Below are 72,089 nucleotides of genomic sequence, written 5' to 3' on the forward strand. Positions count from 1 at the left end.
GGGAAACTGATGGAGGGGAAAGGAACTGGTTGGAATAACATGTTCCTTCCACGCGCTACGTCCAACCAGGGAAACTCCCCCCTGTCAGGTGATAAGAAGCGGCTTGCTAGCTCCTCATGCATTGAAGGAGGCATGAGCTCAGTTCTGGGCTCTCCCTAGGCTGGCAGAGGGAGAGTAGCGCCCAGGATTACATTAGGCAATTGGCACTGGGTAAAAAAAATGGATTACAAAATCGTGGGATAAAAATGTTGAGATTTGTTTTACATACACAAGTACACATGTGTACACAAGTAAAGTGCCTCAAAATTGTATTTAAGTACAGTACATGTGCTTGGTTCCTTTCCACAACTGAAACCGACAGCCAGCCGAGACATGCTGTTAGTAATTTGTTGCTGTCGGGCACATAGTATCTCCATATTTCAACTTGTTTTGTTGTTTTTGTAAATGAATGCTCAACTTCATCATGCAAGAGTGTTGCATAAAGGTTGTTACGATAGGCGTCCTAATTGTTGCTTAGGTAGGAAGTAGGAACCTTTGTAATAGGTGCGTGACGCACAACACCTGTTGCTGATTGCACTAGTTTGTTGTTTACATTTGAGCTGGAGCACAAGCCCATCAATAAACTATTACCCGAGTGTGCTAAAGATATAAATTCAGTGGTGATTCTTGAGGAAAAGAACAGAATTTATCTAAAGTAGTGGGACCTCCTTTTATTTGAGGTGCTTTGTCCTGGCTCAGCGAGGTCACTTCAGAAATAACTGTATTGTTACTCACTTTCTCTCTCTCTCTCTCTCTCTCTCTCTCTCTCTCTCTCTCTCTCTCGCTCTCTCTCTCTCTCTCTCTCTCTCTCTCTCTGTCTCTCTCTCTTTCTGTCTGTCTCTCTGTCTCTCTCAATTCATGAAATATGAATGAAATAGATGAAACTACACTGCCAAAGCATACATAACATAAAACAAGTCATAACATTACGTATACAGAGACAACAAGTGAATAACATACATCCTAACAATAATGAATAACAAGCAATATCTGTCTGTCTGTCTGTCTGTCTGTCTGTCTGTCTGTCTGTCTGTCTGTCTGTCTGCCTGCTTGCCTGCCTGCCTGCCTGCCTGCCTGCCTGCCTGCCTGTCTGTCTTGGTCTGTCTGTCTAAATTGGGGTGATGGGGGACCCCAGTAAAAAACGTAAATAGACTTTAAAACGTAAGTAGTTAAAGCAACCATGGTTAAAGATATTCAAATCACCGTCAAGGTACTGTATAAAATCAGTTTCATGTTCATGTGCAGGTTCAGGTTTCGCAAATGACATTTCCCTCATGCTGAGCAGCTGAAGGCCTATTATAACCCTTGAATCAAAGTGCTATAAGACAGCAGTTCTCAGAAGATGTAACAAACAACCAAATAAACCCTCATGTTTGTGTCCAACAGTGACAGGGTACAGCATCAACATCTTTGAATAATTATCAACAAAGGTGCTGTTGCCACTTCGGTGTGTGTGTGTGTGTGTGTGTGTGTGTGTGTGTGTGTGTGTGTGTGTGTGTGTGTGTGTGTGTGTGTGTGTGTGTGTGTGTGTGTGTGTGTGTGTGTGTGTGTGTTCTGCTTGTTGGAAAATGACAAAGCCTGGCCTGATTCCGCTCGTCTGCTGGTCCTCTGTGACAGAATGTGAGTGGGTGGGAGAGGCTCTGGATGTGCTGTGAAGGTCCAGTCTCTCTCTCTCTCTCTCTCTCTCTCTCTCTCTCTCTCCACAAAACACAAGACAGCCTTGCATGGGGCCCACGCACCGCGGCGCACACGCAGCACACACTTGAATTCATTAGAGGACGAGTGGTGAATGTGGCATGCCGTCGAAGGAAGGCACAATGTTCTGTTATAAGGACGGTGAGTGGGAGGACAGAATGACCTGAATGGATCACTCACTCATTCATTTATTAATTCCACCTGTCCCTCTGTCCTATAGTGGATGAAAGTAGTGGGACACTGGGACATGGCGTCTGTCTGTCTGTCTGTCTGTCTGTCTGTCTGTCTGTCTGTCTGTCTGTCTGTCTGTGTTCTGCCTCCTTCTAGTTGTTGTCTCCGCCAGGCCGGACGGCCAAAGGCCAGAGACTATATGTTTTCGCCCCTGTCCGTCTGTCCTAGTATCTGTGAACAGCTAATCTCTAGCACGGTTGGACCAATCGCCGTTTAGGGAAAGGGAGCGAGAATTTGGCTTCACTATTACTCCCAGAAGGTCTACGAGACACCCTGCGGAAACCCTGATAGACCTGGACTGTCCGCTGATGGCATCTGCCTGCTATCTAATCAAGCAGAACAGGCACAGGAGCTCTCAACCAGAGTGGATTTAGAGTGTGCCAAGGTTGGCCTCATGCTGAACGCACATAACCTATAGCATCCCCATGAACATCCGCACCTAACAACAATAGAAGGCACTGCTCTAAAGGAGGTCAGTGACGTTAAATACCTGGGCGCATGGGTCAACTCCACAGAGAAGGACCTTAACGTGACAAAAGCGCTTGCATGGAGAGCTCTTAATGGTATGACCAGTGTGTGGAAATCCAACCTCCCCCGACACATCAAGATCAGTTTTTTTTCTGCGACTGTGGAGTCTGTTCTCCTTTACGGCTGTGAACGCTGGACACTGACCCAGGCCCTACAGAAGTCCCTCGTCCCTGGATGCCAGAATGCTTCAGTACGTGTGGTAACTTAACATCAAACAGGACGAACATGTTACCAACAACACACTGTCTGCATGGGGCACTATCAAGTGTATCAGAGAAGATAGCAGTCAGGAAGATGAGACTATAGCCGATCATTGCCATCGACATCGAGAACTCCCTGCCAAATCGTGTTGATTTTGACGGCAAATTTTTATTCAGTTCAAGTCATAGTATTTTGAATCAAATTGAATTTCTTTTTTGTCATATTTTAGTAGGGTTGTCCGATATTGGCTTTTTTACCGATAACCGATATACCGATATTGTCCAACTCTTAATTACCGATACCGATATCAACCGATACCGATATATGCGGGGATTATTGTGATTAGGGTAAGCTCAAATTTCATATCACACACACCATATACAGTAAGAACTCCTGTAACTTATTTATAAAGCAAAAAAAAAAAAAAAAAAAAAAAAAAATTTTTTTTCTTTTTTCAAAAACCGATACCGATATTTTCCCGATATCAATTTTTATGCTAATATCGGCCGATAATATCGGGAGGCCGATAAAATCGGACATCCCTATATTTTAGTAATCTGAAATGTTTTACTGTTAGTCTAGTTATAGTTGACTACATCTACAGTTGATTTAGCCGACTGAAAGCCGACTACAGTAGATCTGCTATTTTTCAGAGCACCTGGGCGCAACCAAGCATAAAACTTGTCTTTGAGTTCTACTGGATCTCTTCTCCACTAGATCCCTCCCTAACATTTTAGTCTAGTTTTTATTTGTTGACGAAATTGTCAATATATTTAGTCTTAGTTTTAGTCATCATAGCTTAGTTTTTATTTCGTTTTCGTCAGTGAAAAAAGGTAGTCGACGAATATTTTTTGTCATAGTTTTAGTCGACGAAATCAACACTGCTGCTGCTCAAAAAGCTTGTACTGTGGGAACCAACCCACGGGCATCGATCGAAAGGACGTCCCACACAGTATACTGTACCTACGTGGATGTGCTAAAGAAAGATGCCACTGCGAAAAGCACAAACGAGCTGGCCAGATGTATGGAGAATGGAGACGGGAGACGCCGTTGGAGGGCTCATCTGAGGACGACGTAGAAAGAGAGAACCAGTAGGCATGAAGAAGGGCTCAATTCAATTAATGTCAAAGATGTCACTCTCCACATACAGTATAGACAGTTGAAGAATTCTGTAATAAATCTAAACAAAAGTCTTCTCTTATGGGGGACCCTGACAGAAATTATATTTGGGGGTCTGTGGCCTAATAGAAATATACCTACGAATTTGGGGGTCCTTAACATGAAAATGTTTGAGAAACACTGCTCTATAATTCTGCCTTTTGGCTAAGATCTGGAGTGGCATCTGTTCCCATCAATCTGATATTATCGTTCCTGCGTATTTCAGCTTTTTACTTCTGTAATATCCTAATTCATCGAATGTCGCGCTAAATTGGCGATCTCAATGTATTGCATTGCGATACTTTGTGAGCACATGGATAGGGGGACAATGCACAAAATAAGGATGCCAAGTTCAAAATTGTAAAAAGAGAAATGCCATAAATTAGCCTCTGTGTGTACTGTATCTACTGTACCTTCTATCTATCTTTAGAAAACACTTAATTTTGAGAGCGAGGTTTCCATAGCAACACAAGGGTTCCTCTAAGGTAGGGGTAGTCTGCTGTAGATACTGTACATGCTGAACTGAACTCCTGTTTCATTCTAAAGAATAATCAATAATTTAATAAAATAATCCATTAATAATCAATCCCTATTTTTGGCATGTCATTATAGATTAGCATTAAAAAAGAATCGTGAAAATAGCCGATCTACAACATTTTTTTATCTGGGATGTAAATTTCATCCAATCCAGAGAGATAACAATTTATCTGATTACATTCGATAGTGTTATAATGCTCATTTTTGATTAGATATTTTTTTATTTTCTCACCACTTTTTTTATCTTGTATCCTGTATGAGTTCTCGCTCCTGATTGGATAAAATTGGTAATCCGACATGAACATTTATTTTCTGTTTACTGTATTAAAGAGTTGGAGAGAAAGGGAGACTTACTTTTTATTTACTAAAATAAAAACTAGGGGGGCAGCTCACCTGTGTGCATGAGCCATCTACAGGAGTGACTGATTGAAGTTTAGATGTATGGTGTATAACAAGGACTAGAAATCTCATTTATGATTTTGTTTTTGTGCCTTTCCTCCCCCCCAAAAAATCTATAGCATTGCCTAGGGTGGGTGGATGGTGGACGCCACAAACATATCATCTGGATTTGCGGGGTGCAACGTTGCTCCAATCCGCACCAATCTTGGCATAAACACTGGGGGGGGGGGTCTGCCTTGAGAATAGTCACACAAAAAACTGCAGCAGTGTTAGAGCAGTGTTTAACACTTCGAATGGCCATAACTTGGATCATTTTCACCGCTTCCGTGGTCCAGACTGTATGATGGAAGCATTTGAAAATTGTGTGAGGCAACAGTCTGGCTCATGAGACTACTATCTTTGCTATTCACCATACACATGTATATAAGGACTATAAGGTACGTAGTTAACCACTTGGTCCCCAGCATCCATATCCTGGGGGGGGGCATTAGTCAAAAAATAGCAGATCTACAAGCTCACAGAGCTTGTGAGCTTGTAGAAGTACAGAGACAACTCCAGTTTGCTAAGTCTTGAGGGTTTACGTGATTAAGAAAATGCCCCGTCACCTCTGTTATTACATTTTATATTTTTTTATAAATAAATCCATATGGACATCTGTGCGAGGCTATCATACAGTCTGATGATATAATATCATTGATGAAGACACAGAGACACATTGATACTGTCAGAGGCTCTTTGATGCTAAATATGGAACAGGAGACACCCGCTAATTGTACGTCAGTATCAATGTCTGCATGTCTGTCACTGGAGAGACAGCTGAACACACACACACTTACGCATGTGTGTGTGTGTGTGTGTGTGTGTGTGTGTGTGTGTGTGTGTGTGTGTGTGTGTGTGTGTGTGTGTGTGTGTGTGTGTGTGTGTGTGTGTGTGTGTGTGTGTGTGTGTGTGTGTGTGTGTGTGTGTGTGTGTGTGTGTGTGTGTGTGAAACATCATTGTTTGGCAGTGGTATTCTGGAAGGCACATGGCTCTACAAGCAACCTGACAGGCACATGGGGAGCAGGAGTTTGTTCCTGTGTGAAAGAGAGACAGACAGACAGACAGACAGACAGACAGACAGACAGACAGACAGACAGACAGACAGACAGACAGACAGACAGACAGACAGACAGACAGACAGAGAGAGAGAGAGAGAGAGAGAGAGAGAGAGAGAGAGAGAGAGAGAGAGAGAGACTGAACCTTTACAGCACATCCAGAGCCTCTCCCACCCACTCCCAATGAGAGAGAGAGAGAGAGAGAGAGAGAGAGAGAGGGAGGGAGAGAGAGAGAGAGAGAGAGAGAGAGAGAGAGAGAGAGAGAGAGAGAGAGAGAGAGGGAAAGCAAGAAAGAAAGTGTGTGAGAGAGACAGAGGTAGAGAGAGGAAAACACACAGAGGAAGAGAGAGGTAGAGAGAGACAGAGAGACAGAGACAGACAGAGTGAGAGAGAGAGAGAGAGAGAGAGAGAGAGAGAGAGAGAGAGAGAGAGAGAGAGAGAGATACTAAGCCTTTCCCAGCCAACCTGCTCTGCTCTCAGTACACTCTCTTTCTGGACTCAGTAATGCTGGATCCATCTACACAGCGCACGGCACAGTGATACCCTATCCATCCATCCACACACACACACACACACACACGTACACACACACACACACACACACACACACACACACACACACACACACACACACACACACACACACACACACACACACACACACGCTTCACACTCCTCGAAAGCAACCCACAAAACGGTGAGTCATTTTCCCCTTTTCAATGTTCTGTTCATTGCGTCTGCCATTTAGTTTAATCACGTTTGTCATTTGTTCAAGTGATGGACTATGGTTACAGATGCACTGTGAAACCATCAGTATGAGTGATATTAAGGGAGCAGGGGGTGGGGGGTAAAAGAAGTGTTAAATAGTTATATATTGTGATAGGAGTCATTGCTATGGACTGATTGTTCAGCTCTTTGATAAAACAGTAAATATAGTTTAGAGTGAAACTGGAAGTGATGACACAAAGAAGTGTTGGAACAAAATTGAAGCTGATACGTGGGTGCTCTCTCCTGATTGGATGAAATTGGAAATTGGATGAACTTGGAAATTGGCAACCCACCTGAAAATGTATTTGCTGTTTACTAAAGAGATGAAGAGACAGGGAGACCCCTGTTACTGGACTGTTGTTTTTATGAAAAAGTATTTACTTTAACACAGTGTTACATAATCTGGATAGAGAGTTTTCGGCAGTATTAAAAAGCTTCTTTGTCATTGTAGAATAATAGTCCATTTTGAGGAGTTAGTTCAAGGTTCAAGCAGTTTGTTTGTTTTTTCTCTGGTCTGTTCGATCCCTCAGTGACTCTGGGCAGTTTTTAACTAGAGGTGTAAAGTAACTAAGTATATATACTCAAGCATTGTACTTCAGAACAATGTTGAGGTACATTTACTTTAGGCTTATTTTGTATACAGCCGATCTACAAGCTCACAAAGCGCCGTGCCAAGCTGTGAGCTTAGATCGGCGATTACAAGTTATACAGTACTTCTTTCACCTCTGTTTTTAACATCATCAACATTTCAACAAGTCAGGCACTCTATAACAGGGGTTCTCAAAGTGGGGTCCAGGGACCCTCAAGGGTCCTTGAGGGGGCTCCAAATGAACCCTTACGGGTGTTTAACTGTCAGAGTGTAACACATGGAACCAAATGGACCCTTACGGGTCTGTAACTCTGAGAGGGTAACAAATAGAACCAAATGGACCCTTACAGGTCTGTAAATTGAGAGTTATGATGGTCCTTGAAATTAAAATAGTGTGTGAAGCACAGGTCTATAACATCAGTGTGGTTCTACAGGTCTATAACATCAGTGTGGTTCTACAGGTCTATAACATCAGTGTGGTTCTACAGGTCTATAACATCAGTGTGGTTCTACAGGTCTATAACATAAGTGTGGTTCTACAGGTCTATAACATCAGTGTGGTTCTATAGGTCTATACTCTATAACATCAGTGTGGTTCTATAGGTCTATACTCTATAACATCAGTGTGGTTCTATAGGTCTATAACATCAATGTGGGTATATGTTGGTGTTTGAGGTAATGAGCTATATCGAGCTCCTTGGGATGGACGGGGGGGGGGGGGGTCAGTTGATTCTATAATCTTTTAATTCCCTTAAGCTGTCGGCGTTTTGACCCACGGGACAGTCGCCGTGTCCCCTGTGTCAGTGTGTGTGTGTGTGTGTGTGTGTGTGTGTGTGTGTGTGTGTGTGTGTGTGTGTGTGTGTGTGTGTGTGTGTGTGTGTGTGTGTGTGTGTGTGTGTGTGTGTGTGTGTGTGTGTGTGTGTGTGTGTGTATGTGTGTGTGTGTGTGTGTATTGGGGGCGGGGGTCATCCGTAGTGTATGTGACGTGTTTGGTCGGCTGATTAAAACGTGCCCGGCTTTGTACTGAAGACCACTTTCACTCACAGACATGACAAGTGACCACACTCACGCACGCACTCATTCATGCGCACGCACGCACGCACGCACGCACGCACGCACACACACACACACACACACACACACACACACACACACACACACACACACACACACACACACACACACACACACACACACACACTCATGGTTCCATGTCTTGTTTATTGTAACCGTATTTATTTTCTTATCGCACAGAATTTCTGTTCAAACAAAAACACTTAACAAACCTAACAGGAGTGTGTGTGGGTGTGTGGCTACACTGCTCCTTTTCTCTCTCTCTCTCTGTCTCGCACACGCACACGCACACGCACACACACACACACACACACACACACACACACACACACACACACACACACACACACACACACACACACACACACACACACACACACTAGACACCCACCTCCACATGCTGTTATGCATAGAGCTCCAGTCACCCCGTGGTCTCTAGCTACCCACTCATCTCAGTCAGATTACATCACAGCAGCAGCAGAGTGATTAGACACATCTTATTCACTGTCTGTCTATCTATCTATCTATCTATCTATCTAGTAGTATTTTGGTACACAGGTGTTTTTAATTAGCTAATTCACCATTGTATAAACATGATATGCATATAGGTTGTATTTGCACACTCCCTAGCCTAGACCCCACTTTGGGAACCACTAATAACCGATCTACAAGTGATGCGTTGTGAGCTTGTAGATCGGCTATTTTAGGCTAATGTTTCCCCCCCGTTAATGCTGTATATGACATAAGATCAAAGATGATACAATATTTATTGATTCCTGATGGGAACAGTTCATCAATTAATGTAATCACACCCTCAATGTATAATGAATTTTGCCTAGCAATTTTCCCTAGCAACTAAGCCATGGATACATATTATACTGTAACTCAACTGAACGGAGTGCCTTGGATTCTTTTTCAGTTCACCCACTGGCTTCTTCACTCTGATGTTACACAAAAGGAAGGGACTTAAAAACCTTGAACTATAATTGAACCCTCTCCAAAGAGCACCTGTTTCAGTTCCTGATAGTCACGGACCCACGCAGAGCTCCCTCAGCTCTTCACGGATCATAATGAAACACTTTCACCCCGGCATCCCTGGCACACTGTATCCAGAAATGTAGAAAAAAAAGTGTTAGTTTAAGGTACATTTAGAAGGTTCGCTATTTTTGGTGTTTTTGCATCTGACGTTGCCTAGCAACTAAAATTATTTAGTCGTCAACAAAACTGACTGAGGGCTTTCACTTCCCAGCACCCAGTGAATCATCCTGTTGTCAGGTTTCCATGTGTACACTCTCACATTTACAGGACCCTGGCCCTGATTTTGAAGAAACAGTGTGTTAATGAAGATAAAATTACGAGACATCAATTTAATGCTAAACAACATGCTATCTACCAGATAAACAATGGACCTATAATCTGTCTAAACAACATGCTATCTAAATAACATTCCATTTTGAAATTGTCGGATACTAGGTAAACAGTGAACCTAGCATCTACCTAAATCACATTATGTACATTTCTCATAGCGAGTGAGTGCCGCGCTATGAGCCGTTATGAGATGCTATTTTTGTAAATCTTGAAAATGTGTGCAAATCTTTGAATATATATATACATTTTTAAGCGAACATTTGTAACTCAAATCTTTGCTTCTGGGGGTCCCTGGAACAAAACATTTTGAGTTTGAGGGTCTGCGGCCAAATACATAATCTAAAACATTTTTCTAAATCCTAACAGTATATTGGTATATGAGTGGTGGATGTCAAGGACCCCCAAAAAGTATATATATTTTGACCCCCCATCTGAAAATATGTTGTTCCAGGGACCTCCCCAGAAGCACAGATCAGAATTAAAAATGTTCGCTTTAAAACATGTATATATTCAAAGATTTGCAAAAAGAATTCATGATCTTTCAAAAAATATCAGACCTACAAGCTCATAGCATGGCACAAAGGGCAGCTTGTAGATCTGCTATTTTTGAATTGCCAAAGAAATCTTATAATGACACAGACGCGTTCCCGGTCTGAATGGATTAAAAAACACTGGTTGCGCTGGTCTGTTTCCTGACTAAAACGTCCTGCTTTTTAAAAGGCCAACCAGACCATGATTGGACTGCGTTCTGATTGGTTCACCAATCCTGATCCACCGCAGCTCCCCACACACACCTGCACCCAAAGACAAACGCATCAAGATGCATGGTGTCAGTGACACAAACACACATCACAAGGAACAATAAGAGACATAACACACACATCAAAACCACCACCCGGTTTCATAAAGTTCTCAAATAACTGTAGTGGAGTAAAAAAGAAAAAGTACAATATTTGCCTCTGAGATGTAGTGGAGTACAATTATAAGGTATTGAAAAATGGAAACTGTCCAGTGAAGTAGAAGTACCTCAACATTCAGTTAATGTAGGCTACTTGGTTACTGTCCACCACTGAGTGACTGTCTGTCTTGTACAGGTAATCCTGCAGGCTGTTAATCCGGAGGTCGGAGGTCAGATTAAAGCAGGGAGGAGCAGGGTTTATATTAGGAGTCTGGAGGTGTGAAGTGGGTGAACAGACTACAGAGGACGGGTTAAGAGAGGACAGGGACGTACAGCAGGGGGTGCAGGGGTAGATACTGTGACAGTTATTACATAATTGCCTGAAAGCAATGATTTGGCCTGATCACAGTTATTTAGCCTAATTGTTGGAATCATCTCCATTCATGTGTATAAAAACATCAGAATGAAAGGAAACAGAAATGTCATAATGTGCATCATTAGTTCCACATCATTCTCTTTTTACCTCTTCACACCTGGTGTCATATAGGGCATGAAGGGCAAACAGTGTTGCCAGATGGGAAATGCTGAATTATCGTACCAGAGGCTTGAAATTATCGTATTTGAAAGAACTATCGTACAGAGCCAGGGGCGGATTAACCCTTCCTGGTGCCCGGTGCTTGGACCCGGTTTGGTGCCACCGTTTTGTCAACGGGGGGGGGGGGGGTCAGAAACGGACGCTGCGCGGAAGAAACGGACGCTCTAAATTCGCCATTTTTTCGATTTCTGCCCTGTGCTTCAGCACCTCAAGCCCGTTGGATAAGCCACCACTTTACAGAGCCAAAAGGGATAAATCACAGGTGTGAATGTGTAATTTCACAAAAAATGCGTATTATTGTAAGAAACAACCTTGTTTGAGACTCCTATGTGACAAAAATGCATCACACATTGCACACGTTCAGACAACTTTCTGGACCTTATACACATAAAAGCATGGAACTGGACAGGAAAGACGCAACCATTGTTTTGAATGCCTCCAAGTACAGATCTAGGGTCAGATTTACTGATACTGATACAGCCAGGGAATGTAGTAAAGTCACACACTTTTTTTGTGATATGGCAAAATGATCGTACATTTGGGCATTTTTTTTTATATTTGATAGTATGTCGTACAGAGGGTAAAATTATTGTACAAATGCGATCATACATCTTACTGTTACTGAACAAACACTCTAGTAGCAATCATGAAAATAGACCTTTAACGTTCTAACAAAACATATACATTTATTTTCTTCTTTTTTTTTTTTACAAAAAAACGTATCACTTACACCACCTTTACTCCCATGACTCTTAGAATCCTGTTCTGGGCATGCAGCACATTGTGAGATTGTAGATCTGCTATTTTGGAGCCTATAGATCTGCTATTTTTGAGCTTGTAGATATGCTATATTTGAGCATGTAGATCGGCTGTTTTCGGAGAAGAGATTTGGTGTAGACGGAGAACATGAGGGGGCCAAGGATAGACCCCTGTTGGACCCCGGTCAATTAAGTATAGCAGATTTACAAGCTTGCAAAGCGTCAATGCAACGGGCTATGATATTGTAGATCAGCTATTTTCAATTAGCGACGTATAAAATTTTAAAATTGTACTTAAGTGTAGTACTTGAGTAAGTGTACTTTGAAAGCAGATTCTTGGGTCTCCCTGGCTTCCATATTGAGTTGGCAGTAGCAGTAGTGTGCATTTGAAGGGTGTCTCTGGTGTCACATAGAGTAGGTGCTGACATTGTGACCTGTGAATGATAGGACCTTATCATATTCACTGACACTTAGATGTGTTGACTACCAAAATACTCCACAGTACCAGATGACAAATTACTCCAATCAGTGGTGACAGTAACAAAGTACATATCCTTGATTACTGTACTGTAGGCCTACTATAGGCTACTTACTTACTTGCTTGCTTTCTTGCTTGCTTGCTTACTTACAGTACTTGCTTGCTTGCTTGTGTCGTATCTCGGGTCCTGTGCTTATAGAATATGAGGACTAAAACTACGATATTAATGCATTATAACCCATGAACTGTTTAAGTGTCTTACAACATTGGGAGACTAAAAGGTTGCTAGTTGGGGGCCTAACATTCTTATTATATGGTTTATGTTCAATAAATATAAGCAGCTTGGGGTCCATAATATACGATATTTGCTTTCTTACTTGCTTACTTACTTGCTTGCTTGCGCGCTAACATACTTACTTACTTGCTTGCTCGCTCGCTCACTCGCTCACTTGCTTACTCACTTGCTTGCTTGCTTACTTACTTACTTACTGTGGTTGAGTACTTTGCCCACCATTGCACCACTGAAACATGGAGATGCAAGGTTTTCTCATTCGACATCAAACATGTGCACAAAATGTAGTCCGTCTGTACATGATCCACCTTCCTTTCTGATGTTAATACCCTGCTTATCTGCCCTGTGCAAATCTGTTCCAAACACCTTAGCTTTGAGACATACTGTATTTGACTTGACATCCTTTGCCTCCCTCTGCCCTCCCGTTCAGCCCTCTCTTTATCTGTTGCTTCAGTAGAAAGCCTTCCCTGCATGTGTTCTCCCCAGCTAACCTGCTTTACGGAATCAAACCGGCTATTTTCGCCGCCACAAAATGAAGTATGAATCATACATTGGAGAAGAAAGCCAAGAGTTAGACATGTTGAACCCTATGGAATCCAAACGACTAAGTCAGTCATGGTGACTGAGAACTTTAATCTATGAATGCGATTGGTGTTGATTGGAAGGTCTAAGGATACATAGTTGACAAGATTAATCATTGAACGCTGTTGGTACGTCTCATACAAGTATCAAGAGTACTACTGTATGGCACATACAGTATGAGTACAGGGACGGCAGTAGCGGCTCAAGAGGTAGGGCGGCTGCTTGGGAATCGGAACGTTCCCAGTTCGATCCCGGGGCTATGGATCAGTGCTGAAGTGTCCTTGAGCAAGACACTGAACCCTTAACCGCTGCCGATGAGCAGGTTGGTGCCTGTGGTGTGTGAACGTAATGCACATTGTAACACTTTTGTATGGAGGTCCCTGATGCTTCAATCCACTCTTTATTTAGAAGTGTGTGGGTGAGAAAATTGTTCCAGGGCTGTGTGTGTGTGTGTGTGTGTGTGTGTGTGTGTGTGTGTGTGTGTGTGTGTGTGTGTGTGTGTGTGTGTGTGTGTGCCTACGTGCGTGCGTGTGCGTGCACTTGTGTGCGCGCGCGCGTGTGCTTGTGTGTGCGTGCGCGTGCGTGTGTAGGCGTTTTTTAAAGGTTAGATATGCATGTGTAGAAAGGACATAACAATAGATCCAGTGTAACACACTGTATATCATATTTATAAATTACGGGTTTTGTTTGACACAACGAATATCACTGTTCCTCCTCATTAGAAGAGAGAGCCCATTCATCAGTTTTATTTTGCCGTTCCAAATTTGTTTGTGCTCACTAGTAAAGTAAATGTACCGCAAAATTGTAGTTACTGTAAGTGCAGTAGTTGACTAAATGTAGCCTATACTTAGTTACTTTTCACCACTGATGCAATGGGTATGAGCTGTGCCACCTTACATTAAGTCACATGGTGCTGTGCAGGCGACCCATACAGCCACTGTGAGAGAGAGAAAGTCACCAGGCAGCACACACACACACACACACACACACACACACACACACACACACACACACACACACACACACACACACACACACACACACACACACACACACACACACACACACACTGGACAGCTGGACATCTCGGTGGTCCATGCATGTGATGACAGCACTGTGAACACCAGCCACACATAAATACACATCCCTGCTCCTGTGTCATGGAGGATCATGTTATATCCTAGGTATTTTAAGCAGCATGCTATGCCAGTATGTTCTCTCTGTTCTCTCAGCCCTATAGTTCCCCTAAAGCACAAAGACTCTTTAGTAGAGGTTCGGGTTGTTACTTTCTCATGATGTAAAGCCATCGTGACATGTTGATGTAACTTTTGGTGTCAGTGAGGACAGGTATGAGAGAATCAGAATCAGCTTTATAGTCACGTCACAGGTTTACAGGTGTAAAACAGTGGGTGAAATTAGTTTTTGCGCAAGCTCCATTGTTTTTGTTATTTCCATAAAAAAGAAAGGGAAGAAGAGGAAGGGGAAGAGAGATCAATCAATAAGAAACAAACAAATTATCTACATATTTACACCGTAGTACCTGAGGTAAGACATATAAGGTGCGTGAGCAAAGCAACAGATCTATACTGTACATGATATGCTGTGGACTTCTTTAAGGTGCGAGAAAAAAACTGAAGTCATTGCGTGGTACATGATTAAGGTGCAAAGTGTCAGTGCGTGTCTACCGCATAATCCACATAAGGTAACAAACACTGGCATAATCCGTAGGTAGGTCCATGAGGAAGAGCAAAAGTCTAAGACCAGCCTGACGACAGGCGGTCATCAAGGGAGCAGTGTACGGAGGCTCAATAGAAAGTGAAGCAACAATTCATTACATTTGTAGTTGCACATCAAACAGTCCAGACTGAACTGCAGAAATAATATCACCGTAGCATCGAGCGTCTGATAAATCACACATGATGTACTTTTTTCAGCGGTTCTACTCTGACTCTCTCGCGGATGATTGAACATCTCACCCTATCTCAAAGGAAGAGGCCAGTGAACCGTCTGAGAAAACTCATTTTGGCCACTTGTATCCGTGATCTTATTCTTTCGGCGACAACCCACACTTCATGACCATAGGGCAGAGTTCTTGTCAACCTACACAGCCGACAATGTCTGGCAGTGATGGAAGAAGTAATCTGATTTTGCATTCAAGCTCTTAAGTCATTCTACAAAAGTATTAGCATCAAAATATACCTGAAATAGCAAAAGTAAAACACTCATTGTGCAGAATACCCATTTCAGAATCATCAATACTTTGTTATTAGAGTTTGATTATTTATTGTTAAGCACTTAAGCCCTATTTTTTACTTTGGCTATTTTCTTTTATCTATCACAACACATTGTGAGCTTGTAGATTTTGAAGATCTTTTGATTATTAATGTGATTCATAATTAATAATCTAAATCTGCAAAGCAACTATAGAGACCAAAGCTGTCAAATGTTCTGGAGTAAAACGTAGATGTAAATGGAGATACTCAAAAAAAGTACCTTAAAATTGTAATTAAATACAGTACTTGAGTAAATGTACTTAGTTGCTTTACACCAAGTTGGGTGGGTCGCATGCTGCAATGTTTTAGTCTCTATTTGTGTCTTTCAGTAGAGCTAGTTGATAGAAAACTGCCTGACAGTGGATTGTGTCCCGTTTCCCCTACGTCTCCACCAGGGGAAGTCCCTCCATAGCTTGGTGACGTTTTATTTTAGTGTGTCATTGTTTGTGTGGGTGGTCTTCTGTTTTAATTTTCCTGTGTCATTGTTTGTTTGGGGGTTTTCTGAGAGTTCAAGGTCAAACTTTGGCCGAGTGGTCAGAGGATGTGTCTACAAACACACACGGGCAACACACAAACACACACATGAACTTTGCGCTGCTATTCTTTCTACTGATTACTCTGAGGATATTGATTCCCTATCCTGTAACCTATAACACAGGGGTTTTAAACAAGGGGTCCGAGACCTCTTGGGGGTCCTCAGAGTTACTACAGGCGGCCCCGTAAAAATCTTTGTGTGATAGGACATTGTGTGGGGCATTGGGACCTCACAAGTAGGCTACAATACAAGCACACGCACGCACGCACGCACGCACGCACGCACGCACGCACGCACGCACGCACACACACACACACACACACACACACACACACACACACACACACACACACACACACACACACACAAAGCATGCCATATGATCCTGTGTGGGCAACTGTGGGCATGTTATTTGAATGACCTCTGTGACCTTGGGGTTGTGTCCTTGCCAGTTTGGCTGGGTCCACCTGACCAACCATCCCTCCCAGCTGCTGACGTGTTATTATTTATAACTCATAAACATTAAATCATGACTCTGAAATAAACACTACCAGCAACACGTGATGGGAGACTAGAGCTTAACACTCAATCATTGATTGATTGAGTGAATACTTTATGAGACAGAAATGCAAACAGCACGAGTACAGTCATACACTTGGTCTAGAAGGATAACACAAAAAAGTCCTGTGTATTTGTCTCCATTGAGGTCCTATGTATTCAATTCATCAAAATAGCATACAAATTCACACCAACATAGGCCTACCATAATCATCATACATACAAAACAGAGAGAGAGAGAGAGAGAGAGAGAGAGAGAGAGAGAGAGAGAGAGAGAGAGAGAGAGAGAGAGAGAGAGTTTGAGTTTGAGTGTGTGTGTGTGTGTGTGTGTGTGTGTGTGTGTGTGTGTGTGTGTGTGTGTGTGTGTGTGTGTGTGTGAGTGTGAGTGTGAGTGTGTGTGTGTGTGTGTGTGTGTGTGTGTGTGTGTGTGTGTGTGTGTGTGTGTGTGTACGTGCGCGCATGCATGTGCATGTGAGTGATTTTTTTTTTTTTACATTTTGTGAATTCATATCAGATCCCCTGCCGTTCGTCAATTCTATGAACGTTCAGATTCTCACAACGTATTTGCGAACGCATCCAAACATTCGTATGGTGCCACACACCCGTGTTGCCATCTTTTAAATTCAACTTGAATATCTAGCCCTTATTGTAAGACATGCTGCATGATTCCGTGTATCTTCCGTTCATTCCATATCCGACACGGATTGCGCATGGAATGATTTGTCTCTCCGCCAACATTTTAAGTGCAGTATTTGGGTAAATCTTCCACCACTAAGAGCAGCACATATGTGTCTGTTCCATGCGTGACAGACAGATTCATTGTAAGGCAGTACACCATGATCCTGGCAGGTACACACAGTGCTGTACGGAACACATTAAACCACTGTGTAATCACACTGTGATGTCACATTCCTACGTCTGTCTGTCTGTCTGTCTGTCTGTCTGTCTGTCTGTCTGTCTGTCTGTCTGTCTGTCTGTCTGTCTCTGTTTATGTCTGTCTGTCTGTCTGTCTGTCTGTCTGTCTGTCTGTCTTTCTCTCTATCTATGTCTGTATGTCTGTCTGCCCCCCCTCTCTCTCTCTAGTAGGCTACACACAGTGCTGTCCAGTAGAGATTCATCACTGTCCATTAAACGTCTGTGTAACCACATGGTGATGTCACATATTCCTGGTGGCCTGCGGTGGCGTGTCTGTCACTGCCAGGCTCTTTAGAGCTGGCCTGTCATATCAATCCATCATCAAAAACATGACATGTCACAAACACACGCCAGCTGCTTAGCATTCACATCTCTTTAGTGTCACTGGCACAGGCAGGGACGTGTTTTCAATGACTCATTCATTAGAGGGACGATATCAATCACCAGAAGCACAGAAATGTGTTTTCAATGAGTCGAACATTCATTAGATGGACAATATCAGTCACCAGGAGTAGGGACGGGTGTTTTAAATGAGTCTAACATGCATTAGACGGACAATATCAGTCACCCCCGTGGGATCAACAAAAAGGTCTATAGCGGGGGCAGGCAACCATAGGCATGGGTGCCAACATTGGCACAGGGGAGGGTAATCACTGGCACACTGGCATACGTGTGAGAGAAAGGATTGTTGGTTTAAAATACAATATTTGTGTTAAATGTATATGTAGTCAATTAACTTAAGTCCCCTCACATCTGCATGCAAATCCTGCACATCCTGCACATCATTCTACATTCATTCAAACTCTGAACTCTGACTGGGAGGTAGTCTGGGGATATTGCTCGTCTAATGCTCATTACAATATCCTGAGGTGAAAGAAAGTTTTCAAAAGAAGGGGAAATATTTTATTTTGATGTAGTGTCATAACTTAATGTTGATATGGCACACTGACTATCTAGAACATAAAAACATGGCACTTCATTTCAAAAAGGTTGCTGACCCCCCCCCCCCCCCGGTCTATTAGGATGGGGGTGCGTGTAATCAAATGAAAATGAAATATCTACATATTGCATCAAGCAACTTCTGTTGCTTGATGAACTGTCTGGGGTGCTCACAAAAGCTAGAGTAAAATCAACTCATACATGAACCACATGAACCCTCTAGACTAGTGAATTGCACCTTAGTTGTCTGTCTGTCTGTCTGTCTGTCTGTCTGTCTGTCTGTCTGTCTGTCCAGCCTGCTGTCAGATCGTCATTGTCACTCTGCATACACTAACACCATTCCCCTGTCTGTGACTGTACTTTGTCACCTACCCCCATTTATTTCCATCTCTCTCTCTCTCATCAGCGTTTGCTATGTGTCACGTTGACCACTGCAGAATGGCGGTGGTGGCATTAATTAAGCTTCTGTGTGAATCTCAATTCCCAGTCCTCCAACGTGCATTGGCTGCTAACACCAAGCCGCTAGGAGTCTCACCGATCACACCAGTGAACCTGTCCCATACAGTCTCGCGTATAGACAGACAACTATTCCACACTCTCCGAACCGAATGCTATATAGATTCTGGAACTACACTGCCCGAAAGCAGAGAAAGGAAGCTGTCATTTCCGTTCACAAAAATATATTTTAAAATATCTTTACATTTTATTTTTGAATTTCCATTTCTGATAAGCAGCAAGCTATACAGTATATGCTTCGATTATCTTGTAGGACACACACAAAAGACAAGACGTAAGCAGGGATGTTCATGGTCAAATTTAACCGGTCTGTTTTAACTGCTTTCATATGAACACAAAAACAATATATCTTCAATGTATTCAACATGTGCTATCTCCAGTGACTATTAAAACAGACACTGAAAATGTATTAAATTAATATTGTTTAAAAAAAAACTAATTCAAAGCGAACACCATAATCAGTACATATTAATTATACTACAGAACATCAACATGAGCGGTCCTCTGTGTGTGTGTGTGTGTGTGTGTGTGTGTGTGTGTGTGTGTGTGTGTGTGTGTGTGTGTGTGTGTGTGTGTGTGTGTGTGTGTGTGTGTGTGTGTGTGTGTGTGTGTGTGTGTGTGTGTGTGTGTGTGTGCCTGTGCTTGCTGCAAGACCGGTTATGTTTTCCTCCACAATATGCTCTTGAACCTATGCCATTTTCTTTTAATCGACACCCGTGTTGTCTCGCCTCCACTGCTCGCAAATCGCTTCCGGACATTTGTTTTTATTATGTTAATGTTATATTAGCGTTAAAATCTTATTTCCGTTATTTGTGGGGCCCACTTGCAATACCCTCATATTCCACCAGTGAGGCCCACAGGTTGAGAACCACGGATATAGGATGCTGTTCTGCTGCAATGGTTATCGATCCTAATCCATTGTGCGTACAGTGCAGAGATATAAGTGATGTGGTGACCCCTGACCCCTGTGTGACATTCCTGTGTGTTGCAGGGTCAGCATGGAGGAGGCAGACCTGTTGAAGGAGAGACTGCAGGCCATTACGGTAAGAAGTAATATACATGATATCTTATATCATATTGTGAGAACACCCGACTTGCGGCTGGAAGCAGTACAGAGGCCTTGTGTAGGGTTTAACTCTAAGATGTATTTATTCATCACCACAGAGACAAGAATGACACAATAGAACCACTCTACAGCAGCCTTGGCATGCATGGTGTTTTGACTCTCCACTCACAGCTCTCAACTGATGTAAACTGGCAGCCCTTTATAGACAGGTTTCCTGTTAGTAAACATTGAGAGGAATATGACCGCGCAGCTGCGGGGGGAAGCCTATGGGTGCGTTTGGAAATTACGCACCGGAGCACCGGAGCACACTCGCCTATTAGTTTGTATTGGCCAGTGCGCTCACTGCCGCTCAGGGCTGTATTTTCGAACGCGCCTTCCACCCCCAGGCATGCGCAGATTGCGCATTCTGCTCTGTGATGACGTCGCTCGGAAACCCGTCTATAGCGAGCTGAGCAAATGAGCTTGGACTGCACCATGTCAAGGGGTGTTTTCTATCTAGCATATATACATAAATAACCATACAATAAATACATAACCCAGATCAAATATCTTAAAACTTCAATGAACAACAAATAAATAGAAATTATTCACACTACTTGACTACTACAACATTACACTACCACAATATCCTTAGCAATTACAAATGTATATCACAACCCCCCTCTGCCATTCTGACTTGATCCAGCCCAATTACACTGGCCACAGAACCACTTGGTACATTTCAATCATAACTTAGCATTACCCTCTCTTTTGCACTCATACATTACACATTGCACTTGCCCCTCATGATTATCAGTCAATAAATACTTAAAATCATGATTACTGTACTTGTGCAAAAGAGGACCTCTCTGTTACACATATATATCATTATTAGTAATATGCATTCTATCTATCTATCTATCTATCTATCTATCTATCTATCTATCTATCTATCTATCCATCCCACACATTGATATAGTGTGGTGAGCTGAACAGCATGTTTTCAGATGGTACATGTGTGTAGTGTTGACTGGTGAGTGTGGGTGGGTTTAATGTCAAGCCCTTTCCACGCTGGCAGGCTGTGTGTGTGTGTGTGTGTGTGTGTGTGTGTGTGTGTGTGTGTGTGTGTGTGTGTGTGTGCGTGTGCGTGTGTGGGCGTGAAGAAGCTCTCACACAAACAAGGCTGGTGATGTGAACGTCACTGGTTTTCCGAAAGCAGGGTTCCGCTTGTGGGGGGAAATAGAGAAGGCAGGGGCATTTTGTGAACCACTAAACCGTAATTTGTGTACTTCTTTGTATGACAAATAACCAAAATTGCCCATCTGTGAGCCGACACTAGATCTGCTATTTTCGACAAAAGAAATAAGGCTTAATTGGTTAATGTATGTTTTGTAATAATCTAAATCTACAAAGTAACTTTTTGATCATTGATGTGAGACAGGGAATATGCTGAAATGAGACAATATAATGTTAACCACACCAGGCTGCTGTGATGCTTTATATAACATGACAACTGGCTAAGTGTTATAGTGAACAGGTGTATGCACGCGCACGCATGCAGGCACACACGCACACACACCCGATTGTATACTCTGTCAGGGTTCAATTGTTACTGTGGGTTTGACAGTGTGGGTTACATTTTGATGCTGTCAGGCAGAAACCCTGTATCTCTGTAATTCAACTTTTTTTTTCTCCATACTGTAAATGAATGCCCTACTTTGTCGTACAAGAGTGTCATAAAAATCTTTTTGTTGGTGAAAGTTAAAATGACAAAGTGTGTCTGAGGGTTTTATAAATATTGAACCAATGAAACAAGATTAACAAGAGCTTGTGACTAATGTAAATATCATCTACGTTGGATCCATTGGAATACAGGTTGTGACTATAAGGTTTCCACTCCACATCAACGATTTATGGCACGGAGCAGCTGTGGGCTCAAGGCCAAAGCCACAGCGAGGAATGACAGCAGGACAAATAGTTTCCATGTCGTAACATTTGTACTGTGTTGTTATGCAGTGGTCAGAGAAGTACTCTGAGGACGGTTTCACCCATTTTCAACCTGTCCTCACCAATGCACGTTATAACATGGTCCCATTTCACTATGTGTCTCAGAGGAGGGCTGCAGATAGTTCCGATACCTGTGTACCAGTGACATCATCGGGTAGACAGGTTTGTCATTTCAAACATTTCACATTATTTTTATGTAATCTTTTGTATTAATGCGAGAATAATAGCTTCTATTATAGCATGCTAACTTTCAGGGAAGAGAAAGGCTGCAGTTTCTATAAGCTTGGAATCCCCATCGATGATGCCATTGGTAGGCAGGTTTCTGAACTGTCTACAGCAGTAGAGAAAAATGGTACCATATTTATCATGTTGAAAAGGATGAGGCCGCACAGCTCTTAGCCACGATGCACAAATGTATTAAAAGGTACAGGAAACCAATGTTTCGATCTTCCTCAGGGTTCACATTATTACCTGCCGTGGTCAGCACCTCATCAACACAGGTGTGCGCTCCCCTCCTTTGTGTTTGCCTGACCATATTATAATGAGCATCAGTGAAGACCAATTATATGAAGATAGGTTGAAAAGGGGTGAAGTGGTCCTTTAAGTAAAGGTTTGGCAGCACTTTGCCTAGCCAATCACAAGACTGGGGAGGCGTGACATGGGTTGGAGCGTGAGAGAGAGCAACACAACATTTTAAAAATATGGATTAAACATGTTTAATGGCAACGCCGATCAGCGATCAAGACAAGTTTTCGCAACCCTATACTGCAGCTAAAACAGTGACACAGGTGTGAAGTGCTCCTTTTGTGGTGTGGGTGATGTCATTGGGGCATACCACCTTGCAGGGGAGGGAGTCTGCATTTGACTCTGAATTGTTTATTGTTGATTCGAAGAGATGTGTGATTAGAAACATGAATAAGATGTGAGGATTTTTTAATATGATTATTTCACTTGATTAGAACGTGATCCTGTGCTAAGGACAGGTGGTTTGATCCAATAAGCCAAGGATAGGCCCAGCTTAAGAGTATATTTAAGTCAGTCTGGTCTGAACATGGGGCACAATGCTGTTGGGGAGCTCTTAGATTGTTATGCATGACTTCATGCATTGTGAGAATGTCCGGCTTGCAGCTGGAAGCAGTACAGAGGCCTGGAGTAGGGTTTAACCCGAAGATGTATTCATTCATCACCAATGACATACAGTAAATGGACAAATTCTACAGCACCCTTGGCATGGCAGTGTTTGTCTCTCCACTCACAGCCCTCCTCTACTGCCACTGGCAGCCTTTTATACCCCAGCTGAGCTTGGACTGCACCATGTCAAGGGGTGTTTCTAGTGCTAAACACATATACATAAAAATACAATAAATACATAACATACATCATCTTAAAACTTCAATGAACAAATAAATATCAATTATTCACACTACTACAACATGACACTACCACAATATCCTTAGCCATTACAATTGTATATCACAACACCCCTCTGCAATTCTGACTTGGTCCAGCCCAATTACACTGGCCACAAAACACCATTTGGTACATGTTAAGCTTTCAATAGACCCCTTAACAGACGACGTCACACTGATAAGAATCAGAATGCGCGCAACCAGTATGCGCTCAATGAAACCAGGTCTCAGGTCTCGCTAGGACGCGCCTCACTAGTCAACACACAAGAGGGGGTTGGGGTGCGCTGAAACCAGTGCACCCCAAAACAACAGGTTGAGAATTGATTGCGTGAAACAATCACCTGTGCGTCCAGTCTCAATGTTGGTAAACAAATAATTGGTCTATAATCACTTACATTACCCATATTGCACCTCTCATACGCAATATGTTCTCTATCGCACTCATACTGTACATATTACACATTGCACTTGCCCCTCATGATTATCAGTCAATAAATACTTAAAATCATGATTGATTGTGCAAAATACAACTGTTCTGTCCAGTTAGGGTGCCTGATACCACAAACTTGACAGTAGCCAAATCTTTTTCACAAGGGTCAGGATTAGCCTCTTGCTCCTTTTATTTTTACGTGTGAAAGTGGAGTGAAAACTGGAACGATACAAATACACAGTACAAACAATCACTGTATGATATGCTCATAAAATTGTGTAAATATGCCTATTTAAACATACAATTCCAGACATACTGTAACATACTACACAAGCATAAATCTTACTTACAGCATTGCATCGAAGGGACTCAACAAATGAAGAAAGTAAAAATCACATCAGGTGACAAACAAACCATGTCTGCACTCTACAAGCAAACTGCACTTTCAGCCCAGTCTCTGCTAATTAGCAAAGTAACAACACCTGCTTTGATTAGTGTGTTAGCTGCACCTGCTTTAGGTTAAGTAAGGAGTGCTACAATAAACCTGCCAATAGAGGTCACTGTTTTACTTGTTTAAATAATAAATCTGCCCTGGGGCAGAACACTCCCCGTCTGGCGTCCTTGACGCCACTTAAATCAATAAACATACTGTATACACAAAGTTTCTTTCACTTGCGCCGTCCCTGATGCTTCAGCATGGAGATGTGGCGATTCTTCGGCAGGATGGAGAGGATTCTTGTCTTTGCTTTCCAGCTGAGCATTCTTCAGCCGGCCTCCACCTCTGATGGGACCCGCTTTGTCAATCTCCGGTTTGAGCTTAACGAAAGCACTAGTCTTAGGGATGGGCTTCCCTGCTGTGAGTGCGGCAATCTCCTCTGAGAAGGCCTCAGCTTGTGTTGACTTGATGACGTTTGTGGCTTGTGACATCCCTTCCTTGCGGCTGAGAGAGGTGAGAAGCACTGCAGTCTGCTCCCGGTTGTTGGGAAGTCTTGGCCTGGGTGCTCTAAATGGCAGCGGAGCAACCCAGCTGTTGTCTTTGTCTCTGAAGACTTGACGGTCCATAGTCTTTAAGAAGACTGTATCTTCATACGATGGGGCTAACTTGCTGTCGTTGACTGTCTGATTGACCACGTTCTTCCCTATGGTGTGGTCAGCAGATCTTTTCCCATTTGAGATGCAGCTATGCGATTTCTCCCCGCCATAGCGCACTCTCTCTTGCAACTGTAGGGACCCATTACATGATGACAGATGAGATGGTCGTCCGTTTGGCAGCACAGTGGTCTTGACTGAGGTTACATTGGGCTTGAGCACGCCTTGAAGACCTATCTCTCCCACTATGACCCAGCCCAGGTCGAGTCTCTGAGCGAAGGGAGCGTTTTGTGGGCCGTCAATCTGCTGTCTGACCTTGTGTGCTTGAATGACATCTCTCCCCAGCAACAGGAGGATATCTACATTCGGATCAATGTCAGGAATGTGTTTTGCAATGGCTGCAAGATGAGGATGGTGGAGAGCCACGTCAGGTGTAGGTATCTCATACCTGTTGTTGGGTATCTGATCGCATTCCATCAGCGCTGGTAGTGCAATACGCACTCCTCCATTCACTGGTTCGATGTGAAGCCCCTCTGCTTTGCGTCCAGACATGGCAGAGAGCCCGGAGCAGGTTCTCAGTGAATATGGGTAAGGTTGACTCTGGATGTTGAATAAGTCGAACAGCTGTGACCTGGCAAGGGAGCGGTTGCTCTGGTCGTCGATCACAGCATACACCTTGATCGCTTTGTCTCTTTGGTCCTGAGGAAACACTCTGACGAGACATATTTTGGCACAGGACTTTGGTGCCTGGCTTTCACCACAAACCTCTGTGCAGTGACTGCTCACTTGAGGCGGATTGAGGTGGACTTCATCTCCCTCCTCGCTGCCCTCCGGCGAATGGGTGGGAGACTCTGACTCTTGGGGGGCTGGACCAGGGTGCAATGCGGCGATATGGCGATCGCTGTCGCACTCAGAGCATTTGACAATGATTTTACAATCCCTAGCTAGGTGAGAAGAGGATGCACAGCATTTGTAGCAAATCCCACTGTCCTTCAAGAAGGCCTTTCTCTCTTCCAGTGTCTTAATTCTAAATGCTCTGCACTTCTTCAAAGGATGGGGTTTATTGTGAATGGGGCATCTCTTGCTTGGGTTGTCCTCCTGTTCTGACTGGGTGTCGCTAGAAGAGTCAATTTCTTTTTTGACGTCTGTCTTGTGGACTGCAACAGGAAACCTTGTGGCTGGACGCTGACTGAATGCCTTCTCTTTAATTGGAGCACTGCTGTTATTGTGAAGAGCGAAGCTGGGGTCATTTCTGGTTCGTGCCTCATCGAACACAAAGGTAGCAAAATAGGAGAAAGGGGGGAAGAGGCCGTGGTGTTCCTCTTTAAACCTGGAGCCATTTCTTATCCATCTCTCCTGTAGTGCATACGGAAGCTTCTCCGCAATGGGATTGACTCCACGAGGGGTGTCTAGGAAGCTTAACCCAGGAAGGTAGCCATCTTCTTTGGCTGACAGTACTTCCATCAAAAGGTCCCCAAACTCTCTCAATTTAACATAGTCCTTGCTGGCCACTCGAGGAAAGGCATCTAACTTGTTAAATAGTGCACTTTCAATAACTTCAGGTGCAGCATAACACTGATAGAGCCTATCCCAAGCCTTTCTGAGAGCTGCTTCTGGCTCGTTAACATGCACTAGACGCATCCTTCTAACATGCTCAGCCGAATCCTTACCTAGCCATTTCATGAGAAGATCCAATTCTTCCCCAGCTGATAGGTCCAGGCCACTGATGGCGTTGATGAAGGAAGATCTCCACGCTCTGAAGCTCTCTGGTTGATCATCAAATGTGTTGAGTCCTGTGTTTACCAGCTCACGTCATTGGGTGCGCTTGATCATGGCCAGATGACTTGGCGGCATGTGATGGCGTATAAGACTGAGCTGCTGGGTTTAGAGAGACACGATGCCTTGGGATGCCAGTATTGCGACCAGTGTGCGTAGTTGCTGGGTAGACACTGGTTGTGGGAAGTGGCGTGTAAGGCTTTGAGGGTGTCTTGAAGTGATCAGTCTGTCCTTTTCCCTCTCCTTTTGCGGGTGACTGATGCACGTATGGGGTTCCTAATGTGTGAAAGCTGTCATTAGGGCCCGGCGTGTTGGTCACAGCAGCTTGATTTAGTGAGTCAACATGTAGCCTTGCTTGTTCTTGCACGTATTCGTGTGTTCGCTGAACAGGATCTACTGTATTTCGATCACCTTCTTCCCTGAGAGGTTGCTGGCCATCATGTCCTTCTGCTGCTTCCAATATTTCCGCTTCTGCATCAGCGGCTGCTGCCTCTCTTTGTAAATTCAGAATTTGTAGCTCTGCTTCTAAGTTGACTTTTTGTAGTTTTAGCTCTTTCTCTTTTTCTGTGTAGGTTGCACGTGTACGCGCTGCTTCTGCCTTACCACGGGCTATGGCAGCCCTGCTGCTGACTGGAGATGCAGATGATCCTCCTAAACTGCTTGTGCTCTGTGAGTTATTTGAGCCAGCCTGAGAAACTTTGTCCTTCTCCATGATGCAGATGGAGTTCCAGCTGAATCTTCTGCTTTTTCACTGTTCTGTCCAGTTAGGGTGCCTGATACCACAAACTTGACAGTAGCCAAACTCCCTTTTTCACAAGGGTCAGGATTAGCCTCTTGCTCCTTTTATTTTTACGTGTGAAAGTGGAGTGAAAACTGGAACGATACAAATACACAGTACAAACAATCACTGCATGATATGCTCATAAAATTGTGTAAATATGCCTATTTAAACATACAATTCCAGACATACTGTAACATACTACACAAGCATAAATCTTACTTACAGCATTGCATCGAAGGGACTCAACAAATGAAGAAAGTAAAAATCACATCAGGTGACAAACAAACCATGTCTGCACTCTACAAGCAAACTGCACTTTCTGCCCAGTCTCTGCTAATTAGCAAAGTAACAACACCTGCTTTGATTAGTGTGTTAGCTGCACCTGCTTTAGGTTAAGTAAGGAGTGCTACAATAAACCTGCCAATAGAGGTCACTGTTTTACTTGTTTAAATAATAAATCTGCCCTGGGGCAGAACAGTGTAAACTGCTATAAAGTGCCAAACATCAGTAACAGAGGACCTCTCTATTACATGCATGTACGTTTATTGTAGGATACATTTTAGGAATAAAATGTTTTGAAACATTTATTTTTGTTTTTGTCATTATTTTTGAACACCATACTTGCAAGCAAAAATGTATTTTGCATTAATTGCAACCTTTGGTCTGTCTGTTCTGTGCACCTAGCCATCATCTATAAATAACTCTTACATTCCCCTTGATAATAATAGATCTATAAGCTGACACCGCGTCACATTATGACATGTTGTGAGCTCTTAGATCTGCTATTTTCAAATAATCAAATTATAAACAGAGCTAAATTGGTTAATGTCTGTTGGTTCATGACTGTGGTGTGTTGTGATTGGTCCCCCAGGACAAGAGGCGGGTCCAGGAGGATATCGTCAAGAAACGGACAGAGATCGATGAAGAGAAACTCAAACTTCAATACATAAAGGTACAATGTACTAGGCCAATACTTGTGAGGACCAAATTATAGTAGAATTTGAGAAATAGACGGGGACCGGGTCCTCACAAGTAAAAATGTTAGGAAAGTTATATGCTTACAATGCATATAACTGTCCTAAAATGTTGATTGTACTTTACGAAGGGGCCTGTGCTGTCGCCCATTGGTTTCTACAGAGCCGTTTTGAAGCCACTATATCAGCAAATTCAAATTCCCCTTTTGGATTCCCTGTAGATCAAGTAGAAGCATACCTTCTCTCTGATTTATAAAAAAAAATGATGGGAGCATAATTTACAAAACATCATGCTGTGCGAAAGACTTGAAACTATCGATTGAAAACGTGAAGTCTTTATGGAAAGATTTTTCTAATAAAACCACGTGTAAAGTCCAGTCATGTTTCCATTGTCTTTGACAGGATTAAATGTTTCTCTGCAACCACAGGAGGGGAATTAGTGGGAATTAGCGTTACCTTCTAGGCCATTAATGAGAACTGCAGTGTTTTCACTTCTTGTGTGTGTGTGGGTGTTTGTCTAACAGAAAAAGGCTCTGAGGGAACAATGGTTGATGGATGGACTGAGCCAGCAGACAGAGGAGGAGCAGGAGAATTTGAGACTTCAGGTGGAAGATGAACGGGAGCAGAGCGCTCTGCTACAGAACAACATAGACAGGTAACATTATTACACATAACACCCAGCTACAGAACAACATAGACAGGTAACATTATTACACATAACACCCAGCTACAGAACAACATAGACAGGTAACATTATTACACATAACACCCAGCTACAGAACAACATAGACAGGTAACATTATTACACATAACACCCAGTTACAGAACAACTAGACAGGTAACATTATTACACATAACACCCAGCTACAGAACAACATAGACAGGTAACATTATTACACGTAACACCCAGCTACAGAACATACACAGGTAGGCTAACATTAATGTATTAAAGGTTCAATGGGCTATACATTGCAGCCATATTGACATGGAATTGTGTCAATTCCTTAAATTCAACAGTTAACAAAACAATCAGATCTACAAGCTCACACTGTGTCGCAGTAGATCTTTATTTCCCTTCTATTCGTCATACGAGAAGTACAGAGTGTCTGTGTGTTGGGTTGTCTTAGCTTTTGTCAGATGTGTAAGAAGGGGAGGCTCACAGGAGGTTACCTGGTTAGGAACCAATGCAAGACAACATTCAGCCACTAGATGTCGCTCTCCACTACACATCTCCATCTCCACACCTCTGAGGCCTATGGTGGACTAAGATTCCTTATTTCCCTGAGTCATTAACAAGACACCACTCATGTATAGTCTGCACCATTGTAGCAGTGGCACAAGGTTCCCTGTTTCCCTGAGTCATGACTGACTGAGTCATGTCATGTTATTAAACACAGTGCCCAGTTATAGAACAACATCCACAGGTGAAGTTAAATGAAAATAACCTGTAACTCTCAGCTGAATGAAACACGTTGGGTCCAAAGCCCTGGCCAGCTATTTTTTTTTTCCTTTTCCCTTCTTTTCTGGCATCCCAATTCATGTACAGGACCTGACGTAGGAAGGAAATTGAACGCTTGTGTGCAACATTTGTATGAGTAAGTCCCTGGAAATGTTATTCCCTGTAACCAAGGCCACAGATCTGCTATTTTCCCTGTATATGAAATAGGGCTTAAGTGATTCATTCAGTACTTTCCCCTACCTAGAAATGTATTGGAGTGAAAACAATATTTCCCCTAACCAAGGCCACAGTCGTCCTCCTCCGAGGTATTGTGAGGATATTACACCATTTACTTTCACCTACATACATTAATAGAAAAGATCAACGAACAAATGACAAAAAAAAGCCAACATACATTTACACAACTGACGATAGTGCTGTCAAAAAAAGTCTATGAAGCTATCTAAAAAGTTGAATATGCAATAGAAAGTAGTGTGGGGGTCCCTGCTTCATCTCTCTCTCAGCTAAGGGGTCCTTGGTACGTTGAAGACCCCTGTTGAATGTTGTCCACAGGATAGACAAGGAGATTGTTGCCTTGGAAACCCAGGAGTTGGACATCTCGGACAATGAGAAGGACATCCTGCGACGGCTCAAGGAGGTGGAGCGAACGCCAGATGACATCATCAAGGTAGGCGGTACTTTGTGACTCAGCTGGCCTACTGTCGTTGACTGCTTTGTCCAGCCCTGAACTGTAGCCTAACCGTGTAAATAAAGTTGATTCTGATTCAGTTCGCTTGGGGACTGACATTTGTTGACAGGCTTGTCGTTGTTTTGACATGAAAATGTCAAATTGTGGTGAAAGGAGGAGTGTAATCAGACACCTGCGAGGTTGCTGAAATAGACTGTGGTTATTTTTATTAGATTGTTGCTGAGGACATGGCTGATAATTAATTTTCCTGTGCTAACGACATGTCGCCTGTCGTGTTTTCTAAACTCCGACTGTGTTGGAAATGGCTTTGTTTGTCTAACCAGGTGCATTTGCTGGAGACCTTCCTGTGTGTGTGTGTGTGTGTGTGTGTGTGTGTGTGTGTGTGTGTGTGTGTGTGTGTGTGTGTGTGTGTGTGTGTGTGTGTGTGTGTGTGTGTGTGTGTGTGTGTGTGTGTGTGTGTGTGTGTGTGTGCTGTTGTTTATGCGTGGTCGGTGGGTGGTTGTGTTTTGTGCTTTACTTTAATTATGACTTGACTTTATTTGTTTATTTACGGCACGTGTCGTGCACGTTAATGAACATTCAATACATGTATGGAATTCAATCAATTGAACATGATCTCATGTAAACATGCCGGATTTAGCTATAAGCTAATTACCATCCGCAGTGTGTGTGCAAGGTGTCAGTCAATACTAATGGCTTCCAGAAATGATATTTTGTGCGCCGTAGAGCGATAGTGATTTGTGACAGAAGGGTACCAGCAAAAGAGCTACATGTTCACTGTCCTCTGGTGCTTTTAAACACTTGAACCCCAGTATCCATATTCAGGGGGGGGGGACATTAGCCAAAAATAGAAAATCAACAAGCTCACACCGTGCCACGCTGCAACACATTGTGAGCTTGTAGATCTGCGATTTTTGGCGAAGATATTTGGTGTGAATAGAGGGTTTCTACAGTGGTATTTTACTTTAACTTAAGTACAAAAGAAATGTAAAGAAAATAAAGAAATAACTGGAAGTGGAAGACTACAAAAGAAAGAAAGAAAAGTGTCACATTTACTCAAGTACTGTACTAACATAGAGGTAACAGAGGTATGTTTACTGTACTTTGCACTTCTACTCCACTTTATTGCATAGGAAGATATTTAACTTTTTACCCCCACTACAATTATTTGATAGCTTCCGTAACTAGTCACCTTGCATATTTATATCATGAATACAAATAATAATCAACTAATACTTTATGGTATGTTATTTTAGGTTAAGCTATTACTCTAACATTAAAGTGATGAACACATGAATGTGTTCCCTAACCCTAACCCATTCTGAATAATGAGTAATGATTAACTTTATTTTGATTTCAATACCTTTGAACTTTGACTCAAGTAAAATGTTGAATACAGGGCTTTTACTTGCAACAACTTATTTGTTCATTTTGTGGTGTTTCTACGTCTACTTAAATTAATAAATTGCAGTACTTCTTCTACCACTGAGTATCGTTATAGAGACGTCTTCGTGATATCATGGCTCGTTTGAACTTGAACAACTTTATTCACACACAGGCGTTGTTGGCCGAACTACGGGCGGGTAAGTACTAGCATGTGTGTCATTAACATGATTATGTATAACAGTCCTACAGTATGTAATACATATCAATGCTGTCAGGTGGAAACCTTGTATGTCCAAAACCATTCATTTTATTATTATGATTATTTTTAATGAACCACTTAAACCCTGGGTAAACGGAGTCCCTCAGGGCTCAATACTAGTGTCATTTCAGTTTTCGGTTATAGTGGGTAAAGCCTTCGCTGAAAATAGCCGATCGACAAGCTCACAACGCGTCGCATTGTGATCTTGTCGATCTGCTATTTTCAACGCTGGGGTTTAACTAGTGGTTGAATATTGAAATAGCCGATCTAAAAGCTCACACAGCGTGTTGCATCGCGTCGAGAGCTTGTAGATCGGCTATTTTCACTACTTTTACGACATTCATTTATGAAAAAAACATAAAAAGCTGAAATATGGACATATGAGGTTTTTGCCCGAAAGCAACGAATTATGCACTAAATATATTGTAGAAAACATATTTTTAACATGTTTTTAACGTACAGTATGGTTGTTAAAGGAGGTGCAAGTATCATTTGATTCTGTTTTTGTTAGAATAAGTGCTAATTACATTTATCTCTGTATTGTGATAGTAATCATTGCTATAGAGGGTTTGTTCAGTTACAGGGGTCTCCCAGTCCCTGTCTCTCCTGGCAGCTCTTTAATGAATACGGAATACAGGATAAGAATGGACATTGGAAGTGATTAAATAAAACAAGCAAATGAATGAATAATTAATTCAGCACACAAAATTGGAACTGGATCATTATAAACTTGAAGCTGATGAATGGGTTCTTTCTCCTAGCTGACTGGATAACATTTCTATCCCACTAGAGAGACCCCTGTTACTGAACATACACTGTATAATAATGACTACTATCACAATATAGAGCTTTAACACAAAAACACAATATAATAATAATAACATTTTGTTTTAACCACAACAATTACACTTCCCAAACCATCTTGTACATGGCTCGATTTCTTTGGCATGTCTTAATACTATCGTATAAAGGTCAATTTACGATTTATGCAACAAGTGTCGACCAACTACGTGCCTCACGACATTATGAGTAATGAGTGAAGGTTCGCTGTCGTTTTGATGTCACTTTTGTGCTGCAGTGTGCAGTCAAACACTTGTCGCGCTAAGCATGAATTGACCTTAATACATACTGACACTGACGGTAATGCTAATGCCTGATTTATAATCACACACAGAACATAGACGATCTACAAGCTATGAGCTTGTAAATCGGCTATTTCCTGTGTATGCCAGCGACAACCATCTAACTACAAATCACCCCTAATAATGACTAATAACTAAGCTAACTAAGTGTGTATGTATAGCAGTGGTGAAAAGTAACTAAGTACATTTATTCAAGTATTTTAGTAGTTTTACTTTATCTGAGTGTTTTGTTTTGTTTTACTTTACACTTCAACTCCACTACATCTCAGAGCTTTAGTTACAAGTTACTTTGTTTGGATTATTATAAAACATGCATTAAGCCCCATTTTATAATTCATCTATTTGAAAATACCGGTAGACACGCTCACAACATATGGCAATGTGGAGTTTTTCGAGCCTTTTAAAAAAGGGGGGAGAAGACACATTTTTAAAACTATACTTTTATGCTTTTACTCAAGTAAAATTCTGAATACAGGACTTTTCCTTGTATTTCTACATTGTGGTATTGCTACTTTTACTTAAGTAGGCTACCTCTTCCACCACTGACTGTGTGTGACTAAACCACGCTTACGTCTCAGGTCCCGTCCAACCCTCACCAGTCTCACAGACTCCACTGACATTCCAACCAGCACCACCGAAGAAGAGCACCAGTCCAATACTACACACTAATGAAGAAGAACCCAAGAAGGGTAGTTTTTTTTCTTTCTTTCTTTTCTGGGGAAAATAATTTAACATAATTTTTTTCAAAATAATTTCAGAAATTGTTAATACTTTTGATTGGTTCAAAAAACCCAGACAGACTTGACCCCTTTCACTCTTTTCACAATGTAAAGAAATTGCAAATAGCAAAAATAAGTCTAAATCTACAAACTTGTAGATTGGCTGTTTTTGCAATTTTTGTGTGACACTGTAGTTTGACAAAGTAGCATTATTTTATTTACAAAAAAGAAATAAATCTAAGGTTTCTTCCCGACAGCAAAAATATTACGTAAAGGAATTCAATTGTTTATGGCAAGAAATGAAATACAGTTCCCATCCTTGGAGAGAACTAAAATCTTCTTTCCCAATGTCTGGGGGGGCAGCCATGTTCGCCATGGAGATAAGCGTGGAGCGCGACATGCGCACCGGCGAGAGCCAGGTGGTCGCCACGGCGACCGTCACCCCGGAAGCGGCGAGCGAGCGCGGCGTGAAGGTGTACGAGGACGGCAGGAAGTCGGTGTACGCGCTGCGGCAAGGCGGCGGCGGCTCGCCGTGCGGCGACGGAGCGCTGGCGGAGATGACCCCCGTGGAGGTGGAGGAGTTGTTACGCCAGGCCACCGATACCAAAGTGCCCAGTGAGGTGCAATACCACCACCCTGTGTTCTCTCAGTCCTCACTGAACACTGGAACCAGCAGGTAGGCAGTGGTGGAAGAAATACTCTGATTGTTTGACTTAAAGGACGACTTCACCACTTCGCAACCTATCTTCATATAATAGGTCCTCACTAATGCTCATGATAAAATGATACCATTTTTTTCTACTTGGTCTGTGTCTCATAGGAGGGCTGTGGACAGTCCAGAAACCCGTCTACCAGTGACATCATCGTTAGGCAGGATTTTTTTTCTCCAAAAAGATTACAATTTTTTAATTCAGATTTTTATTAAGACGAGAACAATGGGATCTATTATTGCATTGCAACTTTCCATGAATACAAAGCCTGCAGTTTCTATTAGCTTGGATTCCCCATCGATGATGGTAGACGGGTTTCTAAACTGTCCACAGCCTTCCTCTGAGACAGACTAATTAGATTTTTTTTTACCATTTTATCATGAGCATTAGTGAGGACCTATTATATGAAGATATGTTGAAAAGTGGTGAAGTCGTGTGTGTGTGTGTGTGTGTGTGTGTGTGTGTGTGTGTGTGTGTGTGTGTGTGTGTGTGTGTGTGTGTGTGTGTATATAGTGCACGGTCTGCCCCGCGACACTGTAATTTCATTTGGAGAATTGATCCCCACATTAAAAAAAATTGTTTACCAATTCATCATGTTTTTTTTGTTTTGTTTTTTTATGAAACTGCAGGCCTTCGACGCCAAGAACCCCTGGCGCCAAGTCGCCACAACAGACGACCACCCCGGATCAGACGAGCAACTTGATGGGAAATATTGCTCAAAGCCCCCCCGACCAACCAGAGCTCAGACCAGATCCTGGAGGTACTGTAGACTAGTGGTTCTCAAACCTTTTCATGTCAGGGACACTCAAATTGATAAAACAAAATTTGCCCGCGGACCCTCATTTGAAAGGATATGCCCCCATTTGATACTTTTTATTTAAAAATGTTGCCCTCTGGGACCCCAATCTACACTGTAAAATCCGCAGTGTTAATTTAACTCTGAGAGTGTATAAATGGAACCACTTAAATCATTAATCAGAGTTATTTGTAGGACAATGAATCGTTAACTAAAATGTCATGATCGTTACAGCCTTACCTGAAGACTTTAAGAGCCCCAGCCCCGCCCCTTTCCAGAAAGCCTCCACGCTGACAGACAAAACCCTAACAAGAGGAGAAGAAACCAAACAAATCCTGTCACACATTCCAAGCCAGACCCACAACCATACAACCATACACTATGACCCTTACAACGACAAGCGCCCACTGTCACAGCCTCAGTCACCCCCCCTCCCCTGTGCCAGGACCCTTCCAGTCCTGACCAATGGACACAACAGCTACGCGACCAGTCTCGCCCCTGTGTCTCTCGTCTCCGTCACCGCCAGTTCTGAAGGAATGCCGGCACCCATGCACCCCGTCTACAAGGTTCAAGGCTCAAGGTGATCTTTGGTGTTAAGTCTTGTGTACAGGTATTAGTGATGCACAGGGTCAGGTTTTATAATTACCCGCCCCGCCTGCCCCGTGCGGGAGCCCAACCCGTCCCGCAAAAATGAATATGCAAGCAAGTCCTTTCCAGAGAGAGAGGGGGAAAGAGAGAGAGAGAGAGAGGAGAGGAGAGAGTGAATGACAGACTCACAGAATCATACTGTAGACTCACAGAATAGGAGAGAGAGAGAGAATTCTGGTATCGGGATTATTATTTTCTCGTGGGTTTGGCTTTGTCGAGCATCTACACGAACACAATTGGCCCGTGTTTGGGGGAGGGAAGCCAGGCGGGGAGGGTGCCAATTGTCATTGCGCATAATCCTACGGGCTGGGGGGGGCAGCACCTGTCAGCAGGGAGTGTTGGGTGGGAGGAGTAGGGCGAAGGCTCTACGTCCTCCCGGTGGGGGCTCCTAACTGGTAGGTGTGTCAGTAGGAAACAACAGCAGTGTCAACACGCAGATGCAAGGGGAGGAATCAATTAGCATGATGACTAAATAGGGGAGAAAAGGGGGTAAAAAGCTAAACAAATATAATTAGAATGTTGTAAAAGTAACCTCTGCCATTGTCTTTGGCTTTGTACAGGATCACAGAGAGCTGGACAACATCCGGAGACGATGGTCACAGCCCCGCCCCTCTGATCGAGACGTTCGATTTCGACAGACGGTCGCCGCTCTACCCGGAGAGCGAGGCGTCGCTCAACTTTGTCAACAGCCTGCCGGGCGACCTGGAGTCGGAACCCGTCACCATGATCTTCATGGGCTACCAGACCGCCGAGGACGAGGAGGAGGAGGAGGAGGACATCCAGGCCGAACTGGTGGTCATCGGCGAAGAGGACGAAGACTGCGGAGACGAGTTCATCTCCTACCACCCGGAGGGCTACACCAGCAAGGTCTTCAGACCCCAAGTGGGCGTGGCCAAAGTGGGCGGTTGCAGAGGCGCTATTGGCCAGGCGTACCCTCACTGTGACGACCTGCTGGCCGTGAAGCCGACGTTCACTCACAAGCCTGGCCAACGCAGCCCCGCCCCCTGTCCCGGCGGACAGGTGCCGTGCCAGCCCCCGATCACAGGTATACAACAGCCTGCATTGGACAAGATGACCATGCACCGTTCAACTGCAAGAACTAACTCATTCCTTTCTTTCTTTATTTTGCTTAATTTATACACGACGACGCTGTGTGCCGAAAATAGCCAAGCTGCAATGTTACAACATGTCATGAATGTGACGCGTTGTATTCTTGTAGGTCAGCTATTTTCCATGTCCTTCCCTCTCTCTCTTTTTTATATTGATGCCTCAACAAACATGCTGCATGTGTCTTACCTGCTGTTAACCAGATTTTGAATAGCAATGCACCGACTCACCAGCTACTACTTGTGCCTTTCACAAAACTACGTTGCCACCTAGTGACAAGTTTGTGTCACTACGGCTTCATGTGTCACGCTGGGTGTTGTTCGGTACAATCCCCAGGAGCAGTGCCTTGGTTTAAATTACTCTAAAATAATGTGTGTCAACTAACTTTGCATGTTTGTTCTAATTAAAAGCATTGTTGTCAATGGATAATGTCTGCTGTGTTTTGTTTTTGTTTTTGTTTAGTTAAAAAGAGTGACTAACATTGGTTCTGCATAAGCAGTGGTGCAGCAAGTACTCAGATGTGTTAATTAAAAGTAGCAATACAACAATGTAGAAATACTCAAGTAGGCCTACACTTGCTGTATTTACATTTTTAGTTGAGTAAAAGTACAAAAGTAATGGATCAAAATGTACTTACAGTTGTAAAAGTAAAAGCGCTCATGCAGAATGACCCATCTCACGATGTCATTCCAAAATATTTCACAACAGATCTAAAAGCTCACAATGTAGGCCCCATCACAATATGCTGTGAGCTTGTAGATCTGCTATTTTAAAATAACCAAAGTATAAAACAAGGCTTATGTTTTTAAACGGTAATCTAAATCTACAAACAAAGTAACCAATGACTAAAGTTTTCAAATAATTGTGGTGGAGTAAAAAGGACAATATTTGAGAAATTGCGTCTTATGAGCAGTCAGGCTTATTTGGAGCCAGTCTACAAGCGCATACCGTATGTCATTTTGATTTCTTTGGCTATTCAAAAGTAGCAGATCTACAAGCTCATAGTGCGGCAACGAGTGCCGCGTTATGAGCTTGTAGATCTGGAACAAAATATTTTGCAAATGTTTGCTTACAAACAAAAGGTCCCCGCACACCAGTATTGGTGAGGTGCTGCTGACCTTCGTAAGTAAATATGAAAGTAAAGAAAAAGGCAGCACACTCGTAGCCACGATGCAGGATTTATTTGGAAACCAACGTTTTTTTTTTTTAACCATTGTGTTTATTTGGAATATTCAACATGTTAGACAGGGGATCAACATCAGCTCATCATATCATATCATTTCTTCACATCGTTCTTTTGGTGTACTCCCCTGGGGAGAAAACATCCTTTTAACGTGTCATTTTTTTACATTTTCACCCTCCCCCCCACCACCCCCCACCCCTACTACTGGTTAATGTCAGTACAACACTTAACAAAATACAAGACAAACGATAGAAGCAAAGGAAAGCGAACAAAAAAAAAAAAAAAAAAAAAGCAGACATATATATATATATATACACCCACGTACATGTACACCCATACATATATCCATGTACACCTACACATATTTATCCCACCGACAGGAGTAAAAATAAAGTGAAAATTGAACACACATCAGAAAATAATGTTTGAAAGGTAATAGATGAGTAGTGATATTTAAATGATAATAAAAATGGTCAGAGTACAGGAAAAGTATAAAATAGAAAATAAAACGTAAAAAGTAAATAAAAAATAATAATAATAAAAAATAAAAATAAAAAGTCCCCCCCCCCTCTCTCTCTTCTTAAATTTCAGCTTCAGGGCCTAAGTACAGCCGGGCTGTAAACATCCTCCACATTAGACTCAGTCTTCCACATCATTTGCCTCAGTGAAGTCAATTAGTTTACGCCAGATTCCCTCAAAGTCCTCTGGTTTTTGCCTAAGATTATACATAATTCTTTCACTCGGGATGCATGAAGTTAGTTCTCTAAGCCACAAGGAGGTCGCTGGTGGGAATTCGTCCTTCCACCTGAGAGCTATACATTTATTGGCTGTTGCTAAGGCTATTTTTATAAGTCTTATGTTATTGTTTGTGCAGCCTGGCAGCAGCGAGGTGTCACCTAAAAGAATAAGCCTGGGTTCATGTGGAACGTTTGTTTGTACTATCCTGGACAGAGTCCCCAGAACTCCCTTCCAATATCTTGACAAATGAGTACAGGACCAGAACATGTGGACCAAAGAGCCCACTTCAACTTTACACCTTGGGCAATGTTGAGATCTGGCCTGATCTATTCTATGCATTCTCTCCGGGGTGAAGTAGACTCTATGAAGAAGGTTAAATTGCGTTAAAATATGCTTATTACTGAAAGAGACGTGCTGAACTTTCTCACATAGTTCAGCCCAATCCCTTCGATCGAAATAATAATCTAGGTCCGTTTCCCATTTATTCTTTACCATTAGCTCCTCCTTTTCTAAAAGGAGATTAACCCCAGTGTATATATGTGATACTAACCCTTTAATGGTATTCTTGTTGCACAATAGATTGTCTAGAGGTAAAGTTTGAATGGTTTGAAGGTTTCCCCCTTGTTCTATTGAAATATAGTGTCTAACTTGTATGAATTTAAAAAAGTGTCTATTATCAAGGTCATATTTAGTTTTAAGGTCCTCAAAGGATGCCAGAACACCCTCCTTGTACATGTCGCCAAAAGTTTTAATACCCTTCCTGAACCATATTTGAGTGATTCCATCTCTTAAAGCACTTGGCAACAGGGGGTTGGCATGAAAGGGGGTGTGGTCGTAGATTGGTTGGATGTTGCCAGTCTTTTTACGCACTTCAAGCCATAGTTTATAAGTATGTTTTATATAGGGGTTCCCCGTTAGTGACTGTAGCTGTTTGAAAGAAAATACGTATGGGACCGAGGCAAGAGATATGGAGTCTAGGTCATGTTGTTCCATTTGTATCCAGGAGGGAGACTCTTGCAGGTCTGACTGCCAGGACCAAACTGCTCGTGATTGGGCTGCCCAATAATATGATTGAAAGTTCGGGAGCTTTAAACCCCCCTCACAGGGTTGGCCCTGAAGTACTCTCAATTTTATTCTAGGTGGTTTTTTCTTCCAAATAAATCTAGAGATACACGAGTTCAGGTGTTTGAAGTAAATCTTTGGTACACCTATGGGTAACATTTGGAATAAGTAAAGCAATCTGGGAAGTACGCTCATCTTAATGCAGTTGATTCGACCTATTAAAGATAGTGGAAGGTCCATCCACCTATTTAACTCATCCTCTATTTTTCTTAACAGTGGAGAATAGTTTAAAGAGAACACTTTGGTACTATTATTAGGTATCTGGAGACCCAGGTAAGTTAACTCAGAGTTCCATTGAAAAGGAATAATATTAGTTGGGATGTTCTTCCCCTCTGTGTTCAGTGGCATCACCACACTCTTTGTGAGATTGACCTTATATCCTGAAACTGCTCCATATTCAGACAGTGTTTCTAATAGTGCAGGAACTGAAGTCACAGGATCTGTAAGATAAAGTAAGACATCGTCCGCATATAAGGAAATTTTATGGTTGGCCCCTCCTATTTGCAATCCTTTAATTAAAGGGTGAGATCTAATTGCCACCGCTAGTGGTTCTATAACTAGCGCGAACAGTAGGGGGGAAAGTCCACACCCCTGTCTGGTCGAGCGCGATAAGAGTATCTGAGGAGAGATGTCGTTATTTGTTTGGATTTGGGCCATTGGATGCCTATATAATAAATTCACCAATTTACAGTAAATAGGGCCAAAATTCATCCTTTTCATAACTTCAAAGAGGAAAGGCCACTCCACACGGTCAAAAGCTTTTTCCGCGTCCAGTGACACGCAAATAGTCGGGGAGTCATATGCTTCAGAAGCATGTAGAATGTTGAAAAGCCTTCTTACGTTATCATATGAAGAACGATTTGGAATAAACCCTGTTTGGTCCAGGTGAATTAAATCAGGGACATGCTTTTCTAATCTTGTTGCTAATATTTTAGAGAGTATTTTATAATCTGTGGATAAAATTGAGATCGGTCTGTATGAACTACATAGTTTAAGGTCTTTTCCTGATTTAGGTAGTACTGTTATTAGTGCCAATTCTAATGATTCTGGTAATTTACCTATCTCCAAAGCGTGAGTGTACATTGAAAGCAGGGGGTTAATTAGTTTAGGTAAAAATGCCTTAAAAAACTCAACAGGGAAGCCATCTAAACCAGGGGACTTCCCTGGAGTCATTTTAAAGATGGCCGTTATTATTTCGTTTGCTGTTATACCTCCTTCTAAACTCTCCTTAGAAATTTCGTTTAACTTATTTAGGTCATATTTGTCAAAAAAGAGTTTTATTTTTTCTGGAAATTTACCCTGTGATGTGTAGAGTTCTTCATAGTAGTTTTTAAAAGTATTATTTATTTCTTTTGGGTTAGTAATAATATTAGGACCTGATTTCAATATGTGTATCTCTCTACTCGCTTCCTCTCTGCGGATCTGCCATGCTAGGAGTTTTCCAGTCTTATCACCCTGTTCATAGAATCTATGATTTATCCTCCTTATAGCGTTTTCTGTTTTCTGAGTGGTTATTGTATTATATTCTAATTGTTTTCTTCTAAGTTTTAGCTGAGTTTCACTGTTTTGAGATATTAGATATTCAGTTTCCAATTGTTTAATTTCTCTTTCTAAGTTTTCTATTTTAGACCTATACTTTTTGCGTTTGTTTGAGGTATAGGATATTATTTGGCCTCTGGTATAGGCTTTTAGCGCTTGCCAAATGGCTTCTGGAGTGGCCGTATTGGTATTTGTTTCCAAAAAAATATCTAAGTGGTTATTAATAAATGTGATAAATTCGGCATCTTGGAGCAAGTAGGAGCTGAGTCGCCACCTTTTAGGGGAGCCAGTAGACTCTATGGCTGGGATCTTCACCATTAACCCTGAGTGGTCAGATATTGTTTTGGCCAAATATTCCCACACGGAAAGGAAATATATGAACATATATGCCAATATATGGCAGGTATATGCAGAATATATGCTGCATATATGTCATATTCAGGTTCATATATGTGCATATATGTTGATATATAGGGAATATATGTCTCATATATAGCTCATATATGTTCACATATATGCCACAATCAGGTTCATATATGTGCATATATGTTGATATATAGGGAATATATGTCTCATAGTAGCTCATATATGTTCACATATATGCCACAATCAGGTTCATATATTTGCATATATGTCATAAATGCCTACATATATGCCTACATATATAGCTAATATGTATTTGACTTTTTGCATATATGTCATACATAATGCCTATATATATATATAGCTCATATCTCCCTTTTTTATTTGCAAGGTAATATGTGCATATCAGTCCAAAGTTATATAAGAAAATGTATTCATTATTGTATGTATTTCCATTCAATGTAGATTGTGGTTTGTGGATTGTGGAATTATAACATAAAGACAATATTGTTTAATTAGGTCTGCTGCCACTCTTATTTATTTTAAAACACAACTAAAGACCTTTCTGTTTTCCATTGCCTTCTAGAGGCACAACAATTTAAAATGTTTTACATGATGTGAACATACTCATCATTATCAGTTATTATTATCATTAGTAGTTGTATCCTTCAACTTCTTGTTTATGCCCCAACTGCTATACAGGTTTTGTAGCAATTTTGTAGCAATTATGGAAATATTAGACCCTAATTGTCGAATGTTTAAGAATGTTCTAATCATGTATACTTTATTTTACTTAAAAATATTTTCCTTTTTTTTTTTTTACATTTTGGACAAAATAGCCAATTTACATTGAGGTGTGCAGATATCCCATGCCGTGCCCATCTATCCTGTTACTTACAGCAGTGGTTCTCAACCTTTTCATGCCGAGATCCCCCAAAATAATCATATTTGAACTGGGGACCCCCAACCCTAATATGTATTTGGAATGTAGGAGTTGATGCATTTAGTTTGACTCCACAGATCAATATTGTGAAAATAGCCGATCTACAAGCTCACAACAACGGCTTGATGGGTTATGTTTGCCTCTTTCTTATATTTTTGGCAATTTGGCCAATGTTTGACCATTTTTTTTGTATAGTTTGTTGATTACTTTTGATGCAGTAATAGTCTTTTTCTTTGCTTTCTTTTATTTATTTTTTAGGTATTAAAAAGTTTACTTAAATTTTACTTCACTGTCATCTGGGAAACTCCCCAAAATCATATGGGGACCCCCCTGTGGTTCCCGACCCACAGGTTGAGAACCACGCTCACAGAAATACGTCACGCAGCTCTGGGCGGAGCCTATTCGTTTTGAATTCGTCAGGTGGATCTAACGTCTGTCGGCGAACATTTATTTACAAACAAATCGGGTGCTTCCGTGCTTCTACTCTACTAGATAGCAGGTAAGTTCTTTAATTAGTTTATGGAATTATGTTATCCAACTTGTTAGTATCGTAAAAGTGCAATTATATTAGCGTATTAGCCATGGATCACACGACGCTCCGTCATGAGCGTCATGGCTGAACTGCAACCTGGTTTTTGTACTTTCTCTATTTACAACCTGTACATCCACATACACGTTCAGATTTTAAATATAAAGTGCTTACTCCATGGCCACGGATGTTACAAGTCTACTAGGGCACTCGGAAATACCTGTATTGTCTGTATTGTTCAATAAAAAGCATTTTAATTCGATCGGTGGCCATTTTTTCCGTATTTCCTCATGCTTTCAACTACGCGACCCTATTGGTTGGGAGGTGTACTGCACTCTGATACATTATAACTCTATGACACAATGGCCACCGATCGGATTAAAATGCTTTTTATTGAACCATCCGGAATAATACGAGTACTTACACCCACCCGAAGTGAATTGTAACATCCGTGGCCAGGAGTTGAGCACTATATATCTGAAATCAGAACGTGTATGTAGATGTAGGGCCGTAAATGGATAAAGTGCAAACACCAGGTTGAAGTTTCGTCATGACTGTCATGATACAGTGATTCGCTCCGGTTCAGCTTAAATTATGTTTTGTCGTAAGACTGTGTTGCACTCCCAAAAATCACTGATCTACAAGCTCACAGCGACGCATTGTGAGCTTGAGATAAGGTTTTTGGGTTGTGTAACACAGTCTTAGATATGGCATTAGCATATTCATTTCTCATGTTTCAGGGCTAATTAATTTCCATGTGGTGCATAATGAGTGTTTATTTCAGGTATAAATCAGTCCACCTCAGTGAGCTAATGTTGGCGTTTGTTTTAACTGTAATTCATTATTATTATTATTATTATTATTATTATTATTATTATTATTGTTATTATTATATCTGTGAATTTTGAACCTACAGAGACAGTAGCTAACAAAAGCAGGTAATGGTTCTCAAAGTGAGCACCAGGGACCCCCAGGGGTCATTGGGGGGTTTCTAGGTGGTCCCCTGGTAAAGAATCAAAATCAGTTTAACCACTTAAACCCTATACAAAGTGCCTATTTGAAAATAGCAGATCTACCAGCTATTAAAAAACTAAAGAACACTGTAAACAATATGTGTGGAATATTTTTGAAGCACTTTTGTCAAATCTTGAGTCTGCATAGCCAAGTACATACTAATTAGGGGGTACTTGACATGAACATGTTTGAGAACCACTGATTTGTATAACATGAGTTCATTATTCAGTTCTGCATTGTGCATTGTGAAAACGCCAAGTTCATCAGAAGAACTGAATGAATTATGAGAAGGGGGCACGGTGGCGCAAATTATGAGCAATCTGATGAGTTAACATTACTTTTTAAATTACTAACACACAAATAATGTTTTAAAATATTTCTACTATCACAGTTGCTGAAAGAAACACCTGGCTGGCAGTGAGCACCAGTGCAAAGACTGGACACGACAAGAAGAAGTGCGAAGACGATTTTCAGGTGAAAAGAATATCTGCTGCTACATGATGTCTTTACTTGCATTAGTCTGATGATGTCTTTATTTTTTATTTAATTTTGGGATACTGTGTACTTTCGTTTGATACTTTTTTTGTTGTTGTTTGACATTCTTCTCCTCTAAAATAATAATCATGAAATATTTCTTAAGGTGGCAAGCCAAAGCGAGGTGAAGGGGATCAGCTGGAAGCCCTGGACGCTGAGAAAAAGACAGCCATAATTGGTGAGTAAAAACAAAAGAATTGAGAAAGGAAAATGGGTAATAGTAATAGCTGATGCCTTAAGTTGGCTACTTTAACATCCCTGTTTCACTATTTATTAGCTATCAGTGGAGACGGCATCAGGTAAGCATCGACACCATTGGTATCTTGCACGGCTTGGCACCTACTGTAGGGTGATCATACACCAACTTTCCAATTGCTCACTTCCTGATCACAGGATTCTAATAGATCTGGCTTAGTCTGCTTCCACTGTGGTGGTCCTCTGTGTTAGAACACTGTTAGAACACCGGCATCTTCATCCCTCCTTCACCCATACTCACGCAATGACCAGACCATGCCTTTCATTCATTTTCATTCATGCCTTTAATTTATTTGCTTGATTGCGAAGCATATCTTATTGCTCTTACTGGTAAACAACCTGTGCTGATAATCTGTTGTTCGTACAAGTGCAGTTCATGTGATGTCAAACATACCATGAGATCATTTGACAAGTTGTCACTAATAATTGTAAACTTGGACAGACTCAATAAATGCACTGAATTTTCAGAAAGTTCTATATAATTCTAATATTAAGAAAAGATCATGACTAAAATCACTAATCAAATTGTTCCTCTTGCCATGGAGTGGAATGCTTGGAGTCTATATTAGACTGAGCATTTGGTCCTGTCTTCTAGCTCATTATCTCCCTTTCTCTTCTCTGTAGAGGCAACACAGAAGAAGTGGCCACATGCAACCAAAGGCCAGCTGGGTACAGCCATCAATTCCAAGCTGACAGAGCTCCGTTATCGCCAAAGGCAGACTAAGTGAAGAAAGCTGTGCTCCAATGTTTTGTGAGCTTGTAGATTAGCTATTTTGTCTGTTTTATATTGAAACTCAAATATTGAAAACATGCCCATGATGGGAAAGAAAGCTGTGCGCCAATGTTTTGTGAGCTTGTAGATCAGCTATTTTGTTTGTTTTATATTGAAACAAAAATATTGAAAACATGCCCATGATGGGAAAGAAAGCTGTGCTCCAATGTTAATTGTGAGGTTGTTGATCAGCTATTTTGTTTGTTTTATACTGAAACAAATATTAAAAACATGCCTATGATAGGAAGGATGTGGTAGAGGCGTGAACAATATATATATAATTTGTTTTGTTTTTCCTGAATAAATGAATGTTAATGACTTTCAGATTTGTTTTTTATTTATTTATGTAGGTAGGTATATGCATGTATTCCTGAACAAATGTGTAAATAAACATATATGACATATATTTAACATATATATTAAATACATATATGTGCATATTTAACATATATATTGAATACATATATGTGACATATTCGAAATTGGCCGCCTACATATATGTTCTAAACATATATAGACATATATGTGCATATATGTACATATATGTAATATACATATATGTGACATATTCGAAATTGGCCACCTACATATATGTTCTAAACATATATAGACATATATGTGCATATATGTACATATATGTAATATACATATATGTAGGCGGCCAATTTCGAATATGTCACATATATGCTGAACATATATGTGACATATATTTTAAAAATGTATGTTCATATATTTCCTTTCCGTGTGGGTTCGCATGGAGGAATTGTGTGTACTTTGGAAAGAGGAACTAAGAACAGATCTATTCGCGAGAAACTATTGTGAACAGGGCTGAAAAAGGAGTACTCTCGCTTCAGAGGATTCTGGATACGCCAGATATCACATAGACCAAAATTTTGCATTTCTTTTTTTAATACCTTTGCCGCCTGAGTTGGGTTTGTCTGTTTGTTTGAGGACCTGTCCCAAGATGGGGATAGGGCTAGGTTCATATCACCTCCTATGTAGGTCTCTTCTGGGGGGCTTGATAGGTTAAAAAAGAGATTAGTAAAGAATTGAGGGTCATCTATATTAGGTGCATATATGTTTACCAAGGTAATAGGTTGGGAGCCTATTAGACCCTGAATGACCACGTAGCGACCTCCTGTGTCCTTAAAAGTTGAACATAACTTGAATGGAATTTTTTTACTAATTAGTATAGCCACGCCTCTTGCCCGGGAGGAGAAGGAAGAGTAGTACACTTGGTTATATCCCCCTTGTTTCAATTTGGGATGTTCCTCATCTATTAGATGGGTCTCCTGTAGTAGAGCAATATCAATTTGGTGCTGGTTGAGATATTTAAAAATACGTTTCCTTTTGATATGGTGGTTAATGCCATTAACGTTGAGGGTCAGACATTTATAATGCATGGTTGTATTTACCATTATTTAGGATGGAATACTATGAGTCCAGTTAATTAGGCCGAGAGTTGTCTGACTCTTTGGAGCCAACCTGCTGCAAGTGAGAGCCAAGAGAGATGAAATAAAACCTGCCTGAGAGAGAGGGAGAGGACATAAATAAAAAAAAACCCTTACAAAAAACAAAAATAAAAAATAAACGTTAAAAATAAAATTAAACCAGTAGTAATTGAACCCCCTTAACCATGACCTCTTCCCTAATGAGGTCTCCTTACCTACTCTATGATTGCCACACAATGGTGGCATTGTGAACATGAATGTTTTGCCCCTGGTCTATCCAAAAGCTAAAAGCGAGCCGAAAAAAATAAAATAAAGTGTTGAGTGGACCCCACTACTTTATAGTGGTCAAGGTTAGTCTAAATTGATTAATCCTTCAAGCTCCTGAGTCAACTTCATTCGGGGTGCCCCAGAGAGCAGCCATGTCCACAGGCCCGAGCCGCACCAAGACATGTCGAGATGCGGCACGCACCTGCGGACCGGCAGATCCCATGTGGCCCCCGATGCATAATAAGATGTAAATAAAAGGTGTAGATGTCGGCTAGGGCCTCTAGGGGCCCCGCCAGGTGGAGCAAAGGACTCAGGGAGCTAGCTGCGCCAACCCACACCAAGCCTCGGTCCCCCCCAGCCACAGCCCGCGGCCCTTAAAAGAGTCGGTTAGGCCGTAGCTGGGTGGAGACCGAGCCCAGCGCGAGGCGGCGCCGTCAGAGCGCCGCCTTTTTGGGTTACACTCAAAAAACCAATACAGAAAAGCCATGAGCCAAATTCTATTATACCCATTGATCAATTCAGCTATTTATTTGTGTAGATCATAATAATTATATTTAAACCCGACAAACAAACCACTAAAATTAAGTGCATAGAATAAATATTAGTCAAAGTATCCAATGAATATTAACTAAATGAAATGCAAAAATAGAGATATCGGTCAAATATCAACATTAGGTACAATAATATTAATTTTAGAAACAAAAAAGAAACCTTAGTTTTTATCAAACCCTATAAAGAATAAGTCAAAAGAGAAAAAGAGAGAGAGTAGAGAAAAACAAAACAAAAACAAATCACCTGTAACCCTTTTAAACCAATAGTGCTTAAACACTGAGCAGATATCCTTATTCCGTTAGACATACACGAGCATTTGTAAAAGAGAGAGAGAGGGGGAGAGAGAAAGAGAAAAAAGAAAGGAGATAGCAAATAGGCCATTTTGTAAATATTACTTAAAAGTAAAATAGTACAACCACAAAAAAAAAAAAAACCTTGACAGTAGCCAGTATAACCGCCTTACTAAAAGAAAACAGCGGACACCATCTTAGTGGCCAAGGGTCCGTCTAATTTAATTCATTAACTGCTGATATATTAACGATTTGCACCGGGTTTGTATTTCGCCGTCCACCGTGCTGCGCACCGCGGGCAGCCGGTTCCCTGGCCCACCCCAAGCCAAAGCGTGGCGAGGGCCCGCGGACCGGTCGCGTCCCGCGAGCGCCCAGGCGGGGCCCACAGTGCAAGACATCCCACGTCTAAACAGTTTAACAGAGAAAAATTAAAAAGAGGGAAAATAAAGAGGGGAAATATAACCACGGGTTACATACAAAAAGGAGGAAAGAGGGCAATAACCGTAGCTGGTATGACCGGCATTACTGAAGGAGGATAGCGGACGCCATCATAATAGCCATGGGCCCGTCTAATTTCTGGGCAGCTAGTTAGCTTAGCCGCCCGCCATTCAGTCTAAACAATGGTAGGGCCGTGTGGTGCTTGGACAGCTAGTTAGCCTAGCCGCCCGTTGGCCAGTTAGCCGGTCCAACAAGTACAAAACCTCCCATGTCAAATACTTAAACCGAAGAGGAATTGAGGAGAGAGGAAATAAATAAAAAGAGAGAGTTTAACCACAAAATACGTACACAAAAAATAAAAATAAAACATTAACTAATATAAAGGAGAAAAATAAAAAAAGAAGAGAAAACAAAAAGAATACAACCACAAAATATGTACAATAGGGAGAAAAAACATTAACATTAGCTAGTGTAACAGGCGCTACTGAAAGAGAACAGCGGACGCCATCATATTAGCCATGGGCCAGTGTAATTTCTAGGCAGTTAGTTAGCCTAGCTCCCTGCCGTACGGACCAAACAAAGGTGGGGCCATGTAATATCTGGACAGCTAGTTAGCTTAGCCGCCCGTTGGCCAGCCCAAACAGCGGTGGGTCTAGCCTAGCATGAACCTAACATGACCCCCCGATAGTTTTAGTCAATGTTTTGTCCAACAATAAGTTAGTATCCTTTAAAATCAATAACAGATTATATCCCATTCCTCCCACCCCCCACATATCCAAATGTAGTCTATGCTGTGAGTGATTATGTTCTGCTCAGTCTTATTTTAATTACCGTAGCCGTGTTGATCAGGGAGCGAATGTCTCCGGGTATTCTCTGCGTAAATACGCAGAGGCCGTCTCCACCGAGGTAAACGATTTGGTACCTTCTCCGGATCGCTCGTCGACCCGGAGAGTTGCTGGGAAGAGGAGCCCATATTTGATCCCGGCGTCTTTTAGCTGCCGCTTCAGGGGAGAAAAGGCCATTCTCCTCTGATGTACAGCAGCCGACACGTCGGGAAACACCATTATTTTAACGGTGCCGTAGAAGAGATCCCTCTTCTTACGGGAAGCCTCCAGGATCCTGGTCACGTCTCTGAGGCGTTGGAAGGTGATGATGAAGACCCCCGGGGTAGCCTGCTTCTTGGGGTGCCGTTGCTGCAGACGGAACGCCGTTTCTATCTCGATAGAGCCGGCTTCAAGCCCCAAGATGTCTGGGAGCCATTTCTCCAGGAAGCCCACGGCGTTGTTCTCCTCTTCTCCAACCGGAAAACCGACGGCTCTCAGGTTTCTTTTGCGTTGTTTATTCTCATATAGGTCCAATTTATCTCTAAGTTCAGTCAACTCTTTCTGGTGTTTCAGTTCCTGCTCAGCCAGAACCTGGCGCAGGTCGACCACGGTTGCCTCATATTCTGAGCATTTAGCTTCCACAGCAGTAACCTTCATGTTAATTGCAGCCACAGCCTCAACCAGCTTTCCCACCGCGGTATCAACTTTAAGTATCTGGGTCTGGATAGAGGCTTGGATTGTGTCTGTGAACCTGGTCATCTCCGTGGTGAACCACGAGGGTGGTTCAGATGTTTGTAGCAAGTTGCTCTCCGCCATTGCTGGCTCTAGAAAGTCGCTCGCGTGACGTTGTCCTCGGTTCTTGCGTTGTTGGTTGCGTGTTGTCATTTGAACCCTTTACGGAAAGTTTCAACTTCTTAGAAAAGGTTTCTGTAGTGGGGAACACTTAGTATCAGGGTAGCTTTTTATCGGAGGACCAGCCGGCACGTCCGTTCACTCCGCCATCTTACTTCTGTTGGCCATCTTGAAAAATGGCCGCCAACGTTTTGACCACGCAAGGTCTTCTTCAGGGAATCCATTCCCTGAAGAAGACCTTGCGTGGTCGAATGTTTGCTTTAAAAATATAAATAGATTTGCAAACATTTTCACAATTTTTCAAAAATAGCAGATCTACAAGCTCATAGAACTACAACCGCACTCGGTGCCGCGCTATGAGCTTGTAGATCTGCTATTTTTGAATAGCCAAAGAAATCTAAAATGACGCATGAGATGCGTTCGCCGATTGAATGGGTTAAAATTCCCTTTCAACGGTCTGATTCCTCAACGGTTCTCCTGAACGATTCCTATATATCTTAACAAATCTATATCATTTCGGCCTTCATTATAATTTCTGATAAACACAAATTCAATCATATATATATTCAGTATTCTATACATATTATTGTAGTGCTTCTCAAAGGGAGGTCAGAGGTTTCTGAGACTCAGTGCTGTTTATCCGTTCTGCGCTCATGCAGCTCTGAGGCGTCCTTGAGTGTTCTCCTCCTTTGTTCCTCGCTGAAAAGCCAGGAGAAGAGAGACACACAGATGTAATGCTTTTCGAGATGTGATTAACGTTGCAGTCAGGTGGAAACCTCATACGTTCAATATGTGTGTGTGTGTGTGTGTGTGTGTGTGTGTGTGTGTGTGTGTGTGTGTGTGTGTGTGTGTGTGTGTGTGTGTGTGTGTGTGTGCGTGAGTGTGTATATATATCTATATATATTCAAAAATAGCAAAAATAACAGATATACAAGCTCAAAATGCATCACGATGCGACACGTTTTGAGCTTGCATCTGCTATTTCTATTACTTTTGTGTGACACTGTATGATCAAATAGGGCATTCATTTACAAAAAACAACAACAACATAAAAAGTTAAAATATGGAGATAAGAGGTTTCTGCCCGACAGCAACGTTATGTAACTGTCATTTCTCGTGTTACGTAAGACACAATTGAACTGCTTTGGAGATAAGAACGACAAGGTCTTCTTTATAATTGTAGATGGAACGAGATTGCCTTTGAAGGTGGCCTTGTAAGAAAAACTAGTAGTACTTTTTAAACTACTGAATAACTCCATGGTACTAAATCCCCGCAACGAGCGGACTGGTCGCTATACGAGTGTGTTTTCTGTTTTCGCTCTCCCTGAAATTAGCCGATCTACACGCTTACAACGGGTCGCAATGTGACGTGTTATTTTCTGTGAAGGTTTTCCACACATAATGGATGCTGCTGTTGAAAAGGGATTAAACGTAGTGTACTGTAAGTGATGTTTTTGGTTATTTGGTATTTCTTCACCGCCTGTACCTGTTTGAACTGACTGGCTTTGCTCAATATGGGACCTATACCTTTACTAAATAACACATTTTATAAATCCTAATGTGATGTTGTGTATTTCTGTCATCCTACCCTTTTCAACTTCTACAAACCAAGGCTTTCCTCATAATAACTGAATGACTAACACCATGACCAATAAGTCTAAGCTGTTCAGCTTATAGCACTCTGATTCGTTCCCCACAAGGTCTGCCGCAGAGCGTTGCTCTGACAGTGGGTAAGAATCCGATTCAATAATTCCTAACGAGACGCTCAATCGTGTTGCTAGGCAATAACGTGTATGGTCTAGAGTAGTGGTTCTCAAACTTTTTCGTGCCAAGGACGCCTAAATGTTTTGTGCAAGGGACCCCCAAAAGAGAAGATTTGTGTTAAAAGAAAAAGAAAATGCAAATGCAATTATTCAAACACTCAAAAATGTTCAAAATTAGCAGATGTACAAGCTCGCAGTGCGGCATGAAGTGACGCACTGTGAGCTTGTAGATCTGCTATTTTTTTAGTAGCCAACGTATAAAATATGGATAAAGTGGTCAAAATGATTGTGATGCTGTATTAACACATTTAGCTGGGGGCCCCCTGGAACCTCCTCAAGGACCCCTGGGGGTCCCCTAGAGATCTTATTGGTGATTGCTGAGGAAGTATCATCACACTGTTGCTGCTCCGATTGTATTGACACAAGTCCAACCGATACACTGTACCATCGTCATTATCTTCCCCTTAAAACCGATGTCACCATGTCCCCACTTGAGCCTATATGAAGCTCACATGGTACCTATGCCCATACATGGAGTACAGCGTCTGATCTAACAGATCAAGATGTCGACTCAATGAGTTCCCACTTGACTCAGAGCGCGTCTGCCTCTTCTGCTCCATCCATACTGTCAGATAGATCAGATCAGCTATTTTCACAATATGTATCTGTGGAACCGAGTCAAACTAAATGTAATGCCTCAACTCCTACAATTCCAAGTGCTTATCAGGGTGGGGGGTCCCTTGTTCAAATATGATTATTTTAGGGGGGTCGTGGCCTGAAAAGGTTGACCACTGCTGTAGCCTATTAGTATCTCAGTCTGCTCCTTATATATCTCCCAATATGGTCTTCGTATAGAGTTCCAGAGATATCAGCCAAGCAGCTCGACAAGACATCCAAACCCTGTTCACTCGTGAAACTAACTAAAAACTCATCTCAAATCAAACACTAACCTGAATTAAAGAAACAAATCAAACTAATTAGCATTTCAAAATTGTAGTATATTAACTGGCTGGTTGTTTGTCCATGTTCCTCTCAAACAGCCCTGAATAGGAGGACAGCCAAGCTACCGTAGGACGGATGGGAGATTATACTGTACCCTACTGTGCCTGAACCCTACCTTTACCCTGATGGATCTACTGTTATCCTAAAGAGGTCTTCACAAGCCCTGAGAACCCTAACTGTACCCTGAAGAATTGCCTGTATCCTAAACCAGTGCTTCTCTAATCTCCCAAGAACAGATTCCGAGCTCCGCAACACTTTTTTTTCCTCCCTTTTTTTTGCCGATGGGTTCCCAGATTGATGCTTCTCAAACTTGTTCATGTCAAGGACCCACAAATTAAAATGTATTTGGCCGTGGCTGGGGAAAAGGGGGATGTTTTGAGCTACCAGGGGTAGTACTCCAATGTTGGACCTCTACCAAAGTGTGGTTTGCCATTAAATGAACACTAAAGGATTTGACTGTGTGAGTATTGAGCAATGATGGAAAAAGTATACGCTCAAGTATTCAAACGTTTTCAGATTTCTTTTTTAAATAGTGTTTGCAAAGAAATATTCACACATCCACTTTGTTCTGTTGCAGGTGCGTTGGACAGTGACAAACAAAGCAAGCAATCAAGATTTTTCAAAAATAGATCTACAAGCTCATAGCGCTATGAGCTTGTAGATCTGCTATTTTAGAAAAATCTTGAACATTTTTTTTAAGCGAACATATTACATATATAACTCAAATCTTTGCTTCTTGGGGGTCCCTGGAACAAAATATTTTGAAAGGGGGGGGGGGGGGGTCCGTGGCCAAATTCATATCTAACTTGTAGATCTGCTATTTTTGAAAAGCCAAAGTATAAAATATGGTTAAAGTGGTTAAAATGATTATGATGCTATATTTGCACATTTTGCTGGGGACCCCCTGGTAACCCCCCAAGGACCCCTGGGGGTCCCCGGACCATACTTTGAGAACCAATGCTGTAAGACACTCTTGATGAAGGTGCAGAGGGACCGAAACATCATGTCAAATTTGAATAAAGCTGATGCTGCTGAGCAAGGAGCAGGATTTCTGTTCATTAATGTTTGTTCATGATTGCATCATTTTTTTAAATAGTGAAAATAGCAGATCTACAAGCTCACAACGTGTCGCGCTGCGATACTTTGTGAGCTTGTAGATCAAGTGATTAAGTGGTTAATTCATGATATATTTTTGTTTCGGTTCCAAGAGTCCCTTCCTAGAAAGGTAGTAGTGAGTCAAAAGTACAATATTTATTTTAAAAATGTATAGCGGACTGAAGGTCATCAGCTTACAAAAACTAAAAACAAATACTCCAAAAATGTACTTAAGTGCATTGTACTACATTACTCAAGTAAATGTACTTAGTTACTTTCCACCTTAGTTACTATTGAGACACTTTCGATAGGGTCCAATGTGGAGAGACCAACATGTTTTCATCAAAGTATCTGAAGTGTGTCGTGAGTTAACGGCACACACAGCAAAAAAACATTAATTCAACTTCCGAGAGTGTCAAATTAACAGTGCAGTTTCTGTCGTGTGTGCAAGAAGGTTGTAAAGTAGTTGTGTCAGAATTCATGGATCAATCCACCCTGCTATGAAAGTTGCTGCGATGTCTGTTTTGCTATTTTGCTGTTGTCTTACACTGCAGTGCGCTACAAAGTAGTAGGCTAAATAAATAACTTTGAGAAATAATTCTGCTCATGCTGTTTCTGTGAGGAAATGTGGGAGGCTGGGGGAGGCTTTTACAGCATGTCAGAGAAAACATAAATAAAAATGTATTTCACTTTCAAACATGTTTGTGGTAATTTTAACGTCTACTCTGGCTTTTGTGAGCACCCCGGACAAATTTGAAGTTGCTTGATTCAGTATACATATTTAATCATTTTATCAGACACGCCACCCGTCCTTGGTTCTGGTGACTCATACTGCTCTCCTCCTAATACGTGAGGAGAGAGCAGTATGACTGTATGAGTCACCAGAACCAAGGACGGGTGTTTTGAATGAAACTATCATGGTTAAAATGGAGTTTGAAGTTACAATGGGTTTGTAAAGGAAGGTGGCGTGTCTGATAAAATGAATATCAAATCTGAATACAAAAAAAATGATAATCCCCAAACATGTTTGGAAGTCAAATATCCTTTTAACTACTTAAAGGACGAATTCACCAATATTCAACCTATATCTTCATAATATAATTGGTCCTCACTAACTAACTCTCAGAGGCGGGCTGTGGACAGTTCAGAAACCTGCCTACCAGTGACATCAACAATGGGGAATCCAAGCTAATAGAAATTGCAGGCTTTCTATTCTTGGAAAGTCAGCATGCTATAATGGAAGCCATTGTTCTTATGTTAATAAAAATACAAAATGTGGGGGAAAAAATATATAAAGACTGGTTGAAAATAGTGTATTTTCTGTTTTCGCTCTACCTGTAAAATAGTCGATCTGCAAGCTCACAGCGTAGATCTGCTATATTTTGCTAATTTCTTCCCAGTTAAACCACTTGAACCCCATCATCCATATTCTGGGGGCAACATTAGCCAAGGTGTGAGCTGAAAATCCAATTGATTGTGTTCCTCTGTGTGTGTGCGCGCGCGCGTGCGTGTGTGTGCTGCATGCCAACACGCGTGCGTGCACAGTAGGTGCGAGTGTGCTAGAAAAAAGAGAGGAACATATGGTGAAGGCATTTGTTCAAAAAGGTTCTGCTATCTATTGGTTGCCTGCCGTCCAACAACCCCCCCCCCCCCCCCCCCCACACACACACACACGCACATGCTCGCACGTACACTCAACACACAGTGCCCCTCCATTCACACAACACCTAGCAGAGTTGCAATCTGTGAAGCAAGAGAGAGAGAGAGAGAGAGAGAGAGACACAGGTAGACACAGACACAGAGAGATACAGGCAGGCGGCAGGCAGGCAGGCAGGCAGGCAGACAGACAGACAGACAATCAGTGAAGCAACATACTGTTGAGAGACAGAGAGAGAGACAATCCACACTCTCAACCCCTCTCCTCTCAGAGAGAGAGACAGAGACAGAGAGACATAGAGACAGAGAGAGAGAATATCCACACTCTCAGCCCGTCTCCTCTCACATCCTCTGCAACTGCACTTCAGGTAGGACCACGGACTCATACTATAGATTTTGCTTTGTGTGACAGCAGCATAGATGTGTAAAGTGTATTCACTGCTAACTGCCTATGTGATAACTGTGTGTATTGATGTGTGCGTGCGTGCGTGCGTGCGTGCGTGCGTGCGTGCGTGCGTGCGTGCGTGCGTGCGTGCGTATACTTGAATAGCTATACTAGTGAGGGCCAAATATCCCCACAAGAACAATTGAATTTGAGGAATAGACAAAGGTAGGACCATTGTCCTGGTCCTCACAAGTGAAATGCTTGTTTTATGGTTAAAACTGCTTTTTATAGACCTAGGTTTACATACATAAAAAGATTCAGGTTGTGATTCTGGCATTTAGAGGTTAGGTTTGGGTCGGGGTTATGAGTTTTCCCTATTCTATACTTAGTTGTGCAGCGATGTCACACAGCTTGTAGATTTTCAATGTTCAGTCTATTTTTTTATGCCGTCATTTAATTTTTTTCACTAGTATAGTGATACAAACCTGTGTGTGTGTGTGTGCGCGCGCGCGCGCGCACGCACGCACGCACGCACGCACGCACGCACGCACGCACGCACACACACACACACACACACACACACACACACACACACACACACACACACACACACACACACACACACACACACGTGCGCGTGCGTATGCGTGTCTGTCTGACAGTGGTGGAAAAATACTCAAATGTTTTACTTAAATAAAAGTATCAACACTGCAATGAAGAAATACTCTGTTACAAGTAAAAGTCCGGAATTCAAAATGTACTTGATTAAAAATTGCTAAAATATTGGTATCAAAATGTATAAGAAAGTATAAAGTACTCATTATGCAGAATGACCCATTTCACAAGTTTTCAAATTCAGAAAATGTATAAAAATCTTTAGGAAATAGCAGATCTACAAGCTCACAATGTGTCGCATCGCGATGCATTGTGAGCTTGTAGATCGGCTATTTTCAAATGGCCGAAATGTATATAGGGCTTAAGGGGTTAATGTATGTTTTGTAATAATAATCCAAATCTACAAAGTAACCAGTAACTAACGTTTTCAAATAATTGTAGTGGAGTAAAAGTATAATATGTGTCTCTGAAATGTAGTGGAGTGGAAGTGCAAGTACTGAAAATTGGAAATACTCCAGTAAAGTAAAGAATACTTCAAGATTGTGCTTAAGTACAGTACTTGAGTAAATGCACTTAGTTGCTTCACACTACTGCTGTGTGTTCAGAGGTTCTTCTGGACGGATGGGATCCAACAGCTACCGATATAATTGACAGATTATATAAACCATTTTCTGTCTGCCGCTGTGCTGCCGGGGACACAACTGCCATGAGCATGGTGCCCCCGTTCAATATGACGGGTGACATTAGAAACAACATTACTAATGTGAATGCTGGCCGGCGGTTGGAGGGCAATCGTATTCGGAAACGGTTCGAAGCATCTGGCGACCCCTACAAATTGTTTGGCGACCTCTCTGTGAAATTGCTCTACTGTTGGGAGGGAGGGGGGGGGGGGGGGTTGCTTTATAACAGTGGTTTTCAACCGTTTTCATATGAAGGTCTATTATTTATTCGGCATTTGATGAGATTTTGCCTCTCAGACCCAAGAGAATAACAATAATTTAACTCTTGAGAGTGTAAAATTAAACCAAATGGACCCCGTAAGGGTCCATTTGGTTTCATTTTACACTCTCAAGAGTTAAAGATCTATAAGGGTCCATTTGGTTACCAACTCTCCATCATTTAGCTGGGGACCACCTGGAATCCCTTCCCAGGATCACTGGTTTAGACTGCTTTTTACAATACCAAGATAAAAGACAGCCATGAGGATAAAACACAATTAACATTGGGTGCTTAAATGTCAACAATAAACAGTCAAATCTAAACAAAATAAGCCTAACGAGGTGTGCAAGGTTATGATGTTATAATAAAAGGAAATTAAATCTAACAAAAGGCGTTTGGTGTTCAAGTACGTTTTCAGTTGTGTTTTAACCCATTCAATCCGGGAACGCATCTGTGTCCTTTTAGATTTCTTTGGCTATTCACACATCAGATATACAAGCTCCTAGTGCGGCACCAAGTGCCGCGCTATGAGCTTGTAAATCTGCTGTTTTTGAAAAATCGTGACATTTTTTGCACATTTTTGAATATATATTTTTTAAGGCAAACATTTGTAAAATATTTTGTTCCAGGGACCCTCAGAATCAAAGATTTGAGTTACAAATGTTCGCTTTAAAAAACATGCATTCAAAGATTTGCACACATTTTTCACGATTTATTTTAAAAAATAGCAGATCTATAAGCTCATAGCGCGGCACTCGGTGCCATGCTATGAGCTTGTAGCTATGACAAAAGTTACATTGCTACATTTTCAGTGACACATCAACATCAAAGAGCACAACATGAGTTGAGTGCAGTTCGTCCATTACATGCCATTTCCCTCCATGTGTAGCTACTTTTTGAGTGGTTTTGGTCAATCACACCTAAAGAAAGAATTCTCCATCTCATCCATTAGTTTCAGCCAAACACTCAATGTCATGATGCACTATTTCCCAACTAATGGGCTCATATACACATCATAAGGGCCTGTGCCCTTATCAGCCAGGTATACTCAAATATAAACAAAAAAATAAAACCTTTCATTCATACAAACATAAAAACACTTCAGAACCATGTCAGCCTGCCCTCACTACTCTTCTCACAAAGACGCTTCCGTGCCAGGGACCCGTACACAGAACACAATGAGATGCATACTTCCTATTTTATCAAATTCAAAACCCTGGCCTGTGCACTAAAAAGGTCTGGCACAGAAATGATCCTCTCAAACATCAAAATGCAGTATGAAGCAGTACGTCACCATATCCATTATGGCATTGGTCCTATAATACAGCACATACGGTACTGTAACAATGGACATAATGTTGTACTATAGCACCAAACACTGGACAGCAGGCAACATGTTGATGTGAGTGCCTTAATTAACCTTTAACGAGTTTTGATTAACGGTTATGAAAAGCATGAAACAACATTTCACCCTGTACAACCAACCATCCAATATATATTTTCTATGTATGGTATGTGTTCCAGGGCCACAAGAGCACTCCACAGGGGCCGAATTTGGCCCGCGGGCCTCCAGTTGAATATCACTGGTAAACCATTGCGTATGCAAATGATGACCTGAAGTGTTCTCGTATCGACATTTTTAACGTGAAGAGCAGTGGTGGTATAAGTACTCCGGTATTTTCCTTAAGAGTAAAACTACCACAATGTTATAGCCTGGGTGCCAGCCTGCTTCGCTACGTTCGGCGGATTTTTTTTTCTCTCTGCGAGAAGCGGAGAGAGAAAAAAAGTCCGCCGAACGCAGCGAAGCAGGCTGGCACCCAGGCTAACAATGTTAAACATTCTGTTATAGTCAGGGAATATTATCAGAAAAATGTTAATGTGCCTCCCATCCGACGCATGTGAGTTCCTATTACTGGTGTTTATTCTTTGAAAACAACGTAAAACTGACAATACAGAAAAGACAAAAAACAAAACATCAACTTGACATTCTGACATTCACAATAATATACATGACTTTCACATTAAGACAATTAACAATTACTGACCACTTTGCCACTTTGCCTACCACTTTTGCCTACCATACTTCAGTCTTTCTGCAAAACCTTTGCTTTTCTCTTTACATTCTTTTATTTCACTTTACTTTCTTCTATTTTACTTTAATTTCTTTCTTTCTGTTAAACTCTCCTTCTCTCCTAAAGCTGCTCTCTTCTCCAGCACAACAGGTGTCACAAACATACTTGATTACAAAAAAAACACAGATGTGACAAATGACCTATTAAGTTGGAAACTTACAACACATAGAACACACTTAGAGCGCCCCCAAGAGAAATGTCACTAGAAGGACATATACACAAAATTAAACAATGACCTGATGCCAGCAGTAACAGTTTGGTGTCTAGTAATACATTTTAAAAACCCACTTTGACACAGCGGGAATATTTTCTTTAATTCTGTCTTCAGTAGCATGTGAGGAGTCAAACTAGGAGCTTTTCATGATTTTTAAGCATTGCAAACACTCGTTTTGCACCGAAACCACTCCTTGGTGGAAAAGCAACCATGTCTTTAAAGGAGACACACCATGAATTAAAAAAAAATATTTGATATTTAATATCATATGGTGTATGTCCCTCAAACCATTTTCAAAAGGTTTGAGCCTAAATCAACACTCAGATATACTCATCCCAAGTCAATTCTCAGGCTTATAAAGCACTTTCAGCTGCAATACCAAAACGTCCTGTTGGGCAGAGGGGTGCTACTGAGCAATTCTGTCTGTCAAAATACATGGGCAGAAAGTTTTGTGATGTAAGCAAACATGCCATTCTGAGATGGCCTGTTCAGACACGCCCATTCTGAAAATCTCTGAAATGAGAATGAATGACTGAATGTTAAAAAAAAATATTTGTTGGGGACACTGGGGAGCCCAAAAAAAAAAAAAAAAAAAAGTGAAATTCATGGTGTGTCTCCTTTAAAATCAATATTTCAGGCTCCAAAGCGCTTTACATAGATTGTGCATTACATTCACCCACACATTCATACACCGATGGCAGAGGAAACCATGCAAGGCACCAACGTGCTCATCAGGAGCAATTAAGGGTTCAACCTTCAACGTCTTGTCTTGCTCAAGGAAACCCGGGATCGAACTGGGAACCTTGCCATCCGGCCACCCCACCGGCCACTCTACCCCTGAGCCACTGCCGCCCTCCACTGCCGCACACGTGCTCCGTGCGTCTTAATTGTCAGAATCCTGAGGGTTTGTTATTTTTCAGAAATGTACTTCCTCCATAAATAGCATGATAGGCCTAATTATCATAAAAGCATGACTGATGAATATAACAAGAGGTTGTTATTGCTAATGATGTTGATTTCAGAAATGCTCTGTAGCACTGCCAGACAGACAGACAGACAGACAGCATCTCATCTTAAAGAAGCATTCCACCCATTTTCAACCTGTGTTCATACAATTGGTCCTGGACCTGCCTACCAGTGACATCATCAAAATGACCAAATCTGCCTAGCGATGATGTCGGCAGGTTTCTGACCTGTCCAAAGCCCACCAATAAGATGCAGAGTACTTAGACAGAAATGGTGCCATCATAACATGAGGACCAATTATGCGAAGATGGAGTTGAAAATGGGTGAAGAGCTCCTTGAACAACTTAAACCTACTTAAACTATTCATAGTTAACTGTATTCCCATACATGGGCCCTATAGTTACCATATTCCCATGGGCCCTATACTTAATCGACTGTAGTCCCATGGGCCCTATACTTAATCGACTGTAGTCCCATGGGCCCTATACTTAATCGGCTGTAGTCCCATGGGCCCTATACTTAATCGGCTGTAGTCCCATGGGCCCTATACTTAATCGGCTGTAGTCCCATGGGCCCTATACTTTCTTGACGTGTACAACGCAGAAGAGGGATGCTAGGGTTCATGCGGTCATCTTAACTGACTTGAGCAGTGTCTCAAACTAAACTTGCTGAGTCTCATGGTGTGTGTGTGTGTGTGTGTGTGTGTGTGTGTGTGTGTGTGTGTGTGTGTGTGTGCGTGTGTGTGTGTGTGTGTGTGTGTGTGTGTGTGTGTGTGTGTGTGTGTGTGTGTGTGTGTGTGTTTGTGTGCGTGTGTGCATGCGTGCGTGCCTGTGTGCGCACGAACATTGTCCAACTAAATGTCAAAAATGTCCCCAAAAAACGACAGTGTAGACAGTGTTCTTCTCTAGAGGGAAATGAAACTGTACTCTCCATAGAGATGGAGGAAGTGAAATGTTCCCTCTCCAATAATTGTGTCTCTCCATGACCTGCTACCATACATCCTCACTGTGACATTGACTGCTATGCAAATAATTTGTGCGGAGAGAGAAGATTAATTTACAGACTTTACAGAAGTCTAAAGGCTAGAAGGCTAAAAAAGAAACTTTTGAATTATGTTTCAATGTTGCAGTCTTCTCCTCTGCCCCTTTTGTCATGCTCTTCAAGCCTTGGACATTTATATCTTCAGCCTTGGACATGTATTAGTCTCTGTTCTGTTCTTGTTCCCTGTTTAGTTTAGGTGTTTATGTTTCTGTAGCTCTATGTTCTGTATTAGTCTCGTAATTCTGGTAGTTTGTTGATTCCCCAGGTGTTTCTTGTGCCTCTTATTTTGTAGTATTGTCCTGGCGTTTTTCCTGTCTGCCCATGTATGTATGTTACCTGTCTTGTCTCGCCACCCTGATTATTGTTAATATTTACGATGAGCCCAACACGGAAGCTCATGAATGGCCAGAGTGTGGCACTGTTTTACCCTGCGCCGACCTGCGGTGTCATAGAATTTATTCGCTAGTTTAAAGTCTCCTTTCAATCATCAGGATATGCGTTTTGCTAAATTATGGTCCCATTTATTCTAAAATTGACGATAAAGTAGGCTATGCTCAAGGAGTGGCGGGATGATTTGATTGACAACCTACACAACCAATAGCATTCATTCCCCGCCCCGCTCTTGATTGACAAGCTACCCAACCAATAGCATTCTTTGGGGGTTGTTTTCCGGTTCCCAGGTCACATGTCTGGTCTCAACCAATAGCGTTTGAGTTCCGGCGTGGCCAACTGTATATATTAAAGATGGGAGGATACACGTTCCTGAACTATCGGCTTCATTTTCGGTCTGTAGAAAGCGGCTTTGTCCATTCATTTTTTACAGTCTATGGTTCTGACTGGTGGTATACATTTCTGTTCAGCCGATTACCAGTTTGTTTGCTGTGAGAGTTTCTGATTGGGCACTAATAAGCCTTTGGAAACCAGATTTTAGCTCCTGCCTACGTTTTTGCCAGTTTTTGGAACAACCTTTGTAATTTGAATAAATGATTTAAGTCGAGCCTTGGCTGCCTTTAGTCATCCTGCGTTTGGCTCCAATTCCTCACTCACCTTAACATTCAACACCCATGGTGTATTCACCAGAGCTCAAGGCCATCAGCTGTTCAGCGCATGCAGTTGTGGGCAGGAACTGAGCACTTGAGTAATGCACTTTACACAAATCAATACAAAGTGCAGCACAATATTGTTTTTTATCAGCCTTGGATAACTTGGACACTTTTTATTGCTTTGTCTAAAGCTTTTCATACGGTGGATGACACATTGCTTGTACAAAGATTATATCATATTGGTTTTTGATTATGTTGCCTGTACATGGTTTGAAAATGATCTTTCTGAGAGACATTGATGTGTCAAAGTTGGAGCTCCTGAGTTCCTTCATATTTCTAAAGGAGTCCTATATTGTTTATTGTATATATATATATATATATATATATATATATATATATATATATATATATATATATATATATATATATATATATATATTAACAATATCCATTTATATGATGGCACAATCTTATATTGCTTTACAGACTCTGTACAGATATCTGTTCGTATGTTGCAACTTGCCTTTGATATCTTCCAGAAATCATGGTTTGATCTTAAATTGGTTTTAAATGCTGACCAAATGAATGCTTTTTTAGGGAAGAGTTTTTAATGATAATGATCCTCAGCTATGCACCTCAAATGGTACTTCCATTGAACAAGTTCCTCATTACAAATACCTTGGTATTTGGTTGGATGAGAATACTTTTAATACTACTTTTAATACACACATTGAGATTTTAACAAATAAGTTGCAAATGAAGCTTGGCTTCTTTTTGCACAAATAGATCCTGCTTTCCATGGCCTACTAGAAAGAGGCTAATCGTGGCACTGTTCCTCTCTGGTCTATGGGGACATTATATACAGAAATGCATCAGCTACCCACGCTTAAAACTTTGGACTCAGTTTATCACTCTGCCCTCAGATTTATAACAAGCGACCCATCACACTGCATACTGCATAATAAGGTTGGTTGGCCCTCCCTTGCGAATAGGAGAGATCAGCATTGTTTTTTATTTATTCATAATGTTTTAATTGGGAGTTTACCCTATTATTTAAATTCTCTTTTGCAGTGGAAAACTAGTGCCTATCATACACACGCTCAGGACTGTTTGATGCTTGAGATTCTGCGTGTCTAAACGTGAAAGTCTGCTTTCACGTTTTGTGCCCCACATACCTGGAACACCTTACAGGGTTTGCTTAAAGGTTCTATGACATTCATTTTTTTTAATGTTTTTTTGGGGGCTTTTATGACCTGAATTACACACAAAAAATCTGAACTTTGAACATTCAATGGATTTTCTGTGGTCTGGGGTTTTCTGAATAATTAGGCTGAAAAGTAATCTGAGCTTGGCCCTTGGGCAGTGAAGTCACAGGCCATTAATCCCGCCCACTCCTCCCCTATCCTTTCCTTGGGGGGGGGGGGGGCGGAGCAGAGGCGATGATTGACAGGCAAAATCCCTCAACAGCGACACCCGCATGCAAAGATTTATTTTTTCATTGCAGTTTAAAAGGCTTTCGAAATGTGAGAGAAAAACACCTGCCATGGATCACTGGAGTGGATTTTTTTGTTAAAACTTTTTATTTTATACACGTTTGAAGGACCATGACAAAGACTTTTAATGTGTGGTAAAACTGAATGTCATGAAATATTTAAGGTCAACTTAAAAAAAAGAAAGAAAAAAAAGACAATTACTGCATCAAAAGTAATCAACAAACTACACTATAATAAATGGTCAACCATTGGCCAAATTGTAAAATGATATAAGAAAAAGGCAAAAAAAATAATCCTCAGGATTCTGAGAATTAACACACACACACACACACACACACACACACACACACACACACACACACACACACACACACACACACACACACACATGTGTGCGCGCACACACACACACACACACACACACACACACTCTCGCGCGCGTGCGCACACAAACACACACGCGCACACACGCATGCGCACTCACGCACTCACACACACTCTATGTCTTTCTCGCACACACTCTCTCTCTCTATCTCTCTGTGTCTCTTTAGGTCTCTTCGTCTGTCTGTCTGTCTGCCTTTCTGCTTATTATCATAATTAATATTATAATTAATATTATTATTTTAGCGGTGGCCTAAAGGTTAGAGGATCGTGTTTGTAACCGAAAGGACCCCGGTTCAATTCCCCGGGCGGGCAGAAACAATCTGGGTGGGGAAGTGAATGGCCACCACTTACCCCTCCCCCAACACCACTGAAGTGCCCTTGAGCAAGGCACTGGTGGCCAACAGTGGTTGTTACTGGGCAGTTCCCAGGGTATGATGTGTGTGTCTGTGTGAATGTGAAGCAGGGCGTTCCTGAAAACAATAATTTGTTCTAAAGGTAAAAAAAAAAGAGAAAAAAAAAATAGTATTATTATTATTAGATTATTTATATAAGATAAAGTCTAAACAGTCTAAGTGTTGTGACAAGCCCCTCGTGCTTTGCAGTGGAAGCATGCTTTGCAGTGGAAGCCGAGAGGAATTTGCCTACGGGGAATAGGGAGGATACCAGGATTATTATGGCCTTGATGTGTTGCAGTCAGCAGCCATGGATAGATCCTGTTTAATACACAGAGATTTAGCAGACAAGTGGCTGGCCATGACATCAGCGCAGTGGTGGGCAAAGGGTAACCGGAACAATGGGCACCAGGTATTTCTGGGCACCATTTTTTAAACATTTACATATTTACATTTACATCTAAACCTACGGGCAAATTACTCAACCCTGTACTTGAGGAGGAGGAGGAGATCGATTTGAACTGCAGAGACGCATATGTGTATTGAAGTTTCATGGCAATAGCTCAAACAGGGCATGAGTTATACCTGTTCAAAGTTTGCATTTTCAATTGATTGCTGTAGCGCTATAACGCTTTGGCCAATGGTTGTGGGTTTTGTGTCTTCGCATAGACATAGCCCTATACCATATTGCAGAGTTTTGTAAAAAAAAAAAAGAGGCTAATACTGCTAATATGCGTAAAACGGCAGAAGAAAAATAAAACCTAAAAGGGGACCACAGCACTACGTGCTTGGCCCCCTAATAATATTGAAAAAACGTGTTGCATTGTATACATGAGTACTTTTACAATTGGGACTATAAGTATTTTGATGGACAATACTTTTGTACTTTTACTCAAGTTACAGGACTGAATACAGGACTTGTACTTTGTAATTAAGTAGCCTAGTATTTCTACATTGTAGTACTTTTACTTAGGTAAAAAAAAAATCAGAGTACTTCTTCCACCACTGATCCTGCTAAATACAGGGAGATTTGGAGTGAAAGGACCCCATGGTGAACAGGGTCACAGTGAACAGCCACTTGGCAGACAGCTATAGCTGGCTGTGGATGACATGATCAGCAGGACGGTGGTCTGAACACAGTGAGAGGTTTTCTGTGGACTCGATGATAAACAGCAGGGTTGGATTTATTGGGTGGGCAAATCCATGCCTCTGCTTTGGATATCCCCCCTCTGGTCATTCTATTGTGTACGTCCGGTGGGGATTAATCCCTTCTGCTCCGTCCATACGTCCATCTGCCCGTCCGTCCGTCCGTCCGTCCGTCCATCTGTCCCCTCCAGATAATTTTCTATCCCTGGAGTAAAAATGTTTTACTCCACTATAATTATTTGAAAACTTTAGTTACTACTGTGGTTGCTTTGCATATTACAAAACCTGTGAAATAGGACATTCTGTATAATGAATACTGCTTTAAGAACATGTTTGTTTGTTTGTTTGTTTGATTGATTGAATGAGGCCTATACTGTATAAGCAGTTTGCAAATAAAAAGCAGAGGAAAGTACAGTTCAATACATGGTCTGCTATGAGGATTCTAAACCCAAGAAAGCCTATGGCTTGTTTCAATTCTGGTCCTTGGTACTCAATTCATTGAAACATTTAATGACAGAGAAATATACACAACTATGCAAAACATCATATAAACAGTTTTAGTTAGTTAGTTAGTTAGTTAGTTAGTTTGTTAAAGTTTATTTCGGTCACACCATACAAAAAAACATACACACAAAGCAGCACAAGACTGCTGCTTTGAAAACCAAAAAATATGCACAGTAAACAGTTCGAGGGGGGGGGGCTGAGGCTTTGACTTTTACAGTTTAAGCTCTTACTTTTGTACTGTTATTTCTTTCTTTATTACTTGAGTATTTCTACAGTTTTGTTTTGCTACTTTTGCATGAGCAAAAACAGAACAAAAAAAGACACATTCTTCCACCACCGTTCTCTGTGTAGACTAATACTGCAGTATGTGTAACAACAACCTCAATCAGCTATCGGCAATTTGTTTCAGGAAGCAGCCAACTGCTTCTATCCTGTGGAGCAGTTGGCTGTTTGGATGTGATTACTGTTGTCGTTTTTGATAATTCTCCACTTGTATTCCATTCAGCTGCTTCACTCACAGGTGCACTGCAACGAGTTGGGGAGCCGTGTGTGTGTGTGTGTGTGTGTGTGTGTGTGTGTGTGTGTGTGTGTGTGTGTGTGTGTGTGTGTGCGCATGCGTGTGCGTGCACAGTATGTGCTGGCACTGACTCAGGGACGGGGGACAGTTAATGAAGTGCAGGCACAGTCACACACACACCACACAGTGTGTGTGGGTGGCAGTATCTATCTATCCCCGCAGTGTTATGTAACCATAAGGACTGCAGAGAGAGAGAGCCGGCATGATAACTCTGACTTGTAGTAAGGTAGAAATTGTCTTCTGTTGGCCAGAAACCTCTTATCTCCATGTTTTTTACTTAATCCTCTGGGGTCTGGCATTTTGTTTTAAAAATGCAATTTTGGGTCATGGCTGGGATGACCGGATTTATAGATAATGCCTATACTTGATCATACTACAGTGTCACTCAAAAGTATAAACAAATGGCAGATCTAAAAGCTCAAATGGTAAAAAATGTTTTATATACTTTTGAATTTTAATCCATAAAAAGTTCTACAAAGTAATTTGGCAGATTATTCTGTACACTGCACATGTTACACCAGCTACACATGCTACAGTGTTGCTATGCTCATGCACCTTTATGTCTATAAACCCCATGTGCATTCTTTTATGGATGGATATGCTACAGTATGTGTAAATAATATATACCTATTGTTTTATTCTTTCTTTTCCCCCTTGCTCTCCTCCTTGTTTTCTGAGCCGATTTCAACTTTTTATGTGTTTCATAAATTAATGAAAATAGCAATTGTACAACCTCACGTGTCGCAATTTTAAAAATGATAATAGAAAAGGAACAGTTTGTGCAGTGCAGTCAAATCAAAAGGTCCCATATACACACAGTAACAGTGGGTAAACGTCATACGGAAAACAGAAATGCTTCTCGTGTGGGTGTAAAATATATTCAGCATTTTAATATTTAAACATCCAAACAGTGGATGCGGATTCCGTTTTCATTGTTCAGGAATGTTTTGGAATAACTCCCGTTAATATGACCCAATTCAAATACTGCTCTCATCACACATTTAACCCTCTCCTCTTAGAGAGACGGATTTGAGTTACTTTTCTTTAAGTGCCATTGTGGGAATGCTGTTTGTTGGATTAAGTAATAAGTGCCATTGTGACTGACTGACTTACTGACTGACTGACTGACTGACTGACTGACTGACTGACTGACTGACTGACTGATTGATTGAGTGGCAGGCAGGCAGGCAGGCAGGCAGGCAGGCAGGCAGGCAGGCAGGCAGACAGACAGACAGACAGACAGACAGACAGACAGACAGACAGACAGTACATGATTGTGTTCGGGAATGACGCACAGTAATGTAGAGTGTGTACAGGGCTTCTATATCACCAGAAAGATAACGAAACAATATAGAAAAAGGCCCAGAGGACAATGCAGAGAGAGTAGAGTGAATGCTGAGCGCACCGCAGCAGCAGGGAGTCAGATTTAGCTTTAAAAAGTACATGCACATAAAAATGCTCAACTCAGCGATCAATGTTTTATTTATTTCTCACCTCCTCCTCCCCTCTCTGAGGGTCGAATACCTCTCCTCTCCTCTCCTCTCCTGAGAGAAAACATCCTGACCAAGGTCGCAGTAGCTCTGTTTATTTCTTCTCTTTTTTAAATGTTTTTATGTGGGTTTTTTTTTACCACCAAGGTTGTTTGTTATTTACAACGTATGTCTAATCATGCACATACCTGCCACTATGGGGACCAATGAGTACCAATGTGTTGCACCTTATATTTATCCTCGTGTATACCGTATCTACAAACACTGCGATGTGGCACGTTGCGAGGTTGTACATATCTGCTATTGTTACTATTCTACTTTTTCCCCTTTCTAGAAATGTAGTAGAATCAAAAGTATAAATTTGTCTTTAAAATGTTGTGGAGTGAAAGTCATCCCGGAACACAAATACTGAGGGACAGATACTCGAAAAATATACTTGAATACAGGTACTCAAGTAAATGTACTTGGCTGTATAATTACAGTTCCATTTAGTTCAATTTGTAGCTACTTTGCTTGACACGAACAGCAACAAACTCAGCGATAATGGATTTGTCATATCTCCTCCTCCTCCCGTCTCTGACGGATTAACCACTTGATCCCCAGCATGCCTAACGGCAGGGAATGTTCACCAAAAAATAAAAATAGAATCTCAAAACATGCTGATTGGCTATTTTTAGGGAAGAGATTTGGCGGAGACGGGGGGAAAACTGTCTAAGTAGCCTATACAGACTGTAGGCTGTTTTTTCTGTCTGTTTTCTGACAGTTTTTTCTGACAGTTTTTTCTCCTGAGTGACAACTGTAGGCTACTTACAGTAGTTGTCACTCAAGTCCGGTTCTCTAAGACTTTATACATTTTCTCTCCTTTCCCATTCCCCTGTCTCTCTCTCGCTCTCTCTCTCTCTCTCTCTCCCTCCCTCTCTCTCTCCCCTCAGAAAGCCGCCAGAGAGTCCAGGGAGACAGATGGAGCAGAGCTGAACCGAGGCTGCAACGACTCCTCCGACCGACTGAGCTCCCTCCTCGCAAGCAGCATCGTCACCATGGAAACGACGTGCGTCGATGAGCCCCAGCCGGAGACAGCTGCATCCACAGACTGCGAGGCGGTGGGCTTCGAGACCGCTGACTCACCTGCGCCGCCGGGCGACGCTTCCACTCCAGATTACACGCCGGAGGGGAAGGATCCGGGTGCTGTTGACACAGAGACTCCACGCTCCTCCTCATCGTCGCCATCAAACTCCTCCGGGATGAACACAGTGCTTGACGACGCCAGCGCAGGAGCACACCTGACGCCACCCTGCGCCGCTGACGAGATGGACGAAGTGAACGCTGACGCACCGGTAGGGCTTAATTGTCACCATCGTGGAATGTTACTTGAGGGTTAAGTGTCACAAAATAATTGCATTTTCTTCCCACAGGGCAGATAGGACAAATAACTTGTAAAGAAATTATGTTTAATCATTTTATACTTTCAAGATTTAAAGAATTGTGGAAATAGCCGATCTAAAGCTCACAGTGAGCTTGTAGATCTGCTATTTCCTCTGTTTGAAAAAAATAATCAACTTGGTGACGATTATGACAATTATGCAGAATTAGATTATTTAAAGGTCGGGTAATAAGTGATATGTTTTGGTTAAAACAACTATATTCTGATAGTAATCATTGCTATAGAGTGTTCAGTAAAATGGGTCTCCCTGTCTCTCTAGCTCTTTAGTGGACAGAAAGGGCATTTTCAGGACGGGACACCAATTGTATCCAATCATGAGAGAGCACTCATACCCTACAGGATACAGGATAAACAAGTGCAATTAGAAATAATGACAAGGAGAAATGAGTCGACCAAATTGGAACTGCGACACTAAACAATTGAAGCTGATGAATGGGTTCTCTCTCCTGATTCGCTGAGATTGGCAACCCATTTGAGAATGTCTTTTCTGTTTATTAAAGAGCTGGAGAGACTGTTTTTTACTTATTTTAACCCATAAAAATCACTTACCCTACCTTTAATAATTGTGACAGGCCGACGTGGCGGCTCGTACGGACGGAAAAGAAGCTCTGGTTTTGGACGCGCCGCGCGAGGAGCTCAACAGGAACGAGTCGGTCGCCTCGTCCGCCTCGGACACGCCGTCAAGCGCAGACAGCGTCTA

General features: G+C 41.7%; 1 protein-coding gene and 1 long non-coding RNA gene across 2 annotated transcripts; both read left to right on the plus strand.

The window, feature by feature from the left end:
- Window positions 1-6,453: 6,453 nt before the first annotated feature.
- On the plus strand, window positions 6,454-54,575 carry LOC311039145 (palmdelphin-like). Its single transcript, XM_084048794.1, has 12 exons — window positions 6,454-6,579; window positions 20,012-20,063; window positions 28,429-28,509; window positions 29,056-29,186; window positions 30,543-30,657; window positions 32,237-32,261; window positions 34,044-34,154; window positions 34,548-34,860; window positions 35,524-35,654; window positions 35,925-36,270; window positions 36,899-37,383; window positions 53,915-54,575. Exons 2-12 carry the CDS (start codon window positions 20,019-20,021, stop codon window positions 53,944-53,946), a joined length of 1,815 nt encoding a protein of 604 aa, XP_083904920.1. The 5' UTR covers window positions 6,454-6,579; window positions 20,012-20,018; the 3' UTR covers window positions 53,947-54,575.
- LOC311039226 lies at window positions 43,746-46,689 on the plus strand. Its single transcript, XR_014600148.1, has 4 exons — window positions 43,746-43,832; window positions 45,268-45,350; window positions 45,517-45,588; window positions 46,290-46,689. It is a non-coding gene; the product is annotated as an uncharacterized lncRNA (long non-coding RNA).
- Window positions 54,576-72,089: the final 17,514 nt, after the last annotated feature.

The sequence above is a fragment of the Gymnoscopelus microlampas genome, assembly GCF_963454915.1.
Source record: "Gymnoscopelus microlampas genome assembly, chromosome: 22".
Taxonomy (NCBI): domain Eukaryota; kingdom Metazoa; phylum Chordata; class Actinopteri; order Myctophiformes; family Myctophidae; genus Gymnoscopelus; species Gymnoscopelus microlampas.

Bases quoted from the DNA above. Each gene is read 5' to 3' on its own strand.
- LOC311039145 (XM_084048794.1), top strand. From the start codon at position 20,019: ATGGAGGAGGCAGACCTGTTGAAGGAGAGACTGCAGGCCATTACG. The intron at 30,658-32,236 runs GTAGGCGGTACT...ATTCACACACAG, and splicing joins CGCCAGATGACATCATCAAG to GCGTTGTTGGCCGAACTACG. The intron at 36,271-36,898 runs GTGATCTTTGGT...GGCTTTGTACAG, and splicing joins TACAAGGTTCAAGGCTCAAG to GATCACAGAGAGCTGGACAA.